This window comes from Dromaius novaehollandiae, chromosome 1 (assembly GCF_036370855.1).
Source record: "Dromaius novaehollandiae isolate bDroNov1 chromosome 1, bDroNov1.hap1, whole genome shotgun sequence".
Classification (NCBI taxonomy): domain Eukaryota; kingdom Metazoa; phylum Chordata; class Aves; order Casuariiformes; family Dromaiidae; genus Dromaius; species Dromaius novaehollandiae.
In genome coordinates, this window is record NC_088098.1 from 50101059 (window position 1) to 50152327 (window position 51269).

Sequence of the window (51269 nt, forward strand, 5' to 3'; positions counted from 1 at the left end):
CCCCCCACTAATTGCTGAGCTGTCCCATGAGAAAGCAATAGCATTAGTGAGTATCCTTTCCATGAGCTAACTTTGCTTAATGTCCGCATCCAGGCTATTGGTACAGCTGCAATGGGATTGAATTTGTTAGATCATTTTAAAAAGCCTCCTTTCTTTCTCACTTTTGCTCTGCCCACAATTAAAATTTTTCTTTGCTTTTTTCTTGTATAAAATTAATTTTTTTCCTGAATGCCATTTACAAAGCAAACACAACAATAAAGTACTGAACTATGACCTAACAGGCTTTTCCACTTTTTGATCAAGCCCAAGCATTTAATCTTGTTATCTATGTGACTGCCAGAAGGGCAGAACATGTGGTTGCTCTTAAAAATGCACCTGAATAATGCTGCTTTTACAGTGTCATCTCAAGCATCTTCCTTAGATTTTTCTCTATTTTTCTATATTGATTCCTTCTTTATGAACTGCATGCCATATACCTGTAAGCAGTGATTGAGTGGTCCCCTAGCACTCACTGAAAGTGGTGTGATTGAAATAAAATTGAACTAAACAGGGAAGGAATATTGTCTTGTTTAAAAAAAAAGAAAAGAAACTGTAAGAGGGTATTTTTATTTGAATGGAAATCAGATGATTCCAGAGCTTGATTCGGTTTAAAACAGAGAAGCAAATGATTCAGTGTCACTGGGCTAAGAAGAAGAAACTGTGCACAAGTCAGCTCCAGATGTCTTCTTTCCTGACAGCTCCTTTTCTCATCTTTCTCTGAACGATCAATTCTTTCTCCTTGGCAACCAGCAGCCCAATCAAGAACAGCCCTTCTAAAACATTTTGGTAAAATGTTCCTTTCTTCTTCTTAAGGGGACACATCTCTCCCTATTGCTTGCACACCATGCCGCAGACGTGTTCGCCTTTCCTCCTCCTATCAGATAAAAGCACCGCTGTGCGATCTTATTCAGTTCGGCTCTTTGCCACCGCCACCATTATTACGATCTTTTCATGTAACAGCTGAGCCTTTCAAACAGGAATGATTGCTTCTGGGGAGCCTCTTGCCTTCTCCTTGGGAACACTCTGCTAATGGGCAGAGGAGGCAGCTCTTCCTGCTCCATTATCTTGTCTCTTGGGTGGCTGCTCCCCTCCTGGACACACGGATGCTAAACGCTCTAGCTGTGATGTGATAGCAGGTCCCTGATGGAAATGACTGTGGAAGGGCAAAAATGTGGAAGGGGATGGAAATGTAAATCAGTTTTAAATGTTCTTCTTTTACTGCTCAGATATATTGCCAGAGACTAAGCCTCCTGTTCTCCCCTTGGGATTTTGAAAATGCTTAGGTTTTAATGTTTCTTACAGCCTTTTGGTCAGAGATTCTGACCTTCCTTTTAATTCAGAGGCCCTACATGCTTGCTTTCGAGTGGAGGTGCACACCTCTATAAAGTGAATTAAAGCCTCTTGCTGGGAAGTCTCTAAGGCTATTTCCATACTGAGGACTTGTAATTGCAGCCCACTTCTGGGATCCAGTCAAGTATCACTAAGCACATCATAAACTCAGTGAATCCTTTAGGGGCTATCATTGCATGCTGGGGATACAGGTATTGCACAAAGGATGTTCAGAAAGGTTTGCATGCACAAAGATTTAGTAGCAGGCTCCATAGCTGGTGGCATACATGAACCATAGAGGTGAAAGTTATTTATGGAAGAAAAAATAAATAAATAAAAGAAAGCACAGCTGGGAGGGGAAGCATGCGGGTTTGAGGGCTCCTGCCTGCGTGGCAGCCCACTCCTCCCCTGGCAGAGCTAGCAGTGGCCCTGACACAGCCTGAGCCTGAGCCGCGACCTCCCAGTATAAAATCACAGTCTCTCTCTTGAGGGATATTTAGCATGGGCAGGGCAGAGTGCAGCTGGCAGGGGAGATTTTCTCAGGCCAGCAGAGGAAGAGAGGATCTGCCACAATTTCTAATTTAGCCCCAGCTTCAGCTCCGCTTGTGTTAGAGGAAAGGCACACCGCAAGGAGGAGTGCTTGGATAAATACCTGCCTAACACCCTGCCCAACACCCTGCCCAGTGAGCAGCTTAGGACTGAAATTTGGTTACACTTATCGAGATTTGACCTTACGTAACCACCTGAGAGGACATAAAATAATCTGGTCCTCTGTCAAATTTAGCTCACGTCCAGGACTCCTCTAGGACACCACCCCCTGCAAAATGCTGGCTCTTGGCCCAACAGCTGTTGAGAGGGATGGGAGATAAACTTGCTTTTCTCCATGTTGGGCCCTGGAGCCCCTGGGGGTAGAGACAGACCCCTTCTCCCCAGTGGCAGAGACCTTATTCCCTGTGCACAGCTCTCTCTCTCTCCTTTACTGGGCTGCTCTGTCAGTCCTCATTCTTTTTCTGACTAGCCCCTGGATGAAACCGGTTCCACGTTGCCCCTACTCTCCTATCCCTGCTAAATCTTTTTCTTCCCTCCGTCTTGCCGTCCTCCTACCTGCTGGCCTTGCCCTTCCTCCCTCACTGCCGCAGACTGACTGACTCCTCCTCATGGGAGGCGAGTTCTTCAGGAGCAGCACGTGAAGTCTTTGTGCACCTTCAGGCCGGAGGTGGGAATTATGCGATTAGCATTTTAACTGGCCTGAAAGCTGCTTAGACAATCATTAAACCTCCAATCTTCTTTCCATCTTTCAAGGAAATCTTCTCTGGACTAGCTGGAGTGATGGAGTACCCAGTCACGTTTTCAGGGGTCAACTTCTCAGCCAACTGAGATCCCTCAAGTCCTGTGTCCAGGTGGTTTGAAGGGATTGTCATAGGATTGGGGGTGGAAAACCCAGCTAAAACCCTACTAGGTGCTCTGGACCCCAAAGCGTGTCCCCCCTGCTAGCTTTTCATGCTGAAAACTGGCTCCCTTGTCCGGGACCATGTCTGGCCCCCCATTCCCTCTCTGTCCTTCCCACCCATTGCCTACACTCTCCCCTGCAGAGGTTTTGGAGGGGCTGGTGGCACCAGAAGGCTGGGCACAGCACGATCAGCCTTAGGATGTTGCCTTTTAAAGCAAATCCTCGGGTGCCTTGAGCCTGCGTTTTACTCATGCTGAACGAATTCATGCTTCAGCGACTGCATTCCCCCATTTATCCTGCTTAACTGGGAGGCAGCACAGGCGGCGCTGGGTCTACCAGGGAGCCAACTGGCACCTGCGGACGCAGTGGATGCCCCCTCATATGGCGGGGGACAGCCCCTTGTCAGTGTGCCCTCACCCACTGCCTTCCCCTGTGTCCCATTGCCACGTGACTCCCTCAGGCCTGACTAACCCTCCGTGATCTCTGGCAGAGAAAGGACTTCTGCATGTCGTGAGAGATGCTACCTATCCTAGGGACCTCAGCAGTCAAAACTGACGCTTACCTTGCAGCAGCTCTGTTGATGTAAATTTGCTGCACCATGAGCTTGTCCTTCCGGTATATTACCTCTAGTCTTCTCAGAGAGTGTATAACATCTGAAGGGGAGGCAAAGCTCATGACAGCAACAGGATTTGACAAAATTATTCATTAGAGTGAAATGTAAGTTAGTAACACTATGTACTGAGTTCTATACAAGTGCAAATGAATAGCTCCAAAATCATTTTACAGAAGCAGTAGGAAAAAAAAATGTTACACTGTAGACCCTCTTACAATTTTTTTAAAAAAGTGTATTCCCTGCCCAGACTGAATTCTTTCTTAATTTTTTCCCCCCAGAACTTCTATCCTGGGAAATTTCAGCTCCAAATTTAAAAGTTTTGGAACTAAAGAGTAGATAAAAACAAAGGATTGTAACAGGAGCTGGTTTGCTGAATTAGCTACTTCTAATAGCCTCTATATGGTAGTTCCTTTCCTCAGTGCAGCCACATCTTATGTAGAACATGGAGATGAAGTTTAACAGAATGAAGCAGCAATGTACCACCAGTCTAAAAAAATTCAAACCCAGAAATGCTGGACAGTTTATGCAACTTGGAAGTGTCACCAACCTGAACTCAAATAGAAAAAAATGCCATATCTGTTTTTTTCTAATCTCATGATTTTTAAGAAATCACAAGATTTGTTGGGTCTAATGAAACTAGGACACTGTAGAAGTCATATAACAGTTGAGAGTAAAGGTTATGTAGTTGAAAGACATGCCTTTAAAAATTTGAATAAGATTTTGGATATTCACTCAAAATAAATTTAGACATTAGTGGTTGATTACATGTATTGATGTGGTCAACCCATTGTAATCAGTGAGGAGAAAATAAATAGCACCTCATAATGCTATTTTAAGTAGAAAATAATATTTTCTAACTCAGCACATATTTGAAATATCAGTTTCTTTTGCAATAAAGCAGGCACAGTCTATCCATTGACCTTGCCTCCTTCTGCCACACACAAGAATTGGCTGTGCTTGGACAAAGTCTGACAGGAGATGATTTTCACCACATAGCATCCATTTGTCAGAGATGAAATACTGGGTGGTGAGGATTTGCTTTTCATGATGTTCTGCTATAAGCCTGTTCAAAAGGTGTCTTTCTTCCAGCAGATTAGTGACGTGGCTCCCCAGCAGGCTCTTGGATGCACTGACTGGAAGGATGAAGCTCCCATCTGCTCGGCATGGTGCGTATCCAGCGTCTGCAGCTCCTTCTCACCTCACTTACCCATAAGAAGATGAAGCCCAGGGCAATGACGTGATTTGCCCATGACTGCATACAAGCTAATTTCCAGTCTAGGAGTAAAACCTGTTTCTCCTGCCTACTAGGCAAACATTATTCCCATATAGGTTCAATGCACATACCAATGGTTGTGCCCAACTATACATCCCTAAAGCTCTATGAAAGTGTTTTTAGTGGCCTTGATATATAAAACACAGGCAGTATGGTATTTATCTCCTCCAACTAAAAAAAGAGACAAAAATAACAAACAAAAATGATTGTAATATGCCAGAGCTACAGTTGCACAGGTTTCTGTACGCAACTGCTGAAACCAAGGAAATCTCCAGCCAAGCCATGAGCATACAATAACCTCATGCCCGCACCCTCCCAGTCAAAGGGTGTTCTGGTCCCTCAGTGCAAATTGGGAAGTCTGGTGAAATCAGTGGGTTAGTCCAAACACCGCAGTAAGCAAGACAAGAAGATGATCTACAAGATGCAGGGGCTGCACAATAAGGCCTTTTCCCCCAAGCTTGCTGTAGTTAACACATCTGGTTCTTCACACCTTTCCCAGGCCAGGACAGCTCATGTGAACAATATAAGGCACCATAACTTGGGTGCTCCTACTGAAGAAAGTTGCTCTGTCCTTTCCCCATCCCCATCTGCTCCTTCCCTTGCTGACACAATCCCTCTCCTTCTGCTAGCACAAGCATTTGGTCACACTGCAAACCAGGCGAGGGAACTGATCTGGGCTTAAAATAGATATGTACTTTTCTATTTGCCTATTTATTTTTGCCAGGTGAGTTTTAAGCCAGCTCAGTCGCTGTATTCAGCTCAGCGCTCATGTGCTGGTCTGTGTGGAGGGGAAGCATGGGAGTGAGAAAGAGCAGCAGAGAATAAAATAATTTCTCTTTGGTGGCTGTGCTAATTCATGGAGGCTTAAAATGCTTCTGAGGCTACAGACCCTGCCATCGCCACCCAGACTTATTTTACTGTTTATAATGCTCTGTTTGTCCCTTGAAATGCATGACTTCAGGATCAAAGTGACATCCATAGCCTGAATTAAAGCAATGGTAGCCTGGGAGAATCAGTTCCCCTCGTCTGAGATCTGTCCATCCCTGATAGAGATTTCTCTTGCTCAGTTATTTGCAACCCTTTAAAATCTGTGTACGCTAAACATTTTCTAATGGACATGTCAATCCTGTGCAGTGAATTTAAGCCCATTGACAATAGATTTGCTTTGCTCAGTTTGCTTCTTCAAATGCATTAAAAGCAGTGCATCGATTGTCGCAGATTCACGTTTGTAGCTTGGAAACCAATGATCTAAACTTAACTCTGCACTGAGGAGTATGTGTGTGAAGGATTTATGTCAGTGAAGAACTAAGTGGGCACTTGTGAGTGGAAGAGAAAGATAAAATCTTCTGCTCTTTCAGAGAGGAAATGGTGTAAAATCTTTCAGATCGCTTAAACATCCCTGTGAAATGAGAGCTTATTCTTCCTGAAGTAGCTGATGCTTGAAACTGGGCTGGGTGGGAACAATTAACTTACTAAGTGCAGCCACCGAGAGCAGCAGGTAACGCGTGTTAACCGGCAAAAAGGAGATTCCTCTGCAATGACCCCCGTTTGTATCCACCCCCCCCAAACCACGCTGCGCTCAGCCTGATGCTCCTCTTATTTTAACCGCTGTAAATCAGGGCAAGCTTTCGAAACCTGCCTTCGTCACGCCCCAGCCGGTGGGAAAATAAAGGAAAATAAAAATAATAATAAAAAAACCCCAAAGAGGGCTGAGGAACAAAGAGCCCCCCGCTCCCCGCCGCAGCAGCCGGCACGGTGCCCCCCGGGCCGCGGCGCTGCCCGGGCTCTCGCCCGCCCGCGGCCGCAGCGCGGGGCAGCGCCTCGGCGGCCCCCGGCGCGCCGCTGCGAAGCTGCGCGCTGCAGCATGCACAGCCCCGCCGCCGCGCCGCGCTTCCTCTCCGAGTGGGCTGCGGGTGGTGGTTTCTCGTCTTTTTTTTTTCGCGTGTGTGTGTGTTGCTTTTTTTTTTCCACCAACTTCCTTCCTGCTCCAACTGCCAAAGCTCAACGCTGAGAGCCGAGAGAGGAGAAGGACCCCGGACGCCGCTCAGCCGGTGAGTACGAACCCGGCCGAGGAAAGGAAGGGGGGGACGCGGGGGGGAGAGGAGCAGGCTCTGCCCCGGCGCTGCCAAACTTCGCGGCTTTGTTCCCGGCGCGGGGCTCCATCCCCGGCCTTGCCCCGGCGGCGCCCGGCCTGCGCCCCACGGGAGGCTGCGGCGTGGGGGGCAGGACGGCTGTGCCCCCGGGGTGGCGGGGAGCTGTGGCCCGAGGTGCCCCCGGCTCCCTGCGCGGTGACGGGCCGGGCTCCGGCTCGCTTGCTGCCCTCGCACCCCGGGGCGGGGGGGGGTGGCATTGGGACGCCGGTGGGGCCCTAGGGCCAGGGCCTTGCACCTCTAGCGCAGAAAATTGCATCCTCCCTGGCAGACCCGGAGATAAGCCCTAGGTTTGGGGGTGGTTTTGGGGAGCGAATGTGATGCATAAAGGAAGCGTGAATGCGCTGGTGTCTCCATCTCTGTCCCCAGGGGGGAATGGTGAAGGCACAGGGGGCTGAAGAGATGCCTACCCCCCCTTCCCGGTCTCCCCAGCCCTCCCACGCTGCAGGTGTGGGACAGCTGCCGACCCCCCCTGCGCAGCTAACATCCTGCAGCGGGGATGTTTCCTCCCTTGGCCTCGTGAAACCATCTCTCCCTGGCAGAGGGTCCCAAAACTCTGCCTTTGTCCCTCTCCTTGTGGCTTTGTGAAAGCCCCCAGGCCTCGGAGGTGCTGGCGATGCATGACTGCGGGTAGGGCTGCGGGAAGGCAAGGAAAATGCAGCCAGGCAGGGCACAGATCAGCCCCGTCTCTCTTTGCGCAAAGCATTTATAGGGTTAATTTTCTCATTTTTAATCAGGCTCTTGGCCTGAGCCCCTGGGGGCTTTTCTTGCCAGCCTGGCCCTTGGCCTAAGCCCTGACACAGGAGCCTGGGGACCCTGACAGGCGCTCATGCACTTACCCTGGAGAGGCTTGGGTGCCTGAACCCAGTAGCGTGTTTCTCTTTGAAGGGGGGACCAGTCCCAGGGCTGGAGCAAGCAGATTTGGCGTCCAGGGCTCGTGCCCACCTTTAGCTTTCCCCTTGAACAGCTTGCTCCCTCTCCCTGGCTCTTCGTGCTCTTCCCCCTCCACCTCTGGTGCTTTTCCCCAGCCTTGGGATGCTGCTGTGCATGAGAGGGGCAGAGGCGGCTGAGGCGTGAGCTTCCTGCTGGCCACCTCCTTGCCTGGGAATTTGGCAGGGATGAGGCCTCAGTTTGGGAGAAACCCTGGAACAGGGTCTGATTGAGGCTGTCCCGCAGCCACGTGTGGGAGCAGAGACTGGTTGGTGCTATCCCTCAGGAGCTGCTGGTGCAGCAGGCTGCCCGTCCAGGTTTTCAGAGCCCTAAAAGCATCCCCCCCTCAAGTTAGCCATCCACACAGGCTGGCAGGGAAAGTCTGCGGCATGTATGAGGGGAGGGGACAGTCTGAGAGGTGGGGAGCAATCAGCCAGTCCAGCCCTTTACTCTTTGCCTTTTCTTGGCGTGGGACTGCAGAGATCTCTGTCTCCTCCTGTGTCTCTCCCTCGGCTGCGATAAGCCATCAAACCTCAATGGAGGACGGAGGGCAGATGAGCAGCTCTGCTCTGTGGTTCTAGTGGTGGCAGATGCAGCCTGGTATGGCGAGGAAGTTTGGGAGAGTGGAGATGACTCAGATCTGCAGCTGGAGCCAAAATGGAAGGCAAGACCTGATGGGGGCTGCTGCAGCTCATCGCACCCCATGCCTCGTGTGGGACAGCTCTGGGGGATCAGGGGCTTTGCAAGGTGGCTGTGCTGAGGCTGCAGAGCAGTGGGGCATGGCGCGTGAGCAGTCATTTCTTTCATGAGGGAGCTTCTGGTTTCCTTCCTCATGAGGGTGAGCTCAGGTGCCTTTCTCCTGGTATGTAAGTGTCCTTTGTGCTCCCAGAGCCAGGGCTGGGTATTACTTAGCCCGGGGCAGTTGCCTGCTGGGAGGTACCTTCCTTCCTGTCCGTCTGAGTTGGGATTCCCCCTCAGCTGCCCTTCCTGCACTGGTTCCTGACTCATTGCAAAATGGCATTGCAATGGAGTCTTGCATCAGAGCCATTGTCCGTTAGCGTGCCCGGCTGAGGCTGCTTGCTCTTGCGCTGTTTGGTCCTTCTCTGTCCCCCTGTAACTTGCTAAGTACCTTTGCCAACACACCCCTCCTTGAGTTTTCTCCGCTGGTCTCACCGCACTGGGATTGCAATTGGAGGTCTGTGTATTACTCATTGCTGCCTGATTCCGCTTGCTGATTCACCCTGGGCTGTAGCATGTTTTTTTATTTCCTTTCTGTTTTAATGAATGGGAAAGCTATCCCAGTAGCTCCCAACTTAACTTTTGGGAGCAGGGGCAAATACTAGGGCTGTAGCTGTGGAGAGGGATAAAGGGCTGCTGTGGAGAGGGATAAAGGGCTTTATGAAGGAACTGTAAATAACCAGGGACTGTGAGAAAGAGAGATCAGCGTAGCTCAACCCGATCACCTTGCAGCCATACAGAAAAGAATGCCTTGGCCGTCTGCATCATCCACCGCTGCACCAGAGCACTGCTCATTTTTTTAACCTTTCTCTGAAGAATCAGAAAGTAGCCAAGAGCATGGGGCTGGCTCCATGGGGCCAGCGGCTGAGCGAGGGGTACCTGACAGTCCTGCCTCAGCTCCCCTTCCTTTGCGCCTTCCTTCGTCTCCTGCTTTCCTCTCTCACGCGCTCTGCTGGCTGCACACCCGTTGATCTCTCCCCGCTCTGACTCCCATTTGGGACGCCACCCAAGCGGCCTCACTGTCCTCCTGCCTTTAGCGGCCCGTGTCGCAGCGATGCTGATGGCGCAAACGCGGGCTCCAGCCTGACTTCCTTTCCTTTCCGAGAAGCCTCGCTGACGAAGCGCAGGTATGCAGAGCCACTCTGCAGCTGGGCTAGATGCTGTTGCAGGCACCCGCCTCGTGCTTCCTTCCTCAGCAGGAAGGAGACCTGGCTGGTAGTGGAGCGAACTGTCCCTAGGAGTGAACACCAGGAATGCCAGCAGATAGACTGGAACGGGTTTGTTTTCTTGAGGGCTTTCATTAGCTTGCTCACATAACGGGATTGCTCTCAGATATTTGATTTCTTTGTGAAACCCTGTTTGAGTGGGGCTTATAACCCCATTATGAGAGGGCGAATGAAACCTCCAGCCTTCGTTATATTCATGTCTCTCCATGCCCTGGTGTTTGGCTGTGGCTCTTTGTGCCAGATAGCTGGCGAATGCTGAAGCCTTGTACGGTGGCTTGTAATTACAAGGTTGCTGGCCAGCAATCATGCAGCACAGAGTGGCTGTAAATCACTCTGGTTTCAGGCTCAGCTCCGGCAGCCTCCTCCCTGGGAGGGAGGAATGGTGTGGGTCTGCGTGTGCGCATCGTGCCTGCAGGGAGACGAGCGGGGGCAGGAGAGGGATTGTATTGAAGCCAGAGTATCGGCACGGCAGTGTCAGCATTGCAGATGATCTCTGCCGCCATTTGCCTGTGACGATACCGCTGAATTTGGCAGTGGGGCCAGGTGGCTGCCCAACAGCCTGGGGGACTGAGCTGCATTGTGCCCAGAACAAGTGCCCCCGGGGACGCTACCTCCCTGCAGAGCAATCCCATCGACCACCCCCCTCCTCTGTTACCTAGATCAAGTGACCATGACTGAGAAGACCCAAGAACCTCATGTGGAGGAAGATGATGATGAACTGGATGGGAAACTCAACTACAAACCTCCTCCCCAGAAAACGCTTCAGGAGCTGCAGGAGTTGGACAAGGACGACGAAAGCCTTGCTAAGTACAAGAAGTCCCTGCTGGGAGATGGGCCTGTAGTGGCAGGTAAGCTGGAGTGCCCTGATGCGAAGGGATTGGGGTGATGCATAACAACAGTGTGTTGTGGGCAGGGGGTGAGATAGCCCCAGACAAGAGGGAGCTTGTTTGGCCAGGCATGTGCACTGCTTCTGCTGGAAAGGGATGGGGATGGACTGGGGATGGAGAGGTAGAGAGATGTGCAGAAAGGAGGCAGGAAGGATGCCTTGACCATTAGGTGTAAGGTAGTAGGGAGTGTTAGCACAGGGTAGGGACCTGTGGTGGGAGGTGTGTTGGCCTTGGGGGGCTCCTGAGGGGTGAGAAACACGAGGGGACCAGTATACGTTTAAAGGGGACCTTGCTGCTCAGAAGGATCTTAAGAAGGGAGTCTCCTATAGAGGAAAGGTCTCTAGGTATTGGTGGCTGGAGGGATCCCTGCTGAGGAACTGGTGCAGATGCGTGGGCCCTGTTGTGTAAGTGCAATGTCTGTGTGGGAAGGCAACTGCGTTTCTTTAGTTTCCTCTCCCTCCCCCCACATTTAATTTTGCAAGCTTACAGCTTCCCCCTAACTTTCCTACCCTACAGACCCAACAGCTCCCAATGTGGTGGTCACCCGACTCACCCTGGTATGTGACTCTGCTCCAGGACCAATCACTATGGACCTTACAGGTAGGTACAGACTGTCCTTGGGCACACAGGGGAATAAGCAAAGGCCCTGGCATGCTTCAAATTGAAAAGGAGTTTGTCCTGGGGATGCTACAGCAGGTTTTAGAGGAACCCTGAGGACGTCCTAGCCTTGTTGCTTATTTAACGTACACATTTATGAAAAAGACAAGGAGATATAACAGAGGAAAGTGTAAGGGTCTTTTTCTTCATTTAGCATGCTCTAGGAGCTCCTGGGTTTCTCTTGCCTTCCGCTTTTATTTCCATTCAGTTAGGCCTCACCAGTACAAGGCATGTGCATTCATTAGGGTAGCAGACTGTTTTGAAACTTCAGAATCAAGCAGTACTGTAGTTCCGGCTCCCGGGGACATGGGGAGAGATTCAGGCTTCACCTTATATGGGCTTTTCAGCAGTGAGAGGAAGCTGGGCCTGGAGTAGCAGAGAGGTTTCCTGTTCAACTGAAACCATGCAGAGCCCTGCTGAGCCTGGGCAGCCTCGCGCACTAGGCAGGAGCTGTGAAATGCGCCCGGCTCCTATCAGCTGCTCACCCGAGCCTGGCGCTGGGCATGGGTGAAACATATTATACACTCCTGTGAATACCTAACCGTGAGTCTGCACATAAATGTCATCATGTGTATGTGCTGACACCTGTATTTATTCGTGCATTATCTACGCAGATGTGGGCACAGGCACATGCATATACGCAGGTCCAGGCATTTCTGTGCATGTATGATCACAGTGCAAATGCTTGTACAGACCTTTGCACATTTTTTTTGCAGGCATGCAGTCTTTCAAAGGGATGCTCACCTCCCACACCAATCCCATCCCCATCCCAGCCCCCTGCATGTGGTCTCTTCTCACCTCTAGCTAATGGCCTGAACCTCTCCTTACAGGTGACCTTGAAGCACTCAAGAAAGAGACCTTTGTATTAAAGGAAGGAGTTGAATACAGAGTTAAGATCCACTTCAAAGTGAGTTGCTTTCCTTCCGGTTGCTTCTCATCGGTTACTGAAGCCCATCACCAGCAGTCTATCAGATAATTAGAGTTGGCAGCATGCCTGCCAGAAAGCCTGGCCCAAGGAGAGCACCCCTAGCTTTAGGTGTCATTCTACTCAATAAGGGACAAGCCTTTCCAGGGGATTGCTGTTGTTTGCTCACTTTTTGGAACAAGTTACTTCCAATCCACCCATGATGGTGAACAGTAGGTTGTTTTGGAGCTGAGTTTGGCTTGAATTTTTAGCCATCAGAAAATCTTTAATCCACACATAATGGGAATGTAAGGGAAGGAGAAGATTCCTTTCTATGAAGTACTTTTATAACTTATTCAGTCTTGAAGTATTTTTATAACTTATTCAGTCTGCATTGCTGGGTTTGATGAATGCATTGATGAAGTATTGTAGCTTTTGGCTGAAGATACCTGAGATCTTCTGTGTCCTGATACACCCAAACAGGCTCATTTTCCCCTCTCCCAATCAGCATGTCAGCCATCTCGCCTGTTTCCAATTGGAAATGAAACATGGTCACAACGCAATGTGGCATCCAGCACTCAAGTGATTATCTTCACAAATGTTTGTTGCAAACAAAGCTGGATTTGGCAGAGAAAGTAAAATGGGAAGGAGGATAGGTCTCCCGAAAAAGAGAGGGAAAGTGTTAATACGTGGGTTCTGTGGGAAAGATTTCCCTCCTCTGAGGCTTGTTCACTGTCCTGGAGATAACTTTGTCCCCAGGGACACCTCCAGCCCTCCTTTGTGCTATGAAACATTTCCATGCGTATCTCAGCCTTGTTGACAGAAGACGCCTAGAGCCAGACAAGTTATTCTAACTTCCTCCCTCAGTCTCAGAGCTGGAAAGGGTTGGCACCATGTAGGTTGTCTCCTGGGATGGAAAAGGATCTGCCCATCTTGTTTCCAGCTTGAATCACGCTGCAGGGAGGCAGGGTGTGCTGGGTGGGGACAGCAAGGGATATATCTAAGCTATCCTTGGGAGACTTGAGGAAAGATTATGGACAAAAACTATGTCCCTCCGTGTTTTGAAAAAAATCTTGTCAGCTCCCCATTGATCTTAGAGGGCAGCAGGGAGAGTTCAGCTGATCTCGTCCAACTCTTTGTGCTAAAGGGATGACGCTGGTCACCATTTCCAGTTTTCAACATGGAAAGTACTGTCTTGGAACTCCCTGCTTCACTTTGGTTTGCCCTTGTCAGCCCGTCCTGGGAAGCTGATTGATGTGCCCCAGTCAACCGCAGAGTTAGAGGAAAAATGAGGAAGGGTGGGAGATGTCCTCAGACACACAGACGGTGCCATAGATCTGTGGGAGACTGTGGAGGAATAACATCAGGGCTCCCCTCAGCAGTACATGTCCTGTGCTGGGCCCTTGGGAGCAGTGGTGTAGGTAGCCAAGATGGGCATGTCTCCAAGGAGAGAAAAAAAGCAGATACTGAACCAAAACTGCCGCCGTGACACTTATTCCTGGTGACTTCTTGCAGGTAAACAGAGACATTGTCTCAGGATTGAAATACGTGCAGCACACCTACCGGACAGGGGTGAAGGGTGAGTAAGAGACTTTCCCGCCCCACACACCAATGCTCCAACCCCCCCAAGTCCCCTCTGTTCAGAACAGAAGTGTTCCCTGCAGCTTTGGGCCGGGACAGAGCCCCCCTTGGCCCAGTCGGCCTCTCCGCTGCCACGTAGGAGACTTCCCAAAAGAGTGCATTAGCCTGAACTCCGCATCACCCAGGCCAACTGCTTCCTGTGTGTGTGTGAACTCCCTGCAAGCCAGCTCTGGTATCTGTATGCTACACCACAGTCTGCAGCAGAGATGTCCCCAGAGACACTGTTTAGACAGTGCTTGTCACAGAGATTTCCTCTCTGTACAGAGCTGTCCGCTCCCACCCTCTGCCGTACAGATTGTCTTGCCCCTTATAGGGTGCACAGCCCTTGCAGAGGTTATCTCCCCCTAAAGGTCTTCCAGATGCACGTGGTAAAATGCAGAGCCGCTCTACGAAGCTTTGCACTGTCTGCAGGACCCTGTTTTTGCCCATAGCCTCTTTTGTTTGTACAGTGCTGCCCTGCCTAGGCTAGGCAGAGGAAAGCCCCATTTCACACACGTATCTTACATTCACATCTCTGCATACAGCCACCTCTAAGGCTCCGGCATCCCGTTCAGTGCAGATGCATTGTCTTCTCACCAAAAGAGAAGTAGCAAGGGATCAAGAGAGATCTCTAGCAATAAGCTGTGTATACCCACTCCCTTCCAGCGGCATGTACATGAGAGAGGGTAGAGACTGAATTGCCTGCCCATCTGTCCATCTGCCTGTCCATCCTTCTATCTATTCAGCAGTTCCTGTACTTCACTTCATCCAATTTATCATGTCCTATGCTGATTCTGTCCCCTTTGCTGACCTCTGTCCCTTTCTCTCTGCACTGCTTCCTTTCTATCTGTGATCTGTGCTCATGCTCTTGGCCTCTTCTTCCCTTGTTTATTCCCCACCTGAGGGGCTTGTCCCTTGTGGATTGTTTTCTTCTAGTGGATAAAGCCACATTCATGGTTGGCAGCTATGGGCCGCGGCCAGAGGAGTACGAGTTCCTGACGCCGACTGAAGAGGCCCCAAAGGGTATGCTGGCCCGAGGCACCTACCACAACAAGTCCTTTTTCACGGATGACGACAAGCATGACCATCTCACCTGGGAGTGGAACCTGTCCATCAAGAAGGAATGGACGGAATGAGTTCACCCAGTTTGCCTTCCCCCTTCCCATCCCCCTGCCTCCTGCACAAGGCTCCAGGCAGGTCATGTCCGCCACGCTGCTCCCACTCCTGCCACCGCGGCCGGCCGCAGCCCTCACAGCCCTTCCTGCAGGCGCAGGGGGCTCTGTGCCAGCCTTGGTCTGTGCACAGGCCTTGCACATGGCCTTTGCTGCTTCTTCCAGTACACTGAAAATAACTCACCCGTTCTCACCACTGCTCCATCATGACACATAATGGGTTAAATTGGGAAGCATCTCCCTCTCCTGTTCCCAGTACTTTCTCCTGCTGCCTCCATGTCCCCTTCTACACCAACTCCGGTCCCAGAAGTGCCTTTTCTAGGAAACAAGGTCACCTCGCCAGCTCCTTGATTCTCCTGGCAGGCCGGACTGGTCCCTGGAAAATCCCTATCTGAGTTACACTTGCCATGTGCTCTGACTCATCGTAAATGGCTGCTTACCTCCTGTGATAGTCTCCTGGTCTGTATGTGGTGTCCTACCTGTTGAAATCCATCCTTGTGCAGGCAAAAACAGTCAGGGGGATGCAGCTAGATGCTGTAACAAGACTTCAGTTTCCCAAGAATAAAACCAGTTTCTTTCTTCTTTTCTGCATGAGTGTCTTATTCTTCCCTGAAGTAGATCTCCTGATGCTGTCCTTCAGAGTTTTGCAATGAGGTTTATATGAAGAATGTGTTATAGGTAGGTGTAAGAGTGTGTTTCTGAAGGGAGATAACCGCTACTTCAAAACATCAGCCAAACTCTAATGCATAGGGAGCCAGGAGACATTTTTCCCCTGTAAGGAAATTATTTCAGAGCTGCTTTCTTTGCAGGTTTCATGAACCCTCCTTTGAAGCCCAAAGTCTTGGCCATGATTGGGCAGACTTCTGGACTAGACAGCCCTCACCTCTCATGCAGGGTGGCAACCGAATGAGCCCAGGGAGCTATAACATGGCCTTCTCATGTTTAATATTTACCATGGCAGCTGCTCCCCCTTGGCCAGAGCAAATGCAGGAGCTGCCTGTGCCACTGGCTGTCCCACTGGCTGAGTGCAAGGCAGAATGACGCTTTGTGGGAGAGCGCTTAGGAAAGTGCAATGGCCTCCCTCTACAAGCAAGGCTATTAGCAATTTATGGTGCCTGGTTGCGTGGGTGCGGGAAGAGCTGTGCTGAGTAGCTGAAGTTTCCGACACTGTGAGTGAGGAGGACATGGTGATGGGCAGTGTCTGTGAGAACCCAGCTGGTGGTGGGGCTCTCTCCAAGGCTGATATCTCCACAGCAGGGAGGCACCAATGTGCTGCCCCTGCCAGGCAAGTTATCTCAAAAGCCAAAGGTTTCGCCCCGGGCCAGCTGCTCCCTTCCCACAGAGAAACTCCTGACGTGTCACTTGCCTAGCAGAGAACCAGAACAGGGTGGCATGGTGAAGGGAGGGGAAGCTGAGATCATGGGCACTTCCATCTTCACATATCTCTTCATTATCCTCCTCACCGGCTGCTCTCCAGCAGGATGTGCTGACGACGGAGGCTCTGCATCCCATGGTAAGTGAGCTTTCCTCCTGGCTCAGGGAGAAGGCTGGGTCTGGCAGGGGGGAGTGCCACAAAGGTTTGTAGGGGGCAGAGGTCCATGAAGGTCTGCAAGGGAGTGGAGAAGGATGCTGAGTGAGTCCTCCTTATGCTGAGCCTGCTTCCTCGGGGTGTGTTACACAAGTGTTGTACTGGGAGAGGTGTGCTGAGAGTGCAGGCAAACATGTAAAGGGTGGGATGCCTGTGTGTGCATGGGGGAACTTCTCTGAGCTGCTGTTTATGCTCTTCTCTGTCCAACCCTGACCTTTCCTGTCCAGGCACAGCTGAAAGCGCAAAGAAACCTGTGCTGTTGAACAATACAGCGGATGTCAAAGCCTTCATCAGTGGCGCAGAGGTGGCAGTCATTGGATTCTTCCAGGTATGTTCAAACCACCTCCCTTTTTTTTGGTGTTAGCTGTAGCCTGGCCTGATGGGAGTGTGGGGCTGGATGTGGTGTAAACACCTTCTAAAGGCAGCTCCCTCCCTGGAAAGATGCCGAGGCTGTAATGGACACGTGGAGGGATTAGGCGACAGGCCACAAGGAGAATGTGAGGAATTTGGTCTATGTGTAGAAAGAGCGATGGAGCAAGGGAGGAATGTGTAGGAGTCTGTAGGAGCCCTGGAGGAGGAGAAATGGAAATTCTGCAGGGGAAACAAAATGGGAATGTGGGTGGCTGAGAAATACAGTGGACTGGCAAGGGGTGAGAGGGAACATCAGTTGTTTGCTTTAATCACTGAAGATGAGCAAGGCATTCCTCTGTGTGACACTGTGACTCTGTGTGACAGAGCTGAGGAAGCCATGTCTCAGAGAGGAGTGCTCGTGTGGTTTTTCTGAAGTCTGAGAGGATTTGGGCTCAAGCTGTAGCCTTCCCTCAGGGAAGATATTAGCATGGTCTCTCTCTATCTGGCTGCTTTGTTTCCCCAAAGTTGATAGGCTTTGGGATCTCTGCCTCCCTGTGTCTAAACTCAGTTGAAATTAGCCAAAAGTATTAAAGAGTGACTGATAGGTGTGTGTCTGCTTTCCCCAAAATGGCATGCATATTTTTCCCTAGGAAACTAGACAAAAACATGTATCGAGTTAGAGCAACAAAAAGCAGAGGCCAACAGGACTCTTGCTGTTTCTAAGTTTTTCCACTGCACCTTTCTCCCCCCTCTCCTTTAGCTCTGCTCCGGGCTCCTGCTGCCCGTGTACTGTCTTATGGCTTCTGTCAGAGAGAGAAGACTTCATCCATTCAAAAATAGCTCCTTTCCTCTCCTGCCCTGTGCCTGAGGCTGGAGGGCAGCCTAGAGAGGGAGTCATGCCCTCGATATAGGGCAAAGGCATCTCATAGCACATCACAGAGTGAGGGACAACGTTTCTGCCTGTGCAGCATGGGCAGCAACAAGTGTGCTAGTGTGGAGGCAGGTGCCCCAGGGGACGTGCTATCACACTGATAGCATGATCACAGAGCATCAGCCGCTGGCTGCATGCTGTGCCCCTGCGGGCATGCAGAGCTCCCTCGGAGGCTTCTCTTGCTGTGCTTTGGCAAACCAGCGAGGCATGCTGTGTATAGAGTGAAAGTACTCAGATGTCTCCTTCACAGAGGGTAACTGTTTGACGTTGTGGCTGGGCTGTACCCAGGGCATTGTGGCCTGCTGTTGGCAGAGGCCTTGGACTGAGCTGTGGCAGGGATAGCGTTTGCTCACTGGGTCAAGCAATGCTGGGGCATGGCCACCGGTGTCTTGCACCACCACGATCTCCCTCCCACTCCATGATTTCATCCATCAGAGTTACCAGGACATTGATCACATCTGGCACGCCAGATCCTAGGGTAGGGAGAAACTGCTGCGCTGTCCTGCACTGCAGGGACAGCCTCGGTGGCAGCAAGCGTGAGGCAGGTGCTGATGATGTATCTTGCTTTCATTGCGTGAAACACAACAGGGCTGCATTTAAACAGAAGATAAGGAGGTTTGTGTGCCATGAGGGCTTGTCTTGGCCCTCTGCCTGAGACTAAATTCATCCAAATGTTGTCCATGTTCTCTGTTCACCATAAATCATTTCTCTGCTGCAGCCTTTCAGTTCACTGCAGTATGCAGCTCTGCAAGTGCCATGTGTAATGAGCATGGCCTCCCTTACTGGGAACAGCGTGCCATGATGGTAAAGCAGCGCACTGCTCCAGAAACCCAGTGTGCGCATGCGAAAGGGTCAGACTTGGCCTGATTAGACCTCATCGGTCACAGGAATGCTCCCAAACTCAGTGAGCTTATTTCCACGCCATACTTTAGCTCTCTCACCAAAGCCGTTTCGATGTGCTGGCATTTCCAAAACAGGTCACGAGAGTTGTTTTTCTTTGAACGAGGAAAGAATTTTGTTTTCCATTCTCTTTGGGCTTGCAAACAGCTGAGCTGACTGTTGAAACCAAGAAGAAAAACAAAACAATTTCCAAGCAGACACTGTGTCTTGAGAATTTGAATCCAGTAAGTAGAAGTATCAAAAGATACATCACTCAGAAGATAAGTTTGGAATGGAAATAGCTTTAATATAGGCTTTAATATGGGCTAGGGCTGTAGCTAATGCTCTCACTGCACAAAAGAAAATGGATCCCAAATTGCTGAGAAATTGCACATTTCCACCATTTAATATATCTGTATTAGCTACCTTTTAGAGGATATGTTTAGACACGTTTTTTAGAAGGAACCAGGATATTTTGTGGCTAACCCAAGCCATTAAAATTGTAAACCTTGACTCCAGAACCAAGAGGTTATCTTAAAATTATTATATACATATATATGTATATAAATATGTAAAAGATGTATATATTTAAGTGTGATACCTCTGGATTCTGGATTTCCCCCCTGCCTTTTAAGAGCTCTAAGACCTTATGTCATCACAATTTTATCTGTGAGCATGGGAATAATAAGGTTTAAAAGAAATGAAAGCTGAGATTTCCGCACCACTGTAGCTGCCTGGCAGTTGTGGTTTCGAGACGAACAGCACATTTCCCAGCACATGACAAAGCAGGTAATTGGCATCACCCCCCCAGTGCCTTTCCCTCCCTGTCCCTCGGAGGCGAGGTGGGCGTCAGGGGAGGGGTCTCTGCGCAGGATCCCGGCAGTGTGAGAAAGGAGACAGCGGGAAGGAAAGACGGGGAGGAAGGAGATCTCCACCCCTGTTGCAGGACCTGTTTTTGATCCACCCCCCCACCCAGGGAGCTCCCTTTCTGCGAAGGGCCCTGCGGGGGGAGGGATGCACATGCACGTGTGCACACACACACGGTCCCTGTGTCATGCAGAGCCCGGTCAGGGCCTAGTGGCACACACCAGCCCCGTCCTCTGCTGGGCCTTGTGGGGCAAACGGAGGAGCAGGGGAAACCATCTGCAAGGGCAGGGCTGCTGGGCGGGCACCCGCAGGCCCTGAGCGGCTGGGGCTCCTGCCTGGGCCCCTCCTCGCCCGCGGCCAGCCTGGGGCGCCGTGGGGCTGCAGGGCCCTGCTCGCCCCTCACCGCTTACCCCAGCCCCGGGGCTGCAGCCCTTTGGCTCCCCACCCCAGCCCGGGGCAGCAGGGCAGGTGGTGGGGTGGGGGAGGCAGGTGTGGGGTGAGGAAGGGAGGCGGTGGGGTGAGGGGAAAGGCAGTGGGGCGAGGGGGGTGACGATGGGTGGTGAGGGGACAGGCTGTGGGGCGAGGGGGGCAGGCTGTGGGGTGAGGAGGAGAGTCTGTGGGGTGAGGGGACAGGTGGTGGGGTGAGGGGACAGGCTGTGGGGTGAGGGGGGCAGGCGGTGGGGTGAGGGGGCAGCGACGGCCGCCAGGTGTCGCCCTGGCGCCACGTGCGGGCGGGCGGCGGGGAGGCGCCGCTCCTCATCCTCCCTCCCTCCTCCCCCTCCCTCCTTCTCCCTCTCCCGCTCCTCTCCTTCCCTTTTCTGCAGGAGCTGGAGAGTCCCGGAGTGTCTGAGTTTCACCTGGTGGCGGGCCTGATGCCCGAGGTGCCCTTCGGCCTCTGCACCAACCCGGCGGTGCGGTCCCAGTACAACGCCACGACCAGCACCCTCACGCTCTTCCGCAGGGTGCGTGGGCTGCGCCAGGCCCTGGCTGTTAAGGAGTAGGGTATTAGTGATAAAGAGGAGGACTAAAGGCTCTTCATCTCTGCTTAGTGCTAGCCAGCCAAAAAATGCTTATCACTAGCAGTCAGTCTACCTGCACACCTAAAAAGCATATCCGTCAAACTTCCTGCTCCAAAGTGGTCTTCTGCTTTTCACTTACAGAGCATGCATCCCTCAGACATGCAGCACTTACTACATGTGATGAGATTCTCCATTTTAAATGTGTGCCCTGTGGATCTGGTCCAGCACCCAGTGCTTTGCAAAGAATGATGTCTGTGCTTCTGAGCGACCAGCTTGGAGCTCAGTGTTGCTTGGATGGTGTTGCTGTGGTTTTGGAAAGACTCCTGAGACCTATGAAAAGCTTCTAGAGACCATGTTACAATGGATCAACACAGCCGGCTTGAAATCATACCTTGCTAAGTGTCACTTCAGGCAGGCAAAGCTGTCCCTCTAGATGCACAATTTTTCCATCATGACTGAAACCAGATCCACACTCTGTCCTGTCTTAGCTCTTACGCTTTGGGGACGGACCCATTAAAAGCATTACTTTGCAGTTTCTTAGGGATGGATGCTGCACAAGTTCAAACTTTTGTTGACTCCAGCTGTGCCTCACTCTGAATTTGAAGCTCTGTTTGCTCCAGTTTAAAGGGACAATACTGCGAAGGGTCTTGCACTTGCTCCAAGAATATTAACAAAAGCTAAGAGCAAGTATTCCATTAGTTATATGAATTTCCTTGTGTTGCCTCTTCTCATACAAGCATGGCACTTGAAAACTGGGCAAGAGAGGTGCATCTGAGGATGAGAGGGCCCTAGGTAGTACAAGATGTTATAAAAGCCCATAAAGTGCTGCATCAGAGGAGCTCTAAGCACACTAGGAAGCTCCATGTGCTAGAGAAACTAAGTATGATATCTTGGCCAATATCTAGATCCGGGTCGTACAAAGATTATGTAAAGCCACTTTCTTCCCCTTTCTCTCATCATTTCCTGCCCTGTGTTTACCACTGGCCTGGTTGAAATAATACAAGGAGAGTGATCTAATAATGAGCAACATGTAGGCAGGGGCCTTTTATTTAACTTTTTATTTACAATGTGCAGACATTGCAATTTGAAGCAACACCCATCTCAGTTGTGGTTCTTAGTCATGATGATTTTCTTCCAAAACATTGAAAGGATCCTTTGTTTTCGCACTGTGACAGATATTAAGGATAATTGCATTGGAAGAGTGTTTGATAAAAGAAAGTGGTGTTGGAATTTGGATAATACTTAATCTTCCGCATTCACAGTCCAGCTTTTACAGCCAAATCTTGGTTTAATAGAAAAAAACCCCAAGAAACGTACACCAGCTGGGTGACATGTGGTTGACAATTCACTTGCATAATTTTGAATTTTTCCTAAATTTCAGTTAGTCAGGCACATTATTTTTCCTTTTCCTTGCTGAATACTACGTAGGACTAAGGAGTCAGAGCTAAAAAAGAAAAGAAAAGAAAAAAGAACTGGGACAGGTACTTGCAAACAAATACTTATTAGAAGAATATAAAGATGTATGACCAGGATAGCAGTGAATCAGAGGCATAAACCACTTCTTCCATCTTGCATACATATATGCAACACATATAATGCTTAGAAGTTAAAACCATAGCAGCAAGATGGGCTGTTGTTGACTGGTGAGGCTTCTTTTCAGATAGTGGAGCTAGGCTGATTTATTCCAGTGAATACTTTGGCCTGATAGACCTAAAAAGAACATAATTAATAGATGCTAATTAGCTAATTACATGGAGAGATAAAGACATTTTGACCAGAGCTTAAACTATTAGATGCAGGATATTTTTCAGCCTTATTTTCTTGGAATGATAACTGTTGAGAGCGCATTCAGGATATTATTGTCCCAAAATAGAAGCCAATGTTTGCAAAAGCCCATGAAAGTCAAGAGATGGCTTTCTGAGGGGTACAGGGTGCTTTAGATTGGTTCCCAAGGCCTGTCTGGTCTCACCCACGTAGGTGTTGTACTGGCCTGATCTGTCACTAGAGTGGGGATGCCCTTTCATTTTATGCTGGAGCAAATCTGAGAGAGGAATCAGGCTGCACAGTCTGAAAAGCACCAGTTTGGGTGGCCAGACAGAGCACAGTGGTCCCCTGCCAGATGAAAGTCCTTGCTAATGACCACAGAACAGCAAAGGTGGCTTTAGATGTCTGCACACCACTGGAAAAACTAACAGGCGCTTTCAGAGGATGTACAGATGCAGAGAATAAAATTGGGGTGTGTATGTGGACATTTCCTCAGCCCCAAGGACCTCATATAACATGTGTATAAAAGGTCTTCCAATCCCGAACTTTGATCCTATTGCATATCACAGCCCAGCATCCCTATGGCTCAGCTCAGTCATCTCCCATGGTCCCATTTCTCCGCTATACAGCAGCTGTGCCCCTGTGGGTGATTTAGCTATCATTTAATGTTTGCCTTCTTTTTCTCTGTTTACCAGGTCAAGCAAACCTCAACAAATTAAACCACCATTTGGGTGGGTGGGTGAAGTGTGGGGAGATGTGTGGCAAGATGGATTTCCCTCTAAAGCTAAAATCTGCTGGGCTTGATTTTTTTTTCTGCTGCACTGGAAAAAAAACCCTCTTTTTATTGGAGAGATTTCCTGCTTGCACAATGTTTCCAGGAAATCCATACAGTCCCATGCCAATGTTTATTACTTTTAGAAGAAATAGAACAAGCAGATGAAGATTTTAAAGAGGGATGAAAAGCCAAGATCGATATAAAGAGCCTGCTTTAATAATCTCTCCCCACAGCCCCTAGAAAAGTTTATCAGCTAATCCTCCCTGTCTCCAGTGTAGTAGGAGCTGATACTGTGGGGATGTCTGGCGTCCTCAGTAATTCCTATTACGCCATGAGTTTGCCTGGTCCTTGGGAGACTGAGGGAGGGTGGGAGAAGACTTTCTCCACACCCAGGCAGATCTATAAGTCTAATGGGTCTGGACCTTGCAAACTGGGGATTATGCTGTGGGCAGAAGAGAAAGGGGTATCCCCAGGGGTGTCTGTGCACTGGCGAGTGAGTGCCCATCAGCTCCTCTGGAGGAAGTACTGAGGGAGGGAACAGCTATAACTGTAGGTGTCTTTGCATGTCTTCAGGCAGATGATGACTGGAGGGATCTGGATATCATAGATGGGAAAGAAGTCAGTGCTGAGAAGATGATTCGTTTCATTCGGATGAATGAGCTCCGGCTGGTGACTGAGTATAACCCTGTGGTAATTACCAGCTCCCCACAGCCCCTGCCCTGGCACTCGGTCTTCTCCTTGGGCCTCCTCTGGCCCAAAGGTTTGCGCGTGCAACTCCCAGAATTTGTCAGTTCAACAAAATCAGACTGTTTCATACAATGCTTCTGTGCTGGCCATCTTCACTACCCCTCCATCTGACTGGCAATTGCGGGGTCCCTGTGTCTCTCCCCTCATTCAGTGGAGTACCAAGGATTAGCGTTTTTAGGGTCTCCTGAGATCCCAGCAGTTCACTGTGCTGGTTACTATGGAGCCAATGTGTCCCAGAAGCCATGATGGCCACAAAGCTGAGACTTCTGTCATTCCTGTTGTGTTATTTTATTTTATTTTTTTTTTTTGTGGCCTTCTGAATAGCTACAATAGTGCTGGCCAGGCTTAGTTTAATCAAAGGAGAATGGCACAAACTGTTTCAAAGCTATACCTTTGACACCGGTGCCAAGGATCACTAAGAGGGCTGGCCATTCCCAGGTGCAGGTGCAGCCTGCCAGGGGAGAAGGCAGTTTGTTTTGGAAATACTCCATTTTGTTTCCAAATGAAATATTGTAGGAGTTCTGTTTTAAAAAAAAAAAAAAAAAAAAAAAAAAAAGGATTTGGTTTTCATCTTGATAAGGAATGATAAAAATTATTTCAAAATCCTGGGACAGAAAAGCTATTTCCTGCCCAGTTGTCCTTACAGCCCTTTGAAGACACCCAAATAATGGCAGCAGGGATGTTCTTGTTATCTTTATAAACACCCAGTCCTTCTGAATCCTTGTGATGTTTTAGCCTCCATTGTATCTTTTGGCATTATTCATGATTAGAATATTGCTCCTTTTCACTCATTTCTGATGATACTTTGGGCTCTAGTGTTGTTGTGTCCTGCTCAGTACTCAGGCTGTCTTCCTGACCTAGAAGTCCCTGAGCTATTCAGTCAGTCCCCTCCAGTCTGACTTGCAGTACATATGTTCCAGTTTTCTCCTGACCCACTGGAGTCCTACTAATATGCCACAATTAACAGTGCCTCCTGCAGTCCAAGGCCTGAAGCCCGTCCAGCTCCGTTAATGTAGCTTGGATTTTCATAAATATTTATTCCCAGTGCATATGCTGTTTACATTTAAGAATGTTACAGGTCAGCAAAGTCTTGGATCACATGGATCAAACTAAGCCCTGCCAAGAGTTTCTGTCCCTGTCTTGGGGCCCTTACTGTTTCGCCCACATACTTTAGACAATTTTTAGGCAATGATCACCCTGTGTACTTTCCAGGAGAGTCGGGTGTGATCCAGCCGTGCTGATGAGCCTATGCTAATAAGCCATGCTGATCTCTCTTGAAAAAGGTTGTGTGAACAAACACACGTTTGTGTGGAGTTGCCAGAGCAACGGGTACACTAGTCCTGCACCCTCTCAGCCCAGCCCCGTAGTGCCCCTCGGTGCTGCCTGGCTTCATCCTCTATTTTTCCAGTGCTGTCCTCTCCCATGAGTTCTCCTAAAACTCTTCAGCCTTGATTTGCATCCTCTCTACACTGTCCTGTGCTCCATCTGCACACTACACAGCACTTAAGTGATACAAAATGCCTGACAAACATTAGGCTAAGGGGGAAGTCCCAGCAGCCAAAAAAACTAGATGCTTTGTGGTGCACAGCCCTTGCAGAAGTGCACTCCCTGACCCCTTCACTGTTACTCTTGGAATACCTTGAAACTTTCTGCTCCTTCAGAGAAGTGTTGGCGGGGAGCTGGGCCGTCTGCGTCCCTGTGGTTTCAGTGGCATGGGGGATCAGCTGGTCAGCGGTAGCCTGACCAGGCTTCTGTTTAGTTTGAAGGAGAGACTGCATTGCAGGAAGAGGACAGGAGAAGAAGTAAAATGAAAAACTGCCAAGTGCCTGGAGACAGAGCAATGACTTCTTGGTCAGTGCCAGCCCCAATCTTCTCACAGAGGCCCAGTGTATGCTGCCTGCTTGGCCCTTCCCCAGGGGATGCCAGCTCCAGGACTTTTCCCAGCAGAGACCTGCAGAAGCAATGTTAACTCTCAGGGCTCTGGGCTGCCCAGCTCCTGGGGCTGCTGAAATGGGGTCTACTGGGGACTCCTCCGCTCTACATACAGCTTAATGCTAAAGAAAGGAAATGAGGGGACACACCAGCCCCAACACCACAAATCCTTCCTACTTTCTTGCTCCCATTTCAGCCAGGTGCCAGACCTCAGTGATTCAGTGCACCATGGTTTAGTGTTCGCTGGCCTTCCATCTCCATTTCCTTGCCCCTCTAGACTTCAGCTTGCTGTATCCAGACAGTCCCCTTGCCTAGTCACTGGCCATCCTGAGGCTTTGGCCTTGTGGTCTTAAGACTCTTGGCTCGGGAATAAGTGAAACCAGGAGGTTAAGAGCTTCTACAAAGAACCCAGATTGGATCCCTTCTACTTCAAAGAAAGCTGTCCTGCTTGTAAGGATTATTTGCAAAGGAGCTTCAGCTAAAATATGAGAATTGATGTCTGTCTGGCAGTGCATCCAATGCAGACTGAATATTCTTAATCTCTTGCCTATGTCTCTCTATGTTGGTGATGGCTGTGTTTTTGGCAGACAGCAATTGGCCTGCTGCAGAGTTCTGTCCAGTTTCACCTCCTCCTGATCGCAGACAAGAAGTCCCCAGAGCATCCGGAGGACATGCACAGATTTCGTGAGGCAGCAGAGCTCTTCCAGGGGAAGGTGAGTCCAAACAGAGATGAACAGGATCCATTAAGGAGAGATGGGAGAACAGTGATTTATTCTGTGGATGGGAGGACATCATCTCCTGCCCTGTGTGTTAGGGAAGCAAAAGCCAAATGGGAGGAAAAGAGGATTAGCTGGATAATCAAGTGGAGGCATTGGATCTGTTCATCTTCTGCCAGTTTGCCTCCTTACGGGGAAAATTTCTTCTGTATCCTGCTCCCCCACTCTCTTAGTAGGACATTTTGTTCTTCCTTGCTTCTGGTCCAGTTTTGTTCCCTTGCAACTGGGAGATGACAAACAGCTGCTGCAGTTCAGTCTCGCAATGGTTACATTCCACTGGTGTGAGAGGTGATTTTGTATATACAGCCTGCGAGATGCCAAGGAGTGTTATATAAGTGACCAAATAGCAATTAATGTCATGGTACTTCTTAACCCTTAGCCTTCTGGCTGGGTCCTGGGGAATGGGCTATTTTAAAGGAATGGCAGATGGGTTCGTCAGATTTCCCACAGTAAAGTGGTGGGATAGATGATGACTTTTAGAGAAATTTACCCCAGTTCCCACCCCTTTGCTGATTTCCCAAGTAGTAAATCTTCCCATGGCTGATTCTTCACCAGCAGCTGGATTACAGAAGAATTTGTGTCCAGGGAGCAGAAGAAGGAACTGGCAGGCAAATGAGGATTTGAACAATAGGGAGGCATTTAGGCAGGGGAGAATGGCAGGTATGGGTGCGGGAAGAAGCTCGCAGCAGTGGAGGAGCGTGGGGCTGAAAAAAGTTGGTATTTGGGAGCAAGAACACCTGCAGGCATCTGCTTGTGTTATTGAAGAGGCAGATTAAAAAGCGGGTATAACCTCAGCTTGAAACGGAGGAGCTGCCTCAGAACCATGCACCCTCAAATGTCTTAAGATTTGTTCATGGCAGGACTACTTTGGACCTTGCAATCTCCTACCTGTTGGCAAGAGACCAGTCAGAAACCACACATCAAAGCCAAAAGGTCTCTTGAAAAGTGTTTTGCTTTGATAAATCCATACTGATGAAAGAAAACTCCTTTCACTGAAAAATTCCAGCCATCTCTTATGAGATGTGTGCTATAGTGACACCATTTTCCCTATCCTCCATGAGCTGCAGAGTCTGATACAAGTCTCCCCGCACCAACTAACACTTCTAACGCAGTGCATCACTGTTCAGCATCACTATCCTTTGCTGATGTGGCTGCATCCAGTTTTCACTTCATGTGACAAGCCTAGATCTGCATGGATGTGAGTTATTTTTCCTAGGAATACTTTACAAAGCATTGAATAAAATGTTGTACTGAAGTCCAGATAATTGATGAATTAGCCACAAGCCAAGTCTAGTTCCTTTTTTAATTGATGCAGGGAAGTCTCCCATCAAATTAGTACAGTGGGAGTTTGCCAGAGGGAAATATTGAGACTGAAGATGTGAGGATTTGATTATTGCCATTTCAATGCAGTGATACTGCAAGGCATATAGATGAAGTGACTGACAGTATAACAAGTTCTTTCTCCCAAAGGAATTGCACTCTGAGAACTAAATTGTGATTTGGACTGCCCTCTTAAAGCAGTATGAGAGAGCTAGGACCCGTCTGTTTGTCTGTATCTAGATCTTAGATCTAGATACAAAGGAGTAAGCAGAGTAATATGTCCACTCAAGGTTGTCTCCATTGCTTTGTCATGTAGGAATACCTGAATTAGTTTGGGTACCAGAAGCAGCCACTGCACGGTAGCATGGAAATCTCTGTTGGCTAGTCTTTCCAAGGGGAGTTATCTGTTATTAGGGCTACCGAGTTAACTCAGATTTACTTCAAACAAGCAAAGTATTGAGTAGAGTTTGCCTTTTTGTAGCTCATAAATTATCTGTGCATAAATGCAGATTATTGAATTAAATTTTATTCAGAATGACTGATGAATAATTCATAGCCTGTAGGCTGGTTGTCTGTGTGTTAGTGTTGTGAGAAGTTCAAGTAGGCAATCCTTGCTGTCCAGTGGAGAGGTGTTCAGGTTCCCTGTAAGTATGTACCATCCGAACCTGCAGTGTTTCACAGTGATTGCAGAGTGCCAGAACAGAGAGGGGAGACTCGGTGCATGCTGTACCTTTTCCACAGTGACAGCACAGAGCACATGTATAGGCTTGAGAGAGTTCCCAAGCAGGGGAGGAGGTACCGATCCTTTCACACAGCTCAGCTGCGGTCTGAGAGAAGAGAATGGATGGTGAAGGAGGTGATCCACTGCCAGTTTTTGGATTATGGTCCCTTCATCTCTGGTTTATGGTCTTTTCATCTTTGTCTGAGAGGAAACTCAAGCTTTCAACTGGAGGATCAATGTGCAGGTAGGGTGAGAGCCGTTATTTGAAAACAGCCTGAACTGTACCCTGAGCAGTAGTGAGTGTCTGAAGACACTCTAGATTCCTCTAGACATTATAGTGGAACCTGAAGACTATAAAAAGCTGGAGAGGAAAGTACTACTGTTAGATAATGGTAAGTCACCAAAAGCAGACAAGAATAAAAAGAAATATGGTACTTTTCTAGCAGACCTTGAGAAAAAAAATTGTGGATGGGTAACAGCAAACAGACAGAACTCAGAGCACTGCAGCTGCAGGAGAGAATCCACCAGCCTTCTTGGAAAGATCCCATAGCAATCAAATATGTGCTTATTTGGAAAAGTACTGCCAAAAATCCATGCTTTCTGCTGGAAAGGAAATACCAGGATTTGCATCACTGAGCCAAACTAGCATAAGTGTCTTCAGTTTTCTTTCCAGAGTATCATAGTATAACATGACAATTACAGCTGTTGAACTTCATGGGTGTTTGCAGAAGTTTCAATAAGGTTATTTGGGAAATAACAAAAGCAGCTTTTGCTGCAACTGATATACTTGGTATACAATGTCAAAATGATACAGGTAATGATGCTCGCAAATTTGCTTTTAACTTCTATGTGGAACCCATTTAGAAATGAAGTCTGAGAAACTGCTGAGTATTCTTTAGAAATTCTTCCATGGAAATGAAAGGACAGTGTCCTTCCTCTTGCAGACAGTCATTCATACATTTTTATCTTTCTTGTGAGACACTGATGTCTCCAAAATTGAGAGAATATTTAGATGTCTCTTTTAGCCATAAACAGGGGAACTTGTAAACATGGATTGTCTATATCACTTGACAGATATCTGCAGTAAAGTTGTTTTTATAGGTTTCTTTTTTTTCTAAAACATGACTAATGTTTTCATTTTCCTTTGATTTACCAGAAGCTATGTGAGAAGTTACTCAAACTTAAGCATTTGATCTCTTTGCTTATGCAGTCTTCTCAAAGAATGAAGGCTGTAGCTCTGTAAAGCTCAAGGTCAAACATTGGGTATGAGGCTTGATCATCCTTCCTGTTTGCCTTCCGTAGAGAAAAAAATAGCAAACATGAAATTGGCTTCCACCATTGGAGTAAAATGCTCAATTAAATTGAATTCCTTGAGCAATAACATCATTTCATATCCTAGTATTTACCAGGAACTTTATGTTATAAAAGCAGTGGGCTAGGAATCAAATTATCAAAACACTGAGACAGCACCAGTCTGCAAAATTCTCTGAAGGAGAGCTTATTTTGAGTGACAGTGCACACATAATATTGCACTGTGTTCTGTGTTCTTGCAATATTGTGTAGAGGGAGGAACTAGTGCTGGGAGTGCCTCAGGCATGCAGCATATCCTTCACTGCCTCTAGAAGCAGGCCTCCAAAAACAGACGAGAAGACTGGTAGACGAAACAATTTTGTGGAAAAACAAAGAAAACAGCTATTGTACAGGATAGTTCAAGACAGAAAACCTTCTCTTTTGGATGAAACTACTGATTTCTAGCAGTGATATGAGAGTTGGCATCAGAAGTGGGATTTGTTTTGATGAACTATAACTTTGGTAAGTGGTCCTAGCTAAGGCCATAGGCTCTTTCCATCACTGATGGAGAAGGAGAGGCATGTCCTTTCTTCCCTTCTAGAAAAGGTGGAATGAAATGCTTCTTACCACTTATTGTAGAGAGTGCCTAGATGACTGGCTGAGACCAGATGAAGTTTTAAATGGCAGAAGTTTAACAAGATGAATCTTGTCTCATGTGCAGAATGTGAGTAACAGCTGAAGTATGTCCACTAAGAAGGGTTTTAATTTTCTTATGGCAATATAGTACGTGGTTGTCCTAAATATACAAAAAAACATTTCTCCTTGAGAGAAATGCAGAAATAGTTTCAGATCTAGCCCCTTAACTTGATCTATGAAGAGCTAGGGTAACATGTCTGGCTCATGAATAGTCAGCATCATATCACTTTGAGGACACTGAGAAAACCAGTCAAGGGGCCGTGTATACAGCAGAGTGAATTGCTGAAATTATGTAACACAAAAATTGCTTCATCTCAGAAGAATTGCTCATGTTTTCATTTTGCCTTCTGTCTCCTTGAATGCTGGGAAAGTTTTCAGTGTGGCTACAGTACCGGAAGCGCAGTGGCTCCTATCCATGGAAGCATAAGGGCACAGTCAGGATAAAAGACCTGTTCTTTCCTTGCAGGGTGGTCAGTATAATTTTCAATAGTTACTGCATTCATTCTTTATCATTACAGCTGGTTGGAAATCTTTCAACAAAATAAATTCATCACGAGAAAATGCCAGTTCCACCAGGAGAAATCAGTCATGGAAATGTCCCCATTTGGAAATCTGCTTGGTTTCCAGCTGCTGGGGGAGATCAGACTTCTTGTGTTTGTGGCCTTAGTACAAATCCACCACGGTGACTGCCTCAAAGTTGTAACTGCATGACTACACAGTCTTTGGCTGGAGCATATCCAGCATAGGAGGCATAATTTGTCTTTTTTTTTTGGAAACAAAAAAGTTGTGCCATATCACAGCTCTTATCAGGAATTAATCACTCTAATAGCCAAATGAAGGCTTTAAGATGTCTCCTTTCAAGTGACAGTCGACAAATACAATTGTAGTCTGTCTCATATTTCTGGAATATCACTCACAAGAGGGGAAGGAACTTTTGCTGTACTTCTGCACCTTGAAACTCTTTGAGCCAAGAGAAAGTCACTAGACATATCCAAGTCAAGAACTGTGAATGCTGTCTTAGCCTTTCTAGCTGATGGATCAGTTATTTGTGTTTTAGTTCTTTTCTCCTATAATGGAAGCAAACAAAAAATTGTTTGGAGGTCTAAACCTCAACCTTTTTATTTTTTTTTATTCTTACTATATTCTTGTATTTATAGATAAAATATTTACAGCTTTTTTGTTTTGAGATTTTTAACAAAGGCTGGAGGTTTGATAAAGTGAAGAATGTCAACTAAAGTTTATGTTACTATTTTAAAATGCTATTCATCTGTTTTTAAAGCTGAAGAGTTTTAGCACAGAAAGCATTAAGATTTAACAGCTTAGGAATTCTAAATGCTTTTTTTGATTAACTTCTTGATTGGCATTTGATTAACAAAATGCTTTTTTGTTTTCCATTGGATCTTTCAAAGAGAAAATCAAAAGTTGGTAAATGACATAAAGACATCTGGTCAAAATGTGGTACCATCTCTACAGTCACTCTGAGAGTGCTTCCCTGCAACACCAGCCTCTATTTCCAGCTCGCTAGTTGGAAGGAGAGCCCTAAAGTATAACCATTGTTCAAATCCCTTCTGCTCTATCTAAAAACCTGATGATCACCTCTTAGATCAGATCCTTCATCACAGATTCTTTTCTCCAGTTTGGCACTTTAAGGAGATTGCCTAGTAATCCATTTCCAAATGCAGTCATCTCATATACTGGCTATACTTTGGGTGTAATCTCATATCTGCCCAGGAATGCATCACCAAGAATAGCATGTCTGTGTACTGATTGGGTAAGATGACATGGGGATGCATACTAAGTTCATGTCAACCTAGTGTGGAGTCGAAATCATGTGCCTTTCCCATGCACAACTTACAGATTCTTGGTTTGGGCCAAAATGGCATGATGGTTTACACTCCCAAAAGGATGAATTTAGCACTCTGGGAGAAGGTCCCCACAACCTGTCTGCTCATTAGCTTGTTGCCTTTGGGGCACAGTTGACTTTTGAAAGAGAAATTGCATGTAGTAAATATCAGTCATATTCAGTGAAACTACTGTTCTTGTTTCTTTATCACAGTGATTAACCACAGTTAATTCTTCCACTAGTCTAACTATTCTTTCTTCCCGTAGGCTTTTGCCTAAGAAAGTTTTCTGGGGAAAGTCATTTTTTTATAAATGCAAATTTATTAAAGTGAAGAATTTGAGATATACCAGGTTTATTTTTAGAAAAGAAAAAATGTTTTGAACTAACTTGAGTATTCTTGATTGAAAAGAAAATCGTGAGTCACAGGCTGGGAACTAAGCCCATTATCTTCACAGCGTGTTAATTTTCATTTTTTAAACTTTTCTTTTTTTTGTATAATTTAAGGCATATCCATGTGCATAGGTGCCTTTATCATGCTAGGCCAAGTAGATCACACAGGATATAGTGAAGGTAAAATGACATATGTTAATTGGATGTGTGCTTCTTTGACTTGGATGTCACCCACCAATGGATAATATTTAATCAGGTCATTGATTAAATTTGTCAAATTTGTGAATTTATTTTATTTTATGAAATTTATATATAATGTTTGCAATTAGCATTAGCAGATAATTTAACAAAGAATTCTGAGATGTACATGTTACTGATAATCTTTCAGGGTCCAGAATACTGCCATATTCTTGTGGTTGAGTTTGGTGTTCCATTCACACACACAGATACCTTTTCTACCCTGCTGCTCTAAGTCTTGCAAGGATGTGATCACCTTATCCTAGTGACACTCAAGAATAGGAGTCAGCTTCTTCTACGTGTTCCACTAAGACAGTAACCGTCTTGTTTCCCCACCTATTAAAGAGAACAGAAATGGAGACTGCCTTCCTGTCATAGTGTGGATACATTTTAAAGAAAGAAAAATACAACACTTTGTTTGCTCTTGTGAGTCCAGATTTGATAAAATATGGAGAAATGCACTGCAGGGAACAGTTAGACATTGGCAGTGTTGTCCTAATGGAGTCTGGTACATCTCCTCAGATCTAGCCTAACTCATTGCAATAATATCACTATTCATTTTCGTACGATCACTGTTTGGGGATCTGTTTTCTGTCTCAGTCTCTGTTTTGCTCACCCTTTCTCTTGGCTTTCCATCACAGATTCTCTTTGTCCTGGTAGACAGCAATGTGAAGGGCAATGAACGAGTGGTGTCATTCTTCAAACTGAAGAAGTCCCAGCTGCCAGCTCTGGCTATATTTCACACACCAGATGAGGAGCGAGATGTGTTGCCCCTGGATGAAGTCTCCATTGAGCTTGTGCAGGACTTCTGTAATGCTTTCTTACAAAGAAAACAGAAGGTAAAGGGGAACTTCTGTACAGTCTACAGGAAGTTAGGCCTTGTGGGAAAACGCTGTTGCTCAAAAAGTTCTTGAGGAAAATACCCTCAGTTGCTTGATCTCTTCCCCACTCCTGCCACCTCCTCTTTCATTTTCATTTGTACCTGGATAGCAGAAAAGCATTAGGTCTAAAGCAGAGCAGAGATGGATGTGTTTGGAGAGCCTCTTCTTCATTGGCCTCTACCTTCTAGTCTACAGCAAGTAGACTTCACTGACCTCTGCAGCTATGAAAAGGTCTTGGTGGAAGCATCTACTTTCTGAGAGTTGCAGCCGGGGAGACAGGACGAAGGGTGCTTTTGGACACTGGGAATGGGGACAGTGGCTGGCAGCAGATAGGAGAGGATCAGAGAGACAGACAATTGGGATAGAAAGGAAATCTGTCAAGAAGGCCACAGAACGGAATACACAGACAAGGACTCAGGACTCTACCAGAGCTCTCTGATGGGGAAAGGACAATTTAATCTCTACGTTCATTCATGGAGATTTTGCCAAAGCTCATCTTGCTGTAGCACAGAGGCCTCATATGTCAGGGGCCTGTGTTGTGCAATTGAAATGGGATAGGCAGGGCAGTGGCATAGAGACCAAGAGGAGGCCCTTGAGTTGGCTCATTTCCTATCATTGCCATGTTGAAAAACTGAACAATTTTTGCTCTAATGTGTTTTAGAAAGAAGATGAACCAGATGAATCAGAGGAGAAGGCCCCCAATGAGGAACTCTGATTCCCTTCTCAGCCCACAGGATAACTCTGCCCAGAGTCACCTGTTCTTGATGTATGAAGAATTCACTAAGCCACACTGCTCAGGAATTTCTGGGACAGTAGGAATAAGGGGCCAAGTCAGCCATGGCTTCTTGTGTCCTTACTATATACATATATGCTATCTGTCCTCTCTAGGAATCTCTCCTCCCTTCTCATTTGCTGGCTCTAACTCTCTTTTTTTCTGTACTCCAGGAGCACTGTTTTTTCCCTACACTTGAGTCCTTCTATGCCACCAGTATCAGAGCAAAGGGTGATACAGCAAAATGGCAGTATCAGAGATACAGCATGTAGCTCCTAGAGAAACTGACAGGTCTGTTTTCCTCTCGATGATTCCTTCCTTCTCTTTTGCTTTTGGTGCCAGGCTGGCATCCCCTGTCAGCCCCTCCTGACACTAGGAAGAGATTGGCTGTCTGAGGTCACATGAACTTTTCCATTTATTTTACTAAATAAAGCAGAAAGTGAATAGCCTGAATTTTTATGCAAATATGTGATTTCCCACTCCCCATGTCTTTCACTTAAGAACAAAGCCTAAGGATTTCTGAATGGGCAAGCTCAGAAATCTTCTCTCTCTATTTAACCAGGCTTGCAATGCCTAACCAGTCAGATCAGTTTCTAAGGGTCATTCCCCATGGAACTGGACTCAAGACCAACAGGTATTTCCATGAGAATGAGAGATTTCTTTGAGGGTATGGGATCAAAACAGCACTGGGTACAGCAGGTCAGAGCTGGTACACCAAAAATGTCTGAGATGCAGCTCTAGGCTAAGAGGAATGGGAATTGTGGTGGCAATAGAAAGTTGTGTGGCAAAACAGGAGATGTCTCAACTCTGCATTAATGGGAAAGGCTATTGTCTGTGTATTGACCTCAGATATCTGAGGTTTCAGCGCTGGAGAATGGAGTGGAGAGTTTGCAGGCGAGGTGAATGAGCCATCTCTCTGTTCTGCTCTAGTGGACGCTTGCTGTAGGTTTGCCTCATACTTGGCTCAGTACCCTTTGGCATGGCATACACATGCTCCCATCAAACAGTGACTCCATTGTCTCTGAGGGCCTGGGAGACTTGGCTTCAGGCAGGGTGCCTAAGTGGCTGAGAAACCTCAGCCTTTTCTCAGAGATCAGACCAAGACAGAGAAATTACAATAGAAAGGAGTTCTTGCAGATGAGGCAAACACACCACAGAGGGAGAAGTCAGGAGCTGGAAGGGAAAGTAACTGTCATCCACCACCATGAAGGCCCCAGCAGGGAAGCTGTCAGTACAATAGAAAGGCAGGTGCCAACCCCACATTACTTCTTGCCTTTTCCCTGTGGATCAAGCCAAAGTCCTTCTTCTCCCTAAGGCTGTCACCGGTGCAGCTGGACTTACTCTACCTCATTACTCTACACTCCCTTTTTCTCTGCTTACCTAGAGCATGCCCACTGCTGTAACAGCTCCCATTTATAGAGAATCGGCATTGCTGCACACTTGCAAGGGAGACTGACATGACTAAAATTTTATTCAGGATTGTGCTTTGCATTGGAAAGCTGAAACTGTGTCTCCCTGCATGGGGAGCTCTTCCTGTCTAAGCATGAGGGAGGTGGGCAGCACGGGATCTCAGAAGCTCTGTAGTCCAGACAATATCCAAGAACCATTTCCTAAAAGGAAGCAATTCAGAAGAGTGCATGGACAGAGGTAAGAGAGGAGAGAGGGGAAAAACACCTTTGTTCAGTTTTTCCCTTTTCACAGCTGAACAGTCCTTAGCCTCTGGTTTGCAGGTGGCATGTGGCCTATGAGACCCTTTGGTACTGCTTCTAGCCACAGCGAGATAATAAAACTAAGGATATTAGGAAAGGTGAGCCTGCGGCATTATATGCTACATATTGCTGCCTTCAGTCTGGCAAAGGTGTTCAGTTTGGCACCTGCCCTCAGCCCGTGGAGCTGTTTTACTTAGGTATCCTCTCTTCTGAGGTATGATTTCACAGTGACTTTCTGCCATGAGCATGTCCTGGGGGTCGGGATGCCACTGCCATCAACTGGAGCCTACAAGGCCATAAAGTTTGGTCTATGGATATAGCATTCATATAACAGCTGCAGTGAGCTGGGTGTTGAAATGTCTCGCTGCTTTGGGCTGGTGGCTCAGCCCATGAGTGAGGGGGGAGGTTGCAGGGCTGGACTGGAAGAGCGTGAATGAAGCCTTGACTGTGATGGAGAAGTCTCTTGCCTGAAGCATGGGGCTTGCCAGGCCTGTGTGTGCCGTGTGTGAGGCGGCTCTGGAGGCCTCTGGGGTGCTGGGAGGGAGGAGTGGTTAGAGGCCAGGTGGAGCTGGCTCCAATCCTAGAGCTGTGTGAGGGGGTTAGCACAGAGCTCAGCCTCTGCAGAGTGCTGGAGAGAGGCAAGGTCTCACCTGGGCTCTGTCTGGCACTAAAACTTTGGGGATCAGAGCTGGTTCAGCTCGCACTGGCTCAGATCCCAGGCAGAGCAAACTTGCGCCTGCCTTCCAACATCCTGGTGGTGTGCGACATTCTTGAACTCCAGCATTTATACCAGTCCAAATCCAGGAACGTGCTGGGCTGTATGTCCTAGCAGTAGCCCTCGGTGGGGAAACTGCTCCTTTTTACAGTTATAGCTTGTTCCTCAGTAGGAAGGGCTGTATTGCTGTCTCTGCAATGCTTGAGGTAAAGTGGGAAGGCCTTCTGCAGAGACATCTGTGAGGAGCCTTGGCATTGGAGATGCTTCCAGTGTCATGCACCTCTGTGGTCCAAACCAAACACTGGGTGGGGAGTCAACCTGCTGCATGGGTGTCTGAGGTTCATGTCTTGGCCCTGCATGGACACAACAGCCACCACACTTGCCCACGGCAATGTGACTCTTCTTCAGCACTAGAGGGAAACAAAACAGGAAGTGAATGAAGCCGTGGTTCTGCAAACAAGCCAGAGAGCAAATGCAACCTCTCCAGTGACTGTCAGCTGTGTACACAGCTAATTATAGGGGCCGCTTTTCAGGAGCTTCATTTATGTACACTGGGGAGTTTAATTCCCTCTGCACCTTCCAGAGCTCTGCACCTAACAACTCTGGGAGCCGCAGGGCAACCATAGGAAGAGCATCCTCCCCCTCCACCTGCTCTGCATTACTGTCCGGCACTTGCACAGCACAGACATCCCCGGTGTGCTGCCACAGCTGTGGTGACGAGGGCCTGCCTCGATCCCCAAGTTCAAATGCTTCTGCAGTGCAGCTTCAGCAGTGGTCTTAGCCTCTGCAGTGCTGTGCCTGAGATAGAAACCAGAGATAGAATCACGCTTCAGGGACCTGCACACGTCTGTGGGGGCGACCTCTATTTGTTGCTTTATTTTGGGTTTTGTTCCCAGCTGGGTTTTCTCTTTTGAATGCATGTTGTATTTGGCCCAGATGTTCAGAACTGGCTGGGGAGGCTGTATGGCTTTGTTTTAAGGGAAGGAAGAGCAAGATGCAAATTGATGGAGGGCAGGATGTGGGTGTTCTCTTTCCACTCGGTATTGTGGGGACGCCATGGGGTGAGAGCTCCCACTCTGCAGCAGGGCCACAATACAAGCTAAGCTATTTAGCTATTAGCAAGGAGGCATTTAGCTAACAGCTAAGCTTTAGCTATTTAGCAAGGAGGCTAAGCTGAGCTTCCTTGACAGCAAAGCTAGACTAGACTGGGGAGGGCTGCAAGAGCTGCTGTCTCTACCCCAGGGCACAGGGAACCGGGCTGAACTGCGGAAGATGCAGCTTCAAATTCATCCTCTATGAGAAAGGATTTCAACCCCTGTCCTCCAGCAGCAGGATGTTACAGAGACCTGGAGGCCGAACAAGAGGACCAATATTTTTGTGTATTCTCCCCCTGAACTGTGCTATGTGGCACAAGATGTGTAAATGTTGCTCAGAGGTGAGAGCTGGGTCCCAGGAGTGCTCCCCACATAGGCTCCCTGGGGAGCTCAGTAAGTCAAGGGTGTTTGGGGAAGACAGGGGTCAACAGGACACATGCAGTGCATGAACTATCAGGGTTGCAGGCTCTGCTCACTCCTTTCCATGAACACAGAATTTGTTCCCTCACTTCTATGTAGTGTAAGCCCAAACCAAAGTCTAAACACTGCTGCATGTGAGGGAATTAAACACCTCAACTAGCCCCAGTCTGTTATGGGTTGAACCAAGACTTTCAACCCAAACATTTCTGCACCTAAACTTTGCTGCTCTGGTTCCCCTGCACCCAAAGAGCTGGGCCCAATTAAAAATGGTTATTCAGCTGTAGGAAATTTGGCAGGGAATTTGGCGGGAGCAGGACGAAAACAGCCTTTGGATGTCACCTGAAGAAGAGAGGAGGGTCCTGACTTCACTGTGCAAGTCCCACTGGTTTGGACTGACACTGCTTATAGAGGCACCTTGAGAGGTGGAGGGGCCCCCCACCACCTCGAAGGTGAAGCTGGTCCCTCCACTTTGAAGGGCAGCAACACCTCCTAGGGCTCCTGGCTCTGACGTGGTCTGCAGGGTGATCACACCAGCAGAGCCAGGGCTGTACCTCCTACCTTCTCTCTAGTGATGGTGTTGGTGGCCAGGGCCCTTCCAAGTTTGAACAGGAAATTTCAAAAGCTCGTTGTTATATACCAGTCCAGCACTGGGCTGGGCCTGAGCTCCCAGGAAGGGGAGATAGTAGAGATTTAGTGGAAGGTACAGCAGGAGCTCTTGTTCTCCTTAGACTAAAAGGGTCAAGGGCATAGGTAGTTGACACCACTGCTTGTCCAGGAGAAAGCAGAACCAATAAATCCAGGCAGCAATATTAGGAGCAAACCCCCTATTCCAGGTCAACAGACCACAGGGCTTAGTCACTCTGCACTTCCGCGCAGGATGGCTTCTCCTCAGCACCACTAATGACAGCCCACGGGCTGAGGAAGAGGTGGGGGCAGCTGACACAGGAAGGGAAATATTGCCTGAAGGATGCAACTGGGGAAGTGGTTTGCATAAGGGTGAAACAGGAGGGCAGGGAAGAGCCATAGACTGGTTTAAGAGGGGGACAGGACTTGCCCCGGGGTGATGTTGTCAGGGACAAGCAAGGGTCAGCAACAGAAGGTGCTAACGGTACCATACAGAACTGATAATGATGGGGAGGGGAATATAGCAGTGGTATTTCTGGGTCTGTGAATTAAGTTCCTCTTTGACCCCTTTTGGCTCAGTCACTGAAGAAGCTACAGAGCAGTAGTCTCAGTGGAAAAACCTGCAAAGCCACAGATGCACACTAAAGAAGAAAGTACTTGTTCTCCCCTTTGAATTTCTCCCTTCACTGCTAAGGTACCTACAAAATCAGACAGGCAGGCTAGTCCCACGAGCTGCAAAGCAGCATGGTTCTCCAGGTTAGAGGAAAAGCCCATAAACAGCTGTGCCTGCTTGCCCACACCAGGGCCCTGGGCACGGCATCAGTGGAGTGTTGCCATCCCTACCTTGGCTGCCTCCAGTGCTGCGTCCTCCTCCCAGGTCTCAGTGGCTTGGCTGAACCATAGGTGTCAAGTGCAACCAGACACAGCACAGCTGTCCCCGAGCATGTGATGTTATGCTGGCTGCCAGATCAAGGCTGTCTCTTCCCACAGTGTTTTCCCTGCACTGGATGGAGGTACCAAGCTGCTTGGGGATACCAAGGTGAACTCTGATCTGCCCTCTGCAGTGCTGCGTGGATGTATCTGGGGTCCTTTCAGTTCACGTCCACTCCAAGATGCCCAAGTCTTTCTTCTTTGTGAAGGGCTGTGTGCATTCCAGCTTTTCTACTATCCTGGTGTTAGCCATACTATATTTTCCTCATTTTCCCAGCTCCCTCACCACCTAGTGAGTCCACACTTCATCACCTTGCTAGGGGCTTTGTGCAACCCTATGCACCCCCTGTCATGTGGTTTGTATAATGCCTACATCAACACCATTATTTCTCATCTTCTATCTAGGAGTTGAGTTGTTCATAGTATTTCTATCTTTAACTTTCTTGGACAGGACTGAGATAGGATGTCGTTACCTACATGGGTACCAGGAGATGTTAGCCGTGATGCATGCCACTTCTAATTCCTTGATCTGCAATCACAGAGATGCATCAAATCAGCTGGTCTGCTAATCAGATATCAGGGGAGCAGGATGTGATCTCCCAATTTTCCTGTTTTTTATTTTCTTGATGTTACCATTGGAATCAATAGAAGAATCATACCAAGAAAAGCTCTTCATATCTGTTTTTTTTACCCACTGAATAATACCATACTGTATGCTCCAAAGATTGCTTTTCTAAATACAAACAATGCTTTCAGTATGAATCTGTGCTCCTGAAAGTATTCTTTGGGATTTTGAAATTCAATGCAGGTGTTGATCCTAGGCTATTTCACAACTCCCCATTGTAATCCAGGTTTTGTTTTCCTTGGCCAATATTTTCTATTCTTTGGCTGAGAAACAAAAGAGGCAGATGGTAATTTACCCAAGATCATAGAGGAAGCCTGTGAGAAGAGCTGGAAAGAGAATCCAGATCTCCTGAATCTGGATCTCCTGAGCCTTGGCCACATGGCCAGACTTTCTCCTCACCTCTCTGTAACTGGCAATAGCTATTTTCTTAAGTGGAAAAGGCAGTCTTTTGCTGTGAATCAAAGCCTGCCTGGTGTTTTAGTTTGCCACAGCTCAAGCTGAGCAGCTCCAGCTCACTGTTTTCTCTCTCCTCCTCTCCCTGCTCCCCTTGCCAGTGGGAACATTCTTGCAGCTTTATCCTCCTGGGTCCTGCTGGGGAATGTGGTCTCTCACCACGTGGTTTTCCCCAATGCAGTTGCAGTGTTGGTTCTAACAATGCTTTCTCAGGTCCTTGGGCATCCTGCATTTCATCTCTCTTCTGGTAGCAATGTTTTCAGGCTTTCTTCCCTGATGAGATTCTGGCAGTAAAGAAAATATTTTATTTGCATGTTAAGAAGGTTAAAGAAGATCTATGACAGGTCAGAGAAACGTGAATGAGCCATGGCTTGGTACATTTTAGCTTTTGTCAAGCTGGTAGTATTGCAGAAAGGAAGGTACTGTTAAAGTGAAAGCTAAATAGACTAAGGCTACTTCTGATGCCGTAACTGAGATTGTGATGATTGGATCAAAGGATCAATCATCCTCAAATGGTTCTTTTCACAGATCTGTTCTGTCATCCAGGAGTCCGGGTGCTGCCACCTCTAATGAGTCTTCCAGCCACTTTGGTCTTGCAGTTCCCCAGCATGGAAACCATATGTCTTTTGTGTGTCACCTGTGTCACTATAACACAGCCTCACTCCACAGAGATGCAGAGCACTCTGGAAAGATGCAAACTGCCCAGAGAGATGCAGGTAGGAGCGAGCTGCCCTGGGAAGCAGCCCACTGGGGTTGTCCTCCATATCCAAAGCCTGACTCCCTTCTTTCTGCCTTGCTCTTTGTTCAGCAGCTTGGAGACTTTCAGGGTTGCAGCAAACCCTGCACAGGCTCTTGCAGATTCTGGGATAGGCCTGGCTATACCCGCTGCCTCCTCCTCCCCACCAGCTCCCTGTGTCTCCATGAGCGAGAGGCCCTCGGCCCCTTGCTATGACTATTCCTCTTCCTGCCCACCCTGTGCTCTGTAGGCAGCTCTGTCCCGAGCATAACCCTGCTGCTCCCAAGGGAAGATGCCTGCAATGTTGCATGTGCCCCAGGCACTCCCTTTTAAAAAGAACGTAACTCATAAACGGAGGACAAGCAATCAACCAGATACCATCCATCACACTGAAGATGAAGCAATACTTAAGCAATGCAAGGGAATGGATTAGCTGCCTTATTTGGGGAGCCCTGTTCAAACAAAGGTTTCTGTTTGGCCTGTGAACCCTGCATCTGATATCTCAGTGGAGTCCATCTCAGCAGACATGTCTCTGCGATCCAGAAGGAGGAGAGAACCGTCATTCTTTTAATAATGAAGAAAACAATATTAGGATATTCAGGACCTGAAAATCTCCTTTACCAGCATTTCACAAGAAAAGAGGTTTTATTTCTGTGGCTGTTCCTATGGAAATGAGGCTGTTTGTGTGTCTGCTTGTCCTGTCCCCCCTTCCAAGTGATCACTTACACATCTGACAGCAGGGCAGCAGTCTCTAAGGTATTATGCTGCTGTAAGTTTTGTGAGATTAGGTGTCAGGCAAAGGAGAGAAGTCCAAAAAGCTGCATTGTTAGTTCAGTTATGTTATTAGGTGCAAAACACTCTACACATTGGTGACTCTGTGAATGAAAGTTGCAGAGAAGCAGCCCCATGGGCTCTGCCTTTGACAGAGCTGCTTATTTTAGAAGGGGAAACTGAGGCAATATGGAGCAAGGGGCAGTGTCAGAGGAGGATATCTGAGCTTGATCTAAGGATCGGACCCTTACACATCACTCCTCAGTGGTGTGTTGCCAGGGGCACTGTGTTCCTGGTCATCATATCCCTCCACATCCTCATCAGGGCCCTCAACTTAGACCTTCCCTAAGCAAGCTCTGGAGCAGCACCAGAGCTGCCTGGTGCCTTGCAAGGCGCTGATTTTCTCTGACTCACCCCTGTGCCCGCCTCCTTGAAAACCCAGGGGGAAGAGTTTACTTTGCTTTGGGCTGAGCCTCTGTCCTTGGTCTGGGAATCCGTCAGGAGCGCAAACTCAAAGCCCCTGAAGTGTTTGGCTTCTATTTCTAGCCATGACTATCAGCCAAAGACTCGGCCCTGGTTTGTTTATCTTAATATATTAAATATGTCTCTGTGAATTTTCCTGTGACAGACAGACGTGTTTTGTATGGGAGGTGTGTGTGGGCGGGGGCTCCATTTCCAGACAAGTGCTCTCCCCCCGCCTCCTGGCCCCACAACCTATTTTGCAAATTCCCGAAAAGCCTAATTTCCTGAGTCATTGACAAAAGTGGCAAACATTCCCACTAAGGGCAAGGAGCAGGGGTCTGCGGGAAATGTCAAGGTCATCTGCCCCAAAATGCTCAGAAGCGTGGAGCAGAGACGCCAGAGTCCTAAGACAGATCCCCGAGTATTAAATCCTTAGTTTGCTGGCTTGTTTGTCACGTAGCTCCTATTGGCAACTGCTTTGCTCTGCTATGTGGATTTGGTCACAGAGGCTGCCCCTGCCCTTCTCACGGGCAGCCAGGGAGCCAGGGCCCTTCCCCGTGGGGCTTCCCCAGCCTCCATGGTCCTGCAGGCTCTGCCCCAGGGCTGTGTGGGGCCTTTTTTTGTATTTCCCATAAAAACAAACTCTCTGCCACTCCTCCTCCATCCCCCTGGCATTTCGCTGGGGAATGGGGCCCTGCTGCTGCATGCAGCCCTCAGGGTCCTGCTCACTGCTCCCAGGGGAGGAGGGAGTTTTCCTTCTCGGGCTCTGAAGAGTTGCCAAGCGAAAGGGCAGCTCACTATTGACTGCACAGCTGAACATCAGTTATCAGTGACAGTGGCAAAACATCATGTTTGAGGCACTGTGATAGGAAACAGGATCTTTCCCTGAGAGAAGCCCATGGAGTAGAGTAACTGCACTTTTCATCACACACCTTTGAGACCTTAATATGGGGATCTGGATCTAGCTAGTTAACTGGAATCAATGCCTTTTTTGCTACCTGTCTGAGCCCACAAGAGTATTTATGTACTTCATTCCTATTTAGCCACTTAATTTTCCAACAAAGTCAAAGCCTGCTGAAATCAAAGGGAATTCAGACACCTCCATGTGAGTTATTTTATTCTTGTCACCCCAACCTGAGGGGCTTCAGAAAGTCCCTATGCCTTTTTGCCTACTCTCCTGAGCCAGTAATTCCTGCTGCGATTGCTGGGTGCCCGCTTGGGTGATGGGGCTTCCTGTTGCAGCAGTAGCAGCTGCAGCTTAGCAGAGCAGAAGAAAACCCTGCTTCAGGCCTGGAGGCTTTGCAGGGAGCACACAAAACTCAGGAGACTCCAGGGATGAAGGACGGCAACCAGCAGGCAGGCGGGGATGGGTAGGAAACAGCATCGATAGCAAGCCAGCAGGAGCATGTTTCTCCAGGAACAGCTTAAGGTCAGCTTCATGCCCTAGTGCTGAATGTGGCACAGAAGAGACAGAAACCTTATCGAAGCAGTCACTGGGGCTTGTTTTCAGGCAGAAGAGAAGGAGCTGAGGTCAAGCTCTTAACTCTTTCTGTAGCCCCGCAGATTTCACTCTTTCCTCTGTGGCTGCAGAGCTTGTTGTAACACCCCCACTGCTGCTTTACTGCTGATGCCCCTCTCTGGAAGGGCAAACCCACTGTGGAAAATTAATTTCTCCTGGTTTTGCTATCTCACAGTCCCGCTTGCTAAGAACAAGTCTACAGGGTAAAGACAGCATATTTCTATTTAGCAGCCAGATGTCTCCAATAGTTGATGGAGGAGTGGCAGGGACAGCAACAGATCAGCACCAAAATGGTAGAGCAGAAGAGGCCAGAAAGATCAGATAACGCAGAAGAGCTCTCAGGACTGAAAAAGAGGGTGACCTTGACCTCCATGCCTTTGAGATGCCTGCGTATCGTCTGTCCTCACTAAGCCTGGAGGCTAAGGGAGGCCAGGCAGAGACAAGGGGTTGTTCATGACAGAGTCTCTAGCTCAGGACTGTGCTCCTTCCGGGCAGGCCTTGTCCCCCACAGCAGGGCAATACGGGCATGTAGCCACATGTCTTGCCCCTCTGGGGCTTGTAGAGGAATCAGCACAAATGGGACCTCAGCCCTAAGGAGGTCCTGGGGGCATTGTCATAGGGTGACTATTACTACTGCAGTCATTACTGGATTTATCTGTTCATTTCTGGTGTACACTCAGGTGTCGTAATAGTCAAGGGTCTTTTTAAAAGCCAGTGAGTATATTTTATTTATTGTGTGTTTTCAACAAGTTCACTATTGATACGACATCAAGGAAAACAGGTATCTACCTCAGGGAGTTGAAGTAACAGGCAGACAGTGGGTCAAGTGCTATGGGGGGAAGGCTCATTCTACACGTTTGGTATACAGCTTTTTGGTAAATAAAATGTACAAAATGGAGATTCTCATGCATTGTCTGCCTTAGGGAAATGCACTGTATTAAATAATTTCCTCATTAGTCTTAGGGTTAACCAGCCAGCAGGGTTGTAAATGCAGTTCCTGCTTATGTACCCGATATGTGACTCGTGCAGCATATTTTGCTAGCAAATTTACAGCACGATTTTCCAGTGCAGCTATGGCTGTAGGTGGGAGACTGTGAGAAGAGAAATCCCAAATAATACAGCCCAAAGGAAGCCAGTAAGTGTTGTCTATGGATCCCTTTGCTGAAATAGAGGGAGAAAAAACAATAAGGCCCAGGAAGGACAAAAGAGTCTTGGTTGGCAAGTGTCTTCTAATGGAAAGTCCTGTTGTGGAAAAAGCTCAATGCAATCTCTAGGACTGATACATGCTAGAAGTCATATGTGTGATTATATATGATTATATGTGATTATTGGTGCCAGTACTGAGTCTTAAAATGCCATCCTGTCTGATACATGGAGAGAAAAAAGGGCAAATAGTGAGGGAGGAGTCTGAATCCAAGAACGTCACCTCATGTCTGAAGCACTGGTGCCTTTCTTTTCTTCTCCATGTGTATCTGTCTGAGGTTTCTGCTCAGTGTCTGGCTGAAAGGACCAAAAGCCAAAGTGAAAAGAGCTCTGAAAGATCCTACCACATGGACCACTGCCAAATTTGCAGAATGATGTGAGATGGCTTTGGATGAAGATTATCACATGCTGGGGACATCATAAAAAGTCTGTAGGTAACCTTTTCATTTCTCATTTTGTAACAAATACAGTTGCAATATTGGAGTAACAAATCTTAATGTGAGGCATTTTAAGAGGGGAAAGTTATTTTATTTTAAGCCACACTGATCTCACTTATTCACGCTAACACTCTCATAGCCACACACTCACAAGCAGCAAGATGCATCTGTTCACATTGTTTTTCTTGCAGTGACACAGAGGATGAGGGGCATGGGTTCTGGAGACCTCATTACATCTCCTTTGCTTCTCTTAGTCTGGCCACCATATGCTCATTTTAGATGTGTTTTTTGTCTGCTTGAGGAGCAGACAGTGACTGTGGTCTTTTGTTCCTCCATTTGTCCCACCTCTGGAAGTCATTAGGACTCACCGTCTTATGTCTCCTTATCTATGTGCCTTATGGCTCAGTTTTGTTCTTTATCTTCCCACGATCACCTCTAATAGTTTGAGTCTGTCTTTTTTTTTTAGAACTGGGTGTCCGCTGTCCCTTGTTTTAGTATGCACCTTGTTTTAGACTGTACTTTGTTTTCCCAGTCTGGGTGTCCAGAGGATGTGTGTTTCAATGTGCTGGGACCTTGATGACCTGCTAATCTAGGTGCCATGAATATAGGCTGTTCTTATAGTCCTTCTTCTGCCATTCCTCTCAGTGTTTCCACACCCCTAGCACTCTCCTTTGTTGTCCATTTGTACCAGTCTTACTGTTTCTTTTACAAATCTCTACAAATTAAAAAAAAATTATGACAGCTAGTGACAAAGACATTTCCCTTGGTAAAGTACTGACTTCTGGAGTCCAGTGCCATTGTAGGAAGAAGAAAAAGCTAACTGAAAAGCAATGAAAATTGATCTGATCCGTCTTTTGTCTTTCCTTCTCTTTTTAAAATTCTTTCCCAATTTATGAGAGTAAGGAATCTCTTGATGAAAATAAACAGCTGACAAAATGAATACACATAAACAAGAAATATATCATCAAAGAACATATAATTAGTGTGTGAAATTAATTACTATTAAAGGTCATGAAGTTAAGTCACTTGGCTGGCACGTGATGTTAGGAACATCAATACCATTTGTAGTTATGCATAGGAAGATAAGAATAATGAAATGTCATGCTTCAAGAAATGTCTATCTTCTCTCCACAAACAGCATTTCACAATCAATTGGGTCTCATGTGTTCCCCCTCCCCTCCCCTCCCTAATCTTGCTTTGAAGTCTATCAGATATTGAGAACAAAGAGATGCCAAGACCAGACTTGGCTTAGTCTGAGACAGAAGATGTTTACTTATGTTGTTTACTTATGAAAATCTGTGGTAGCATACAGATGAGTCAATGCTGAACCTGAGACAGAACAAGGAAATGTATATAACATGATAGAGATGCTTGTGAATATTTCAGTGGCCACGTAGCTGCATTGGAGATGGGCAGCACAGAAATGTTTCAGTCCAATCTTGACTTCACAAGGACTGGCAGATTCTGGATCTAAGATGCTATCTAAATTCATTGCTTAAAAAAGAGACAGTATTGTTCTTTTTTTATTTACCAGATGGATGAGCAGAGTGAAACCACAGCTGTTTTCTTATCACTCTGCATGTCTGGACAGGAAATAAAGTGGATAAATTCCATCTGATCCCAGAGAATGAGTCAGGTCAGGACATTTTTGTGCTCACATGGTGAGGAGAGAAGGTTGGGAGGGGGAAAAGGAAGAAAGATTTCTCTTCCCCTCTCCCACAAGAGTGCAACTCAGAAGAACGCTCTGTTTTTACAGTCAGAGTTCAAACTTCTTTTTTTGCCCAGTTTTTCATAGGATACTTGAAGTACAAACAATTCTAGTTACTCGTATGGATTATCTAATCCTTGTGCAGGAGCCTCTGCCAAATTTTTCAGCATAGAAATAATATTAACAATCTCCTCTCTCTTCCTTCCTTCCCAGACAGTAAAAGAAATAGGCTGATCAATGTATGTGGACCTGCGTGGGCAGGTGGGGGTGAAGCTAGAGGAAGCCACAGAGTTAGCTCTGAATGCTTTGTTGCTTTATTCAGTGAATTAAATAACCTTGGTCTAGTTTCAATGAAATTTTAGTCTTCTGTGCTCATGAACTTCCCGTTACCAGTAATCTTTTTTCATTGTTTCAGCCAAACACGGCTGTTCTGGGAAGCCCTGGCCAAACAGAGAGAGTCAGTCTTTAAGGTAACTAAATGATTTCCCACAGAGAGCAGTGACTACTGGAGTGAAAGGCTTCAACCACACTCACTTTTGCAGCAAGCAGAAATGGAGGGCATTGGACTGTACTTCTTACCCAAAATGCTGCTGTGTTTACACCAACTGGAGATTTTTCTGGGTCATTGGGCTTCATTTTGAAGTTTCATGGATTATAAGGAACAACTTTGAGAATCACAGCTCCATGGATTGCAGCTGTCAGGTTGTGTCTGGCACACAACCAGGTAATCTCTGAATTAAAATTGATTAAAGATTTGCCACCACCAACAGAACACAGTGACTTAAAACCCCCAGTCTACCAACCAATGATCCAACAAACCAACAAAAACCCACAGCTCACAAATTGGAAACCTTTCTTTACGATAGTGGCTAATGTGGAGACAGGTCCAAATGCTGTAGGACGCTGCAGGTGGAAGAAAAATTAGCCACAATCATCCTCTGGACTTGGTCAGGGAAAACAGATCTGAGCCTCTTCATGGTGCTTAATTTCAGTCCCGCTCCTTGGCACTGGAATATTGAGCAGTCAGTCATTACAAACTCCAGAGTGACACCCACCAGCTTGGATGTGCAGGTGTGCTCCACACTTGCGGGCAAGAGAAAGTCATTGAGAATCCTTGCACAGGATGAAAAGGGGAGTTTCTAAAATGCACCCTAGCCCAAAGCTTTGGAGGAAGTGTGAAAGCAACTAGCTGTGAGTCGGTGTGGGAAACTTCCTCAACCATAAGAGACTGACAGTATCCATAAGCTTCAGGCGGTGGTTTCTACTATACTCCTAGGACTGTACATGGCATAGATTTGCTTTATTAGAAGAAATTTTAATTAGAACCAATAGATATTTTCCCACAAGAAACTTTTATTTTTCCACAAAGGTGTAATGTTGGGGGCAAAATTCTTTTTCCAGAGAAAAGTGGAAACAGATTCCAAAGATAAGCATTTAAATGTTTTTGTAACAAAACACTTATTCATTATGACATTACTTTCTCCCTGCCACCCAACCACTGAAATGGAAGTGAATCATTTCAGTGAAACAAAATTATTTATATTATATTACATTGAAACAAAATTATTTGATGGCTGTGAAACTAGATTTTTCTTGTTTATGTCTCAACATTTATTTTAATCTGTGTATTTTAAATCTAATTTTGAAAAGTTGAAAACTATGTTTTTTCCAGGATGAACAATTGGTTTTTGAACCAATTTTAGGGTTTACTTCTGATAGCTGAGTGAGTTCACTGCCAGAGCTCACCCACTGTACAAATATGTATATCAAGTTCTTTAAATGCCTGAAATTTGTTCCATTTATTTTTATTCTGTAGTCTTTTGACTAGCTCCTGTGTTTAAAAAAAGCTCCCTTTCTAAAGTTTAGTGTCAGTATGCTAGTTTTCAGCACGATTTATTCCACGAGGTTGTTGACTTTAATTATATTGTGGATACTCAGATACTGTTACTTAGTGGCTCGATTATACTTACTTTTTGGATGAGTTCCTAGATATTACTCAGGACTAAATGAAAGAGTAAAAATAAAGTCTTGTTTTCTCATGTGCTGTAGAACTAGTTGTTCCAAAAAGCACTTGTTTACCATGTTGAGAAATTACTCCCTAAACCATAGCCCATCACAGTGTTTGACTACCTTATATCCTGAAAGAGGACCGTAAGATTGGAAAGGGCTGCCTAGGTCAGTGAGTCCAGCTGCTTGATACTCTGGACAACCTGGTTTTTGAAACCCCGCTCTGCCGTGGAGCTATTCCCTTGTTCAGCGACTCTGCCGAAGGGTTCATTGGAGGCATGAGCTGGATATTCAGTGTACCCGGCACTGGGCTGGAGGAGTTCACCATTACTCACAAAATGACAGACCCTTTCACCATGGCCTGTGGGACTCATGGAGCTTTTTCTTCCCTGCAGTGTCCACAAGGCTTTTCCAGCCAGGACAGCAGACAGGCAATTAGTTCTCTCACAGGGGCTGTTTCAGACCCCACAGATCTCACAGTTAGGAAATGTTCCATTTCCAGCCTCAGTGCCCTCATGGACATAATCCGTACCCATGGGTCCTTGTTCCCTGGACAAGTGCTGTCCCTTAGCTTAAATAATTCTTATACTTCCTCGATGCTTATCCCAACACATTCATAAATAACAAAGTATATTTCTTCCCTGAGCTCAGCGAGCTGCTCTTTTTTCTTTTTCTTTGAAAACAACCTCTATTTCCCATCCTCATCTACACCACTTCCCATCAGAATACCTCTTACATGAACACGGGTGACGTGGGCCATGCAGAGGACTCCTGGTGAGGTCTCCCTGGTACCTTATGTAGGGGAACTAACAGTTCTTCACTTCTGCGGGCAGATTCTCAGCAGACATCTCAGAATCACCCTCCTGTGGTAATCTTCTGATTGTTGGTTTCATAACTATTTTTTTTTGTTCCTCTGTTACTTCCAGCTGATGAGCTCTTAGTTTATAACAGGAATTCTTGCTCCTAAGCCCTTTGGAAAACCTTGCATTTGGGCTACTGCATATTACCCTGTCTCCGTTACTCTAGATTTCAAGGTCATCCTTTTCCACCTGTATGAACTCCCAGACCTCCCTTCCACTAATATTGCTT

At 47.3% G+C, this 51269-nt stretch overlaps 2 protein-coding genes and 1 long non-coding RNA gene across 3 annotated transcripts; 2 read left to right on the forward strand and 1 right to left on the reverse strand.

Moving 5' to 3' along the window:
• Positions 1 to 585: 585 nt before the first annotated feature.
• On the reverse strand, positions 586 to 8132 carry LOC135328219 (uncharacterized). The gene is made up of 3 exons (XR_010388997.1): positions 7694 to 8132; positions 3381 to 3471; positions 586 to 1192 (listed from the first exon to the last, which is right to left on the reverse strand). It is a non-coding gene; the product is annotated as an uncharacterized LOC135328219 (long non-coding RNA).
• On the forward strand, positions 6473 to 15570 carry ARHGDIB (Rho GDP dissociation inhibitor beta). Its single transcript, XM_026117077.2, has 6 exons — positions 6473 to 6755; positions 10408 to 10596; positions 11152 to 11235; positions 12123 to 12199; positions 13712 to 13775; positions 14753 to 15570. Exons 2-6 carry the CDS (start codon positions 10419 to 10421, stop codon positions 14950 to 14952), a joined length of 603 nt encoding a protein of 200 aa, XP_025972862.1. The 5' UTR covers positions 6473 to 6755; positions 10408 to 10418; the 3' UTR covers positions 14953 to 15570.
• A 774-nt stretch (positions 15571 to 16344) lies between these two features.
• On the forward strand, positions 16345 to 35214 carry ERP27 (endoplasmic reticulum protein 27). The gene is made up of 7 exons (XM_026117078.2): positions 16345 to 16501; positions 16804 to 16904; positions 20429 to 20566; positions 23736 to 23852; positions 26429 to 26554; positions 33756 to 33953; positions 34657 to 35214. Exons 1-7 carry the CDS (start codon positions 16381 to 16383, stop codon positions 34708 to 34710), a joined length of 855 nt encoding a protein of 284 aa, XP_025972863.2. The 5' UTR covers positions 16345 to 16380; the 3' UTR covers positions 34711 to 35214.
• Positions 35215 to 51269: the final 16055 nt, after the last annotated feature.

Coding starts and splice junctions, on each gene's coding strand:
- ERP27 (XM_026117078.2), top strand. CDS start 16,381: ATGGTGAAGGGAGGGGAAGCTGAGATCATGGGCACTTCCATCTTCACA. Junction 16,905..20,428: donor CAGTCATTGGATTCTTCCAG/GTATGTTCAAAC, acceptor CCTTTTCTGCAG/GAGCTGGAGAGTCCCGGAGT. Junction 23,853..26,428: donor TGACTGAGTATAACCCTGTG/GTAATTACCAGC, acceptor TGTTTTTGGCAG/ACAGCAATTGGCCTGCTGCA.
- ARHGDIB (XM_026117077.2), top strand. CDS start 10,419: ATGACTGAGAAGACCCAAGAACCTCATGTGGAGGAAGATGATGATGAA. Junction 11,236..12,122: donor AATCACTATGGACCTTACAG/GTAGGTACAGAC, acceptor CTCTCCTTACAG/GTGACCTTGAAGCACTCAAG. Junction 12,200..13,711: donor GAGTTAAGATCCACTTCAAA/GTGAGTTGCTTT, acceptor GACTTCTTGCAG/GTAAACAGAGACATTGTCTC.